The sequence below is a fragment of the Coregonus clupeaformis genome, chromosome 19, assembly GCF_020615455.1.
Source record: "Coregonus clupeaformis isolate EN_2021a chromosome 19, ASM2061545v1, whole genome shotgun sequence".
In the NCBI taxonomy this organism is placed as follows: Eukaryota; Metazoa; Chordata; class Actinopteri; order Salmoniformes; family Salmonidae; genus Coregonus; species Coregonus clupeaformis.
Genome location: NC_059210.1, coordinates 3,944,540 through 4,016,628, shown reverse-complemented (window position 1 = coordinate 4,016,628; position 72,089 = coordinate 3,944,540). Strand labels below are relative to the sequence as shown.

General features: G+C 43.7%; 2 protein-coding genes across 3 annotated transcripts; both read right to left on the bottom strand.

Moving 5' to 3' along the window:
• Window positions 1–23,265: 23,265 nt before the first annotated feature.
• Window positions 23,266–46,739, bottom strand: LOC121531716 (serine-rich adhesin for platelets). Of its 2 annotated transcripts, none has more exons than XM_041837115.2 (10): window positions 46,417–46,739; window positions 31,886–31,948; window positions 31,548–31,709; window positions 31,132–31,221; window positions 30,639–30,757; window positions 30,320–30,470; window positions 29,897–30,193; window positions 24,452–29,581; window positions 24,232–24,307; window positions 23,266–24,101 (listed from the first exon to the last, which is right to left on the bottom strand). In XM_041837115.2, the coding sequence occupies exons 1-10, from the start codon at window positions 46,444–46,446 to the stop codon at window positions 23,995–23,997; spliced, it is 6,225 nt and encodes a 2,074-aa protein (XP_041693049.2). In that variant the 5' UTR covers window positions 46,447–46,739; the 3' UTR covers window positions 23,266–23,994. The 2 variants fall into 2 exon arrangements, with proteins under 2 accessions (XP_041693049.2, XP_045083006.1); XM_045227071.1 differs by having other exon boundaries at window positions 23,999–24,101; window positions 24,236–24,307.
• A 5,864-nt stretch (window positions 46,740–52,603) lies between these two features.
• On the bottom strand, window positions 52,604–63,968 carry LOC121531715 (formin-binding protein 4). Its single transcript, XM_041837114.2, has 17 exons — window positions 63,808–63,968; window positions 63,124–63,207; window positions 62,236–62,360; window positions 61,595–61,775; window positions 61,304–61,454; window positions 61,058–61,157; window positions 60,606–60,932; window positions 59,721–59,913; window positions 57,785–57,894; window positions 57,547–57,651; window positions 57,011–57,144; window positions 55,804–55,961; window positions 55,163–55,437; window positions 54,750–54,876; window positions 54,281–54,480; window positions 53,908–54,065; window positions 52,604–53,763 (listed from the first exon to the last, which is right to left on the bottom strand). The coding sequence occupies exons 1-17, from the start codon at window positions 63,914–63,916 to the stop codon at window positions 53,670–53,672; spliced, it is 2,631 nt and encodes an 876-aa protein (XP_041693048.1). The 5' UTR covers window positions 63,917–63,968; the 3' UTR covers window positions 52,604–53,669.
• Between the last annotated feature and the right edge of the window lie 8,121 nt (window positions 63,969–72,089).

The window sequence follows — 72,089 nt, the reverse complement described above, 5'->3', positions numbered from 1 at the left end:
CAGGAGAGGATCCAACAGCGAGCCGGCTGCTTTCTTCAGAGTCACATTGAATTTCAATGGACGGGAACAAACAGAAGTGTGTGTGAGCAGACTTCTAAGGCCACGATTTGGTCACACTAACCAGGTTTCCAGGCAACCTTTTTTTGCAAGCAAAGTACATGATGTAAGAAAAATGTCACGACAGGCCTGATGGAAACAGCAAATTTGTCGGTCAACCTTCCAAATGTCAACAAAACAAAATACGCTAGACAAGGTTGGGATCTTTTAGCGTCGGTAAAATTAATTATGTGAGAAATGGCGGTGGAAACACCTTTATGCGCAAATATTTATATAATAACCATCATATCGAAGTAAACTTGGAGTCACGCAATGATATTGTGTGGTCCTCGCACTACGACTACAGATTAAATAAGTTATGATGAACTTGATGAGGTTGATACTCCGTTCCAATAAATATCAAGGATCTTATTCTGATGATGATCGATACTTGGCTGCCGTTTCACAAATAAAATTAAATAGGCTATACCCGCACTGTATCTGCGAGCTGTTGGCTAGAGCGCACGTGCCAAGACCAGAGTGGGCACATTCGCTATATAACACAACATTTTTTGTGACAAAACCATCAGTAGAGTTGAAAATGCAATGGTACATGGGAATTTAACCGCAAAAGTTATTTTATGTGCACTACATCATCACGCACAGCCTTTTATCCACAACAAGTCAATTTGATGGAAACACACTGGTGGGAAAATATGCATATTGTTTTATGCATAATTTTGAATATTCACATTACAATCTGTCACCAATTGGATGGAAACCTAGCTACTGACAGGGAAAGAGATCTAGTTTATGCATCTGTGGTGATTTAAGAATGATATTTACAATATTGGATATGAATAGGAATAAAATACCTCTACAGTTACAGTATGTCAGATACCAAGATTATCATTGACAGAACAGGATGGTATTTAAAATATTGTAAATAACACTGTTACCCCTAGAGTTACAGAGATTATCAGTTGACAACTTTTTGTTGTTGTTGTTAGCTACTGTTTACTGGACAGTCTCTGGACTCATGTCCGACTCCCAAATCCAATAATCTGGAACAATATCCCTTCCTCTACATAGTTAATAAGGAGAATGTGTGTTAAGCAGGGGAAACAACAATTTTATTTTACCTTTATTTAACTAGGCAAGTCAGTTAAGAACAAATTCTTATTTACAATGACAGCCTACACCTGCCAAACCTGGACGACACTGGGCCAATTGTGCGCCGCCCTATGGGACTCACGGCCGGTTGTGATACAGCCTGGAATCTAACCAAGGGGTCTGTAGTGACGCCTCAAGCACTGAGATGTAGTGCCTTAGACCACTGCGCCACTCGGGAGCCCAACAATAGCCTACTGCTCTGTGGGGAAGGAAAGTAAACAAACATGTAGAGTTCCTTACCAGTTTATATTCAATTAAGCTGTACTGAGAACAAACAGATTGCTTTTATTACTAATTCCCTAATCTATAACACATTGGTTGATGTTTAACAGTTTTTCAAAATGCAAAATTATTTGGACATGATTTAAATGTTGACATTTTGGCTACAGTGGCAGTTATGATATTTTAGTTATAGATTATGAAGGGGGGGCAGATAGTTCATCCGGCCATAAAGTCATGCTCAAATCCTCTAGAAGTCTAAGAACTATCAAGTAGTCTGAAACAAAGTTGTTGTTGTTTTTTGCACCAATTTTCATTGGAACTGTTTTAAGGGTCACCAGGGGATTCATTGTGAAGTTTCTAGGAGGATGGCTCTCAAAAGGCATGTTGGAAAGGAAGTAGGCAGCCAAAGTTCAAAACTCATTCTTCGGAAAAACATAAATACATAAGAAACTTGTGGAAACACAAGAGATTCACACAGTGCAGAATGATTTCCCAATGGTTGTAAATGCAATCTATTTTTCGACAGGATATTTATGTATTTATTTGTTAGTACAGCAGTCACATCACGATGTCATTTGTCATCCTGACACCAACTTCATACAGTGAGGGAAAAAGGTATTTGATCCCCTGCTGATTTTGTACGTTTGCCCACTGACAAAGAAATGATCAGTCTATAATTTTAATGGTAGGTTTATTTTAACAGTGAGAGACAGAAAAACAAGATTTCTGGCTCCCAGGTGTCTTTTATACAGGTAACAAGTTGAGATTAGGAGCACACTCTTAAAGGGAGTGCTCCTAATCTCAGCTTGTTACCTGTATAAAAGACACCTGTCCACAGAAGCAATCAATCAATCAGATTCCAAACTCTCCACCATGGCCAAAACCAAAGAGCTCTCCAAGGATGTCAGGGACAAAGATTGTAGACCTACACAAGGCTGGAATGGGCTACAAGACCATCGCCAAGCAGCTTGGTGAGAAGGTGACAACAGTTGGTGCGATTACTCCCTCAGCCTCGGGCTCCATGCAAGATCTCACCTCGTGGAGTTGCAATGATCATGAGAACAGTGGGGAATCAGCCCAGAACTACACGGGAGGATCTTGTCAATGATCTCAAGGCAGCTGGGACCATAGTCACCAAGAAAACAATTGGTAACACACTACGCCGTGAAGGACTGAAATCCTGCAGCACCCGCAAGGTCCCCCTGCTCAAGAAAGCACATATACAGGCCCGTCTGAAGTTTGCCAATGAACATCTGAATGATTCAGAGGAGAACTGGGTGAAAGTGTTGTGGTCAGATGATACCAAAATCGAGCTCTTTGGCATCAACTCAACTCGCCGTGTTTGGAGGAGGAGGAATGCTGCCTATGACTCCAAGAACACCATCCCCACCGTCAAACATGGAGGTGGAAACATTATTCTTTGGGGGTGTTTTTCTGCTAAGGGGACAGGACAACTTCACCGCATCAAAGGGACGATGGACGGCGCCATGTACCATCAAATCTTGGGTGAGAACCTCCTTCCCTCAGCCAGGGCATTGAAAATGGGTCGTCGATGGGTATTCCAGCATGACAATGACCCAAAACACACGGCCAAGGCAACAAAGGAGTGGCTCAAGAAGAAGCACATTAAGGTCCTGGAGTGGCCTAGCCAGTCTCCAGACCTTAATCCCATAGAAAATCTGTGGAGGGAGCTGAAGGTTCGAGTTGCCAAACGTCAGGCTCTAAACCTTAATGACTTGGAGAAGATCTGCAAGAGGAGTGGGACAAAATCCCTCCTGAGATGTGTGCAAACCTGGTGGCCAACTACAAGAAACGTCTGACCTCTGTGATTGCCAACAAAGGCTTTGCCACCAAGTACTAAGTCATGTTTTGCAGAGGGGTCAAATACTTATTTCCCTCATTAAAATGCAAATCAATTTATAACATTTTTACATGCGTTTTTCTGGATTTTTGTTGTTATATTTTGAGGCAAAATCCTTTCTAAAACATGTCAAAGCCTTATCAGTGCCCTTTTCCAGTTTAATTTGGATTGATTTTGTCCTGTTCATCTCTCTCTCTCTCTCTCTCTCTCTCTCTCTCTCTCTCTCTCTCTCTCTCTCTCTCTCTCTCTCTCTCTCTCTCTCTCTCTCTCTCTCTCTCTCACTCTCACTCTCACTCTCACTCGCTGCTCGCGGTTGACATTGAGTTCAGCAAGGCCTGCTACTGCAATTAAAATGTCTGTCTGACACTGACAGGAAGTTTCCAAATTGTATGATGTGCCAGTTATTAAAGTCATCAGTGCTACCGTTATCGAGTGATTGAGTGTCTCAAAACTCACTGGGTTGTCATATTGGAACATTTGTGCATAACTCAAACTGTCTTATCTATGGCTACGTCCCAAATGGCACCCTATTCCCTATATAGCACTCTAGCCTGGTCAAAAGCAGTGCACTATATAGGGAATAGGGTGCCATTTGGGATGCAAACTGTAAGTATGGCTCTATTGGAGTATTCATGTGATATCTTCCCGTTTGATCTCCATTTCAAATTGAATCACAGCCCTAATAGAAATATCTGAGGGCTTCGTTGTTCTTTATTCACACATCATCACAGGGACGGGTTTCAGAAAGTTGAGGAAACTATCTATAACAATTAGGACAAATCCTTTTCACTGCATTAGCAGAATTGTGTGATAGTAATTTGCTGTGAGACATAAGGTATTATTTTACATAATTACATCATAATTGAATATACACTACCAGTCAAAAGTTTGGACACAGCTACTTATTCAAGGTTTTTTCTTTATTTTTACTATTTTCTACATTGTAGAATAATAGTGAAGACATCAAAACTATGAAATAACACATATGGAATCATGTAGTAACCAAACAAGTGTTAAACAAATCAAAATATATTTTATTTTTGAGATTTTTGAAATATCCACCCTTTGCCTTGATGACAGCTTTGCACACTCTTGGCATTCTCTCAACCAGCTTTATGAGGTAGTCACCTGGAATGGATTTCAATTAACAGGTGTGCCTTCTTAAAAGTTAATTTGTGGAATTTCTTTCCATCTTAATGCGTTTGAGCCAATCAGTTGTGTTGTGACAAGGTAGGGGGGTATACAGAAGATAGCCCTAGTTGGTAAAAGACCAAGTCCATATTATGGCAAGAACAGCTCAAATAAGCAAAGAGAAACGACAGTCCATCATTACTTTAAGACATGAAGGTCAGTCAATACGGAACATTTCAAGAACTTTTAAAGTTTCTTCAAGTGCAGTCGCAAAAACCATCAAGCGTTATGATGAAACTGGCTCTCATGAGGACCGCCACAGGAATGGAAGACCCAGAGTTACCTCTGCTGCAGAGGATAAGTTCATTAGAGTTACCAGCCTCAGAAATTGCAGCCCAAATAAATGCTTCACAGAGTTCAATTCACAGACACATCTCAACATCAACTGTTTAGAGGGGACTGTGTGAATCAGGCCTTCATGGTCGAATTGCTGCAAAGAAACCACTACTAAAGGACACCAATAAGAAGAAGGGACCTGCTTGGGCCAAGAAACACGAGCAATGGACATTAGACATGTGGAAATGTGTCCTTTGGTCTGGAGTCCAAATGTGAGATTTTTGGTTCCAACTGCCTTGTCATTGTGAGACGCGGTGTGGGTGAACGGATGATCTCCGCATGTGTTTTTCCCCCCGTAAAGCATGGAGGAGGAGGGGTTATGGTGTGGGGGTGCTTTGCTGGTGACACTGTCTGTGATTTATTTATTAGAGCCCACTGCTGTGGGAGGGTGTCAGAGAGTGTGCCCATTAAATGAAGGCAAGTGATAAATAATTCCGAAGTACCCAGATATTTACCATGGTTTTTTTTTATGTATCATTTCAGTCTGAGGGCCTCAAATTATGTGTGTGATCCCCCTACAGCAGCACTGGTTCTTTAATATGTTGGATTTGAGATAGACAAGTCATTGACCTGCCGACCCCAGTGCTGTCCATGGCCAAGGTGACTTTAAGGAAAGAGTACAGAGAGGATGGATTAACAGGCAGCCTTATGGCCTATGTTTATTTAGGCTCTGCACTGGGAAGAATATACAAGAAAAAGCTGTATGATGATTTATTTTTAAGATAGCCAGCCTAAGTCATCTTCACACAGAGTAGACAATATTTCTCTTTTACCATCCTCCTCGGGTCCGGTCAACAATGATGCTATCACTTTTTTAATAACAAACTTCAAAATGTATAATAACATGACTTCAAAGAAAGAACATCAGTGGGCTTTCTACATGAAAGTCTGTCTTAGGTAATGCACTTGCCTGATGCGCAACTGTTGGATGTTCTTAAGTCTGACTCTTAGCCCCTTTCTTCCTATTTTCTACTTGCCTCAATAAACATATTATTTCACTAACATTACCAGAGCATGAGCAATGCCATAGTATCATTTTTGTCTGCTTATATGTATACAATAGGCAGCTTAATTCAATACATTCCTTCTGGTCATTAGAATTGCATAATATTAATTTCCTTCCTTAAATCATGTTTATTCATGCTTCCCAGACATGATGCTGAAGGAGACATGAGCTTTCTAATGCAGTACGATATGTCCTTACCCGCTGTAGTAGAAAGCAATTTAGAGCCGCTGTGCTCTAGTGGAGGAATAGGTTCACATCTTGATTTTTCTCATAGTTGGGCTCTGGACTGTGTGTTCAGAATATATAGCTGAATCTCCTCTAGCTCTCATTAGGTGCTGTGAGGCGGATGAGGGAGAGAGAAGAGCCACTAGTTCTCAGGGAATACATGTACAGTATGTGTAACCCTGACCCATGACACCTACATATAAGGAGATGTACACTTGTCAGTCACATCTCTAAGTATACTGCATTCAACACATGCATTTGTCTGGCAAGGATGCTGCTCTCTTTGTGATGTAGCATTGGTTAATACATGACAACAGACATTGAAAAAGGAATCTTCAACCTCTTTTCAACCTTTGGATAAAAGCGTCTGCTAAATGGCATACTTCATATTGAGCAACTCAGCGTATAGAATGTCAAAAGGAACACATTACAAAGAGGTGGCTTTGTACACTGACCATCAGGGCCAGTTCCAGGCATAAGCAACATAAGCAGTCGCATAGGGCCCCCGACTGCTAGAGGGCCCCCGACCCTCAGTAGAGGTCTCATCTTACTATTATAAGTAAGAATAGTAGAATACATCATGTGCAATTTCGAAAATGTGGTTGTGCATAAGCAGCTTTTCTCTTTTAGGCATGTCAGCTAACACTTTTTTGATTGGTAGTTACACTATATATATACAGAAGTATGTGGAGACCTCTTCAAATTAGTGGATTTGGCTATTTCAGCCACACCCGTTGCTGACAGATGTATAAAATCGAGCACACAGCCATGCAATTTCCATAGCCTTACTGAAGAGCTCAGTGACATCCAACGTGGCACCGTTATAGGATGCCACCTTTCCAACAAGTCAGTTCTTTAAATGTCTGCCCTGCTAGAGCTGCCCCGGTCAACTGTAAGTGCTGTTATTGTGAAGTGGAAACGTCTAGGAGCAACAACGGTTCAGCCCCGAAGTGGTAGGCCACACAATCTCACAGAACGGGACTGCCGAGTGCTGAAGAGTGTAACGCGTAAAACTGCGTCTGGGAGCAACGTCAGCACAATAACTGTTTGTCGGGAGCTTCATGAAATGGGTTTCCATGGCCGAGAAGCCGCACACAAGCCTAAGATCACCATGTGCAATGCCAAGCGTCGGCTGGAGTGGTGTAAAGCTCGCCGCAGTGGAAACATGTTCTCTGGAGTGATGAATAACGCTTCACCATCTGGAACGACAGACAAATCTGGGTTTGGTGGATGTCAGGAGAACGCTACCTGCCCCAATGCATAGTGCCAACTGTAAAGTTTGGTAGAGGATAAATAATGGTCTGGGGCTGTTTTTCATGGTTCGGCCTAGGCCCCTTAGTTCCAGTGAAGGAAAATCTTAACACTACAGCATACAATGTCATTCTGGACGATTCTGTGCTTTCAACTTTCTGGCAACAGTTTGGGGAAGTCCTGTTTCAGCATGACAATGCCCCTGTGCACAAAGCGAGGTCCATACAGAAATGGCTTGTCGAGATCAGTGTGGAAGAACTTGACTCGCCTGAACAGAGCCCTGAACTCAACCCCAACGAACACCTTTGGGATGAATTGGAATGCCGACAGCGAGCCAGGCCTAATCGCCCAACATCAGTGCCCGACCTCACTAATGCTCTTGTGGCTGAATGGAAGCAAGTCCCCGCAGCAATGTTCCAACATCTAGTGTTATAGCAGCAAAGGGGGAACCAACTCCATATTAATGCCCATGATTTTGGAATGAGATGTTCGATGAGCAGGTGTCCACATACCTTTGGTCATGTAGTGTAGTTTAGCCGGCTATCTAAACTAGTAGTAATTATGGCCGAATACCAACCAGGAGCGCAGGGCACATGCCCAGGGGCCCTAACCTCCAGGGGGGCCCCCATTGATTTTGTTAGTCATTCACACTCAGATATCATATTAACATGGCATAAGTAATTACAAAATGTGTAGAATTGCAGGAAATGTGCTTTACAACTGCAAACATTTCCATCCACCCCATGGCAAAATGTGTAGAATTTAAGGAAATAACCTGTAAAACTGAAAATGCTTTATCTGTGCCCCATGGCAAAATGTAGTATGTAGAACTGCAGAAAACTTGCTTTAAACCTTACATTTTTCTCCACCGTCAAGAGGGGCGCCACTAAAAGATTTTGACACGTGGTGGGGGGCCTGTCATGCCAAATAGTGTCCCCCTCTGCGTCACAATAGGATTCGATGAGTTCTAGCTTCTATTGCTAGGGCTGTTGCTAGAACTTGCAAAATTCTGACCGGATTACGTAATGAACCAAAGCATCCGTTGCTATGCTGGTTGCTTGGCTCTATTTTACCTCGTAGCGGTCGCGAAGGAAGGAGGATGCGGGCAGTTGTAGTTATATTTCACGTATATGCGGGCAGTTGTAGTTATATTTCACGTATATACGGGTCCACTGAAATACCACGCAGGGCACTCAGAGAACTGATCCATTGTTCTAAGTTCTTCTTCAAATACTCTGACAGAGATAGTTCCCGCTCCCTGCTGGCCAATCAGAGTAGAGACTGAGCGTGGTTTAGACTTACTCAGCCTATCGTTGGTGCACAGGCTGGTCCCAGTCCCTTGGCGCTTCACTGTTGCACACTGTTGCCAGGCATAAGTTGTTATCTGCAGCTGGTCCAGAGAGTCGGCACTTTTTGCCGTACACGTCCTTGAGCGCGGTTTAACAAAGAGGCAGTGTTCGTGTATGTGAGACACAAGTTCTTATCTCATCCTACCCCCTAACGTTCCTCACATGAATCACAGCTTGTTATGTGAAACAATTTATATCAGTACAGTACAAACCTATTATGTTTAATCATTAATGCATTCTTTCTAAGCTAGGCATCACATCTAGTGATAAGATAATAGACCCCCACACTTCTTTTAGATAACTGGACCGATTTAGCTATGTACAACCATTTTTCAACAACCATTTTCTATCTAGCTAGTTGCTAGCTATACATATAGTTCAGTGGAGGCTGCTGAGGGGAGGATGGCTCATAATAATGTCTGGAATGGAGTAAATGGAATTGTATCAAACACATGGTATGTCCCATAGGGCGGCGCACAATTGGCCCAGCGTCGTCCGGGTTAGGGGAGGGTTTGGCCGGGTAGGCAGTCATTGTAAATAACAATTTGTTCTTAACTGACTTGCCTAGTTAAATAAAGGTTTTTAAAAAATGATATCTGAAATTATTATGATTTCAATTAATGTCATATCAGAGACCACACACTGTTTCAATTTGTCACCTTTTGCTTAAAGGTCAGTACCCTGTCTAGCCTGCCAGAAGTTTGAGAGGGCGAAGACTGTGGCACCGGAGTTGAAGCCCATCAAAGTTGTTTCACCATGGCACATGATCTGTAAGTGTCCCAATTCAAATTCTACCCAGATAAGTTGTTTTGTAATGGTTGCTTTATTTGACCACAGCAGAGTTCTATATTATAGAATGTGTGTGTGTGTGTGTCAGTCAGTACCCTTACAAATATGAAAATGTGCATACTGTCATCAAGGACGAGACTGGTGAGGCCACCTCCAAGGCGATGGTGGACATCTTCAACACCCACGGTTCTCCTGAGGTCATCTTGAGTGACCGAGGTCATGAACGCTGGAACAAGGTACGGATGTTATAGGTTATATTCTGTCACTAATGGTGTGTTTTATTTATTTTTTACAATGTGTTTTTGTTTTTCATGGTACATAATATTTCAATATCTTACATTGTCAATAGATATCACTTTCCTACCCCCTCCTCCAGGTTTGGTGAATGGACCAACCAGACACTCAAGACTGCCATGGACAAGTCCCGTGATTGGTACCAGGAAGGGTGGGAGAACAACCTGAAGGTAATTCTCTTTGCACACAACAGCAGCATCCAGGCCTCCACCGAATACGGACGGGAGCCGCAGCTGTTGACTGAGGTAAACAATGCAATTGTATATACAATTATTGCATATACTGTAGTCTTTCAAATTTGTGATTGACTTAGTGTTGTTGTTTGTCTATTGCTACTTTTGTATAACGTACTTTCAGATCACTGAAACCCCACCTGATGTGGTGGAAGTTGTCAAGCCAGATCAGAACGCCTTCGAGGACTACCTTCAGGCACAGACAAAAAGGATGTGGAGGTTTTTGACCAGGTAAAAATGATTGTCCGCTGTTAATTTATTTTCTGGTCCTCCAAGAGATATGTAAGAAATGTATTTGTAATATTAAATATAATTTCATTTAATCCTGTTATTAATCAAGGTGAGACTGAACATGGACAAGGCGCAGGAGAAACAAGAATCAAGAAGGGGACCAAGTGCTACGACATCCGGGCAAATTACTTGGTTTGGAAGAAGGACGAAAGGAAGTCGAGACCTGGGAAACCTCGCTGCTCTTTTGCTCCTAGCTGGGGTCACCATCTGTTAAAGTAAATATAAAAAATCTCTGATAACAATTTGAATTTGCACACAAAATAACCTGAAGCTAGTTTTAGTTTCCCTAACACTGATATTTTTCTCTTTGTCTTCCTAGGGTTACATAGTGGAAGCCAACAATCTTCTACAGTTGGAGCAGTTAAACGGTCAACCACTGAAAGCACTGAAGCCCTACACTTCAGTGAAGCCCAATAGACAAATATGTTAAGCTTTGGTTGACATTTGAGAAAGCAAGAAATCATAGTTATGCTGAGCTTATAAAAATATACCTCTCCAAATGACTTTAGGACCATTGACTGTCCGAACCCCCCAGGCGGTATCCCATCCACCAGAACCAGAGAGTTTGGATCAGTCGGATTCTTTGTGCTCTGAGTCGGAGGGGGAGCAGCTTGAGGTAGGCTATACCTTCCAAAAGTGTTGAAAAGTACATATCTCCCATTTATAACACTGCACTAATCCATCACATGTTCTCACAGTAAAGTGCAACCTGTGTGTTTGCTTGTTTCCTCCCCCATTCCCTTTAACTCTGCTCCTGTTCTCCAGGACCTAGGGGTTCTGCCCAACACCAGACGTGGATCCGCCTGATGTCCTCCATTACCAACCACCCTCCAACTTTTCGTTACATCATCTACAGCTACTGTTGTTGTCATGTTGTCATTATCTGCTAAGAAAGTATTTTTGCTCTATCGTACTGGGCACATAATATGGTGAGATACACAGATTAACTAAAAACACTAGCACTGCAAACACTCAGAACAAAGAGAGCAGCAGTGCCTGGACTTTGCAGTCTCCCTCTTCAAGTCCTCCTTCCGAGACTGGCTGCCTGTTGAGAACAAGTGACAGGCAGAACCTCCCACCCACACAGCAACCACCTCCTCTATATTCCACACACCAGAATTCAGTACTTTAGTCTATGATTGCCATGTGAGTATACAAAAAATCTGAACATAAATTAATGACACAACTGTAAGAAAAACTATCAAAGTTTATGCATTAAAATCTAAAATATTGCCAGGTTGGTTTTCACAGCTGTTTCACAAGGTGTTCATTATTGTAAGGTATCCTTTGATGGTATTTATTTGTTCCACATTATTCATTGTTGTACCCTAGGACCTATAATAGATACATATATATTAAACCACAAGGGTGTACTAATGAGCTATGCGAGACAGAACAAAAATTAATCATAATAGAGGACTACTGAAATTATATTATCTCAGTGTAGATTAGGGAAGTGCAGGTTAAAATAAAAACATGACAACCAGACAAGCCAGTGTATTAATCAAACAGATGTGCATATGAATGGAGTTGAAATTAGATGACTTTGTGATCTGTAAGGTAAGTAACTAATGTGTCAAGCAGATTACACGTTCTTTGCCATTTCTGAAATGTAGCCACGTTGAAGACATGGATTTCATGTTGTAATGTTAACAAGGTACCCAAAAGTAGTTCGAATTAATGTTTTCATTTTATTAGCTAAACAAAACTTGTTTAAACAGCGAACGCGGAAATCAGCCTTGTTTGCATAGCAATGATGAAAAGAACTGTAATGATCTCCAAAATTCTAATAATTAGGTCATCACACCTTTGATATAGCAACGGACGCTGATTGTTTATTGAATCCCATTGTGATGCAGAGGAGGACACTATTTGGTGGGGGACATTATTTGTCATGACAGGCCCCCCAACCAAATCTGGTTTAGGGTGCCCAAAAGGCTAGAGCCGGCCCTGCTGACTGTACATTCAGCTGTAGAAAGAAACATAATATTTCTTAGATGTAAAACATAAATAAAGTGAGCACCAGTGGGGACAAATTGAGGCCTGGGGATATGGCGTTGTCATTTAATGTGTATGGCCGTCAACACCACACAAAAGATCCATAATGTATCCAATGGAATCCTAACCCTGGCTACCATGATAGAATTTTGTTTTTCATAAATGCTTGTTGGCTTTTAACAACAACTCCAAGTTGATATTTTTGTTTGGGTGATGAATGTGCTATGAAGTCCTAATGTAAGTAGCCTTCAAGTAAAGTATTACGTGTGTCTAACTACTAACAGGCAGGGGTGCTACACAATTTACTGGCCCACAAGTTATGATTAAGGTAATCTCGTTCACCAGATACTTAATTAGCCAGGGGATGAGGTCATGATTAAAATATAACAGCAGTATAAACACCACACTCCAAAAGGTGAGTTTGGTAGACAGATGACTGAGTCATCATGCCCCGAAGGCACCTTATTGTACATGAGCATGCTTGCAGGAGAGAGAGAGAGACCGAACACTGGGCAACAGACCTAATCCCCTTATTAAAGCTGAGTCTGGGTTGCATCCCAAATGGCACTCTATATAGTGCACGACTTTTGACCAGACCCCTATGGGCCCTGGTCAAAAGTAATGCATTGTATAGTGAATAGGGTGCCATTTGGAATGCAGCCTAGATCTCCTCAACACAATTATACAGATGTTTCCCCCGTTCCACTGTGCCTGAGGTTACGGTAAAGCCACTCACGTGGAGTGGGCTTACGACTGCTCCTCAGCCTCTGAGAGGGGCTTCCCTGCTAGGATGAATGGGCCATGATAAAGTCTTCTTTTTAGATATGTGTAAGTCCTTTTCTGAAAGTAAGTATTACTTTCTTTGTCTCCCCAAGTTAGGCAAGCAGAGTAGTCACATAAACATGTGGTGCGTAAACATCATATGCCACATCATACTAACCTCGCGTGCCAGGCTTCACGGTTCCGGATGCAGAACACACGCAGGAATATGGCAGCTGGCCGTAAGACTAGCATGCTCCTGTAACTTCAAATATATACAACCTGAAATATGTACACCGAGTGTACAAAACATTAGGAACACCTTCCTAATATTTAGTTACACCCTCTTTTGCCCTCAGAACAGCCTCAATTCGTTGAGGCATGGACTCTACAAAGTGTCGAAAGCATTCCACAGGGATGCTGGCCCATGTTGACTCCAATTCTTCCCACAGTTGTGTTAAGTTGGCTGGGTGTCCTTTGGGTGGTGAACCATTCTTGATACACACGGGACACGGTTGAGCGTGAAAAACCCAGCAGCGTTGCAGTTCTTGACACACTCAAATTGGTGTGCCTGGCACCTACTACTATACCCCGTTCAAAGGCATTTAAATGTTTTGTCTTGCCCATTCACCCTCTGAATGGCACACATACACAATCCATGTCTCAATTGTCTCAAGGCTTAAAAATCATTTTTCAACCTGTCTCCTCCCCTTCATCTACCCTGATTGAACTGGATTTAACAAGTGACATCAATAAGGGATCATAGCTTTCACCTGGATTCACCTGGTCCGTCTATGTCATGGAAAGAGCGCTCATGTTTTGTACACTCAGTGTATATTACACTGCTTTAATACTGCTAATTAATTTGGCAGACAGCAATATTGTATTTCACACTAGAAACTATGAATTCAATATCCTGTATATGATTCATCAAGCCCTTCTCTGCCAAGGCAGAGTTAGAGGAAGATGTAAGTAAGCTTGTAAGTAAGCATTTTACCTGTTGTACTCAGCGCATGTGATAAATACATTGATTCGACTCGATTTTCTGATAGAGAAGATATTTGTCGCCATCTTGAGGCCTTTTCTACCTCTTTCAGAGCCGTACCAATTAAATATATACATGAATGTCATGCAACTTCAGACCGTCTCACACCAATGTAGCTTTTGTTGAGCAAGCAAATATCGCCATTAAGTTCACATACATCAATTTACATTATTTCTACTATAATATAAAGCTCCATAATAAATCTCTTAATACTATACTATGGATACCATTATATACCATTATAGAAGTCATAAATGACTAAGCCTAGTTCATTCCCTTTGTATGCAACACAAGAACGCTTCACAAAATGCTGATCCTGTGTTCTTGTGTAGAGTTTTTTTTTGCGTAGCTGCTTGTAGTTTTTTTTGCGTATGTACAGTCAGTACCAGTCAAAAGTTTGGACACACCTACCCATTCAAGGGTTTTTCTTTATTTTTACTATTTTTTACATTGTAGAATAATAGTGAAGACATCAGAACTATGAAATAACACATATGGAATCATGTAGTAACCAAAAAAGTGTTAAACAAATCAAAATATATTTTATATTTGAGATTCTTCAAATAGCCACCCTTTGCCTTGAAGACAGCTTTGCACACTCTTGGGTTTCTCTCAACCAGCTTCACCTGGAATGCTTTTCCAACAGCCTTGAAGGAGTTCCCACATATGCTGAGCACTTGTTGACTGCTTTCCCTTCACTCTGCCGTCTGACTCATCCCAAACCATCTCAATTGGGTTGAGGTCAGAGGATTGTGGAGGCCAGGTCATCTGATGCAGCACTCCATCACTCTCCTTCTCGGTAAAATAGCCCTTACACAGCCTGAAGGTGTGTTGGGTCATTGTCCTGTTGAAAAACAAATGCTAGTCCCACTAAGCCCAAACCAGATGCGATGGCGTATCGATGCAGAATGCTGTGGTAGCCATGCTGGTTAAGTGTGCCTTGAATTCTAAATAAATCACAGACAGTGTCACCAGCAAAGCACCCCCACACCATAACACCTCCTCCTCCATGCTTTACGGTGGGAACTACACATGCGGAGATCATCCGTTCACCCACACCGCGTCTCACAAAGACACAGCGGTTTGAACCAAAAATCTCAAATTTGGACTCCAGACCAAAGGACACATTTCCACTGGTCTAATGTCCATTGCTCGTGTTTCTTGGCCCGAGCAGGTCTCTTCTTATTATTGGTGTCCTTTAGTAGTGGTTTCTTTGCAGCATTTCGACCATGAAGGCCTGATTCACACAGTCCCGTCTGAACAGTTGATGTTGAGATGTGTCTGTTACTTGAACTCTTTGAAGCATTTATTTGGGCTGCAATTTCTGAGGCTGGCAACTCTAATGAACTTATCCTCGGCAGCAGATGTAACTCTGGGTCTTCCATTCCTGTGGTGGTCCTCATGAGAGCCAGTTTCATCATAGCGCTTGATGGTTTTTGCGATTGCACTTGAAGAAACTTTCAAAGTTCTTGAAATGTTCCGTATTGACTGACCTTCATGTCTTAAAGTAATGATGGACTGTCGTTTCTCTTAGCTTATTTGAGCTGTTCTTGCCATAATATGGACTTGGTCTTTTAACAAATAAGGCTATCTTCTGTATATCCCCCCTACCTTGTCACAACACAACTGATTGGCTCAAACGCATTAAGAAGGAAAGAAATTCCACAAATTAACTTTTAAGAAGGCACACCTGTTAATTGAAATGTATTCCAGGTGACTACCTCATGAAGCTGGTTGAGAGAATGCCAAGAGTGTGCAAAGCTGTCATCAAGGCAAAGGGTGGCTATTTGAAGAATCTCAAATATAAAATATATTTTGATTTGTTTAACACTTTTTTGGTTTCTACATGATTCCATGTGTGTCATTTTATAGTTTTGAATTTTTCACTATTATTCTACAATTTAAAAAATTGTCAAAACAAAGAAAAAACCCTTGAATGAGTAAGTGTGTCCAAACTGTCACGGATTCAGCCGAGGCTGCCCCTCCTCCTACTCACCGGAGTACTAGCTGCTACCGATCCATGTATCTATGTTCGACTTGTTCTGTCTTTATTGGTTACACCTGTTTCCCATTATGTAGTGATGTCTTCCCTATTTAACCCTCTGTCGTACACTGTGTGTTGTGTGTGATTGTTTCATGTTTCGGCAGTCGTTAGTGTGCGGGTTTGTTCCCTCCCTGTGTGGAGGTTGTTGTTATTTATTTTACCTTCGAGTAAAGTACGTCTTCTGATCAGCTCTGTGTCCTGCGCTTGACTTCGCCTACCACATTTCACTGACGCCCTGACAGAATCACACACCATCTACATGGAGTCAGCAGGTGCAGCAATGCCAGCCAGATCGATGGAAGAATGCGTACAACAACAACCGGCCATGATCCAGGCTCACGGCACCGCCATGGAACGTGTGGTTAACACTATGTAGCGATGGGAGAGAGGAGGTCTTCCTATACCTCCTCCGATTACACCACCACCTACACCGATACCCATTGCTTCACCTCCTGGGTCGAGTGGGATTCGGCTCTCGCTCCCGAGGGCTTATGACGGTACAGCTGCCGGGTGTCAGGGTTTTCTGCTCCAGGTAGAGCTCTACCTGGCAACCATCCACCCGGCTCCCTCGGGATACGAGAGCGTGTCCGCCCTCATCTCCTGTCTGTCCGGTAAAGCGCTGGAGTGGGCCAACGGCGAGTGGGAGGGAATAGACGCCGCAACTGTCTGCTATGCGGAGTTCACCCGCCGCTTTAGGGCGGTATTCGATCATCCACCCGCGGGTGAGCGTCTATTCCACCTCAGACAGGGGAAGAGGAGCGCGCAGGAATTCGCACTGGACTTTCGGACTCTGGCTGCCAGCGCAGGATGGAATGAGAGCGGCCTCATCGACCACTACCGCTGTAGCTTGAGGGAGGACGTTCGTCGGGAATTGGCCTGCAGGGACACCAACCTAAACCTGGACCAACTGGTGGACATGTCGATTCGACTGGATAACCTGTTGGCTACCCGCGGACGTCCGGATCAGGGGCCGTCCATTCCATCCCCCAGCACCTCCGACCCTACCCCTATGGAGCTCGGAGGTGCTGCTATGAGGGAGACCAGTAGAGGGGCCGTCCCCTGCACCAACTGTGGCCGCAGAGGACACACTGCTGGTCGGTGCTGGGGAGGGCCTCCTAGGAGTCGAGGCAGTAGGCAGCGCACTGATGAGCCGTTTCAGGTGAGTAGGCACCCAACTCACCCAGAGTATGAGTATGTATGAATGTTGTGTTTCCCGAGTTTTCTTCTCATTCCCAGCATAAGGCGCTAGTAGATTCAGGCGCAGCTGGGAACTTTATTGATCATCAGTTTACCCGTAAGTTAGGGATTCCTATTGTGCCTGTCGATGTGCTCTTCCCTATCCATGCCCTAGATAGCCGCCCTTTAGGGTCAGGGCTGATTAGGGAAGTCACAGCGCCTCTCAGGATGAAGACGCAGGAGGGGCATGAGGAGGTAATTAGTTTGTATCTGATTGATTCTCCTGCGTTTCCCATGGTGTTGGGGCTTCCCTGGTTAGCTTCTCATGACCCCACTATTTCATGGCAACAGAGGAATCTCAAGGGATGGTCTAATCAGTGCTTGGGGAGGTGTGTAGGTGTTTCCGTAGGGGCAACTACGGTGGAAAGTCCGAACCAGGTTCCCACCAGGCACATTCCGCCTGAATATGCCGATTTGGCTCTCGCCTTCTGTAAGAAGAAGGCGACTCAATTACCACCCCATCGACAGGGGGATTGTGCGATAAACCTCCAGATAGGCGCTGCGCTTCCCCGGAGTCCCGTGTATCCTCTGTCACAGGAGGAGACGGCGGCTATGGAAACATATGTCACCGATTCTCTGAGACAGGGATACATTCAGCCATCCACTTCCCCTGCGTCATCAAGTTTCTTTTTTGTGAAGAAGAAGGATGGTGGTTTACGCCCGTGCATTGACTACCGTGGTCTAAATCAGATCACAATAAAATATAGCTATCCATTACCTATGATTGCTAGTATGACGGAGTCATTGCACGGGACGCGCTTCTTCACTAAATTGGATCTCAGGAGCGCGTACAACCTGGTGCGTATCCGGAAGGGAGATGAGTGGAAGACAGCATTTACAGTGGGGAAAAAAAGTATTTAGCCTGCCACCAATTGTGCAAGTTCTCCCACTTAAAAAGATGAGAGGCCTGTAATTTTCATCATAGGTACACGTCAACTATGACAGACAAAATGAGAAATAAAATTCCAGAAAATCACATTGTAGGATTTTTTATGAATTTATTTGCAAATTATGGTGGATGTTACGAACCCCGTGGCTTTAAACGTCTAGGGTGGATGGACAAGAGACCCGTAACATAATTCATGCAAATTAGAATCGTGACATGGAACAGTGAGAACAAAAACTACACGACAACCATAAACTACCGTCAAACATAAAATGTTTATTTTTGAACACACGGTAAAGGTTTGGGGAAAAAGGGCTGAGCAGGACCCAAGAAATGAAACAATGGTGTAAAAAAAAAACTAAACTGATCTTGCCTGCCTCAAGAACCGCAAAGCTACTGCTAATCATACAAAAATACAGTGGGTGGTCTGCTCAGGTCTAACTAGTGTTTTTAGACAGTTTTCTTCCTACGGGTAATGTATGCCCAAGGGCAACTTGCTTAAATTCCCCTTTTCCCAGAAACACACAACAAAGTAACCAGCAAATGAGTGAGTACACAAAACACAGGACACCACAGTATCCATACTCACATACGAAAAATAGTCTCTAACAAAGTTACCAAACAGAGTAACCAGCAAATGAGTGAGTACACAAAACACAGGACACCACAGTATCCATACTCACATACGAAAATAGTCTCTAACAAAAAACACAACTGACCGGCTTTTAAATGTGTGTGATTGACAAACCAGAAATAGGTGGTGCAATGCAGAGGAATGTCCACTGATTGGTCCACCTCAGCAATCACTAGACACCCCAACGACCACCAATCAGGAACATACAGGACACCTGTGATTAGGGCAGAAGGAGAGGAAAAACACAAAAAGACACAGGATACCTGTATCCGTAACAGTGGAAAATAAGTATTTGGTCAATAACAAAAGTTCTCAATACTTTGTTGTATACCCTTTGTTGGCAATGACACAGGTCAAACGTTTTCTGTAAGTCTTCACAAGGTTTTCACACACTGTGGCTGGTATTTTGGCCCATTCCTCCATGCAGATCTCCTCTAGAGCAGTGATGTTTTGGGGCTGTCGCTGGGCAACACAGACTTTCAACTCCCTCCAAAGATTTTCTATGGGCTGAGATCTGGAGACTGGCTAGGCCACTCCAGGACCTTGAAATGCTTCTTACGAAGCCACTCCTTCGTTGCCCGAGCGGTGTGTTTGGGATCATTGTCATGCTGAAAGACCCAGCCACGTTTCATCTTCAATGCCCTTGCTGATGGAAGGAGGTTTTCACTCAAAATCTCACGATACATGGCCCCATTCATTCTTTCCTTTACACGGATCAGTCGTCCTGGTCCCTTTGCAGAAAAACAGCCCCAAAGCATGATGTTTCCACCCCCATGCTTCACAGTAGGTATGGTGTTCTTTGGATGCAATTCAGCATTCTTTGTCCTCCAAACACGACGAGTTGAGTTTTTACCAAAAAGTTCTATTTTGGTTTCATCTGACCATATGACATTCTCCCAATCCTCTTCTGGATCATCCAAATGCACTCTAGCAAACTTCAGACGGGCCTGGACATGTACTGGCTTAAGCAGGGGGACACGACTGGCACTGCAGGATTTGAGTCCCTGGCGGCGTAGTGTGTTACTGATGGTAGGCTTTGTTACTTTGGTCCCAGCTCTCTGCAGGTCATTCACTAGGTCCCCCTGTGTGGTTCTGGGATTTTTGCTCACCGTTCTTGTGATCATTTTGACCCCACGGGGTGAGATCTTGCGTGGAGCCCCAGATCGAGGGAGATTATCAGTGGTCTTGTATGTCTTCCATTTCCTAATAATTGCTCCCATTGTTGATTTCTTCAAACCAAGCTGCTTACCTATTGCAGATTCAGTCTTCCCAGCCTGGTGCAGGTCTACAATTTTGTTTCTGGTGTCCTTTGACAGCTCTTTGGTCTTGGCCATAGTGGAGTTTGGAGTGTGACTGTTTGAGGTTGTGGACAGGTGTCTTTTATACTGATAACAAGTTCAAACAGGTGCCATTAATACAGGTAACGAGTGGAGGACAGAGGAGCCTCTTAAAGAAGAAGTTACAGGCCTGTGAGAGCCAGAAATCTTGCTTGTTTGTAGGTGACCAAATACTTATTTTCCACAATAATTTACAAATAAATTCATTAAAAATCCTACAATGTGATTTTCTGGATTTTTTCCCCTCAATTTGTCTGTCATAGTTGACGTGTACCTATGATGAAAATTACAGGCCTCTCTCATCTTTTTAAGTGGGAGAACTTGCACAATTGGTGGCTGACTAAATACTTTTTTCCCCCACTGTAGTACCACCTCGGGGCAGTATGAGTACCTCGTCATTCCATACGGTCTGATGAATGCTCCTTCAGTCTTCCAATCGTTTGTTGATGAGATTTTCCGGGACCTGCATGGACAGGGTGTAGTGGTGTATATAGATGACATTCTAATATACTCCGCTACACGAGCCGAGCATGTGTCCCTGGTGGGTCGGGTGCTTGGTAGACTGTTGGAGCATGACCTGTATGTGAAGACGGAGAAATGTCTGTTCTTCCAAGAGTCCATCTCCTTCCTAGGACACTGCTTGTCCGCGTCAGGTGTGGAGATGGAGATTGACCGCGTTTCGGCTGTGCGTAATTGGCAGACTCCAACCACGGTGAAGGAGGTGCAGCGGGTCTTGGGTTTTGCCAATTACTACCGGAGGTTTATCCAGGGCTTTGGGCAGGTAGCGTTTCCCATTACCTCCTTGCTAAAGGGAGGGCCGGTGCGTCTGCAGTGGTCAGCTGAGGCGGACAGGGCTTTTAGGCATCTGAAGGACCTGTTTACTTCGGCTCCGGTGCTGGCTCATCCGGACCCTTCCTTGGCATTCCAGGTTGAGGTGGATACGTCCGAGGCTGGGATCGGTGCTGTACTGTCTCAGCGCTCGGGTACGCCACCAAAACTCTGCCCCTGTGCTATCTTTTCTAAGAAGCTCAGTCCGGCGGAGCGCAATGATGTGGGGGACCAGGAGCTGTTAACTGTGGTTCAAGCCCTGAAGGTGTGGAGGCATTGGCTTGAGGGGGCTAAACACCCTTTTCTCATTTTGACTGACCATCGTAACCTGGAGTACATCCAGGCAGCGAGGAGGTTGAATCCTTGTCAGGCAAGATGGGCCATGTTCTTCACTCGATTTGTGTTTACTCCCACTTACAGACCAGGTTCCCAGAACGCTAAGGCAGACGCCCTGTCCCGACTGTATGACACAGAGGAGAGGTCCATTGAGCCAACTCCCATACTCCCGGCGTCGTGTCTGGTGGCACCGGTGGTGTGGGAGGTTGATGCGGACATCGAGCGGGCGTTACGTACCGAGCCTACTCCCCCCCCCCCCCAGTGTCCGGAGGGTCGGATGTACGTGCCGCTCGAGGTTTGTGATCGATTGATCTATTGGGCTCACACTTCACCCTCCTCTGGTCATCCTGGCATCGGTCGGACAGTGCACTGTCCTAGTGGGAAGTACTGGTGGCCCACTCTAGCCAAGGACGTGAGGGTTTATGTTTCCTCCTGCTCGGTGTGCGCCCAGTGTAAGGCACCTAGACACCTCCCCAGAAACAAATTACAACCCCTACCCGTTCCACAACGGCCGTGGTCCCACCTATCGGTGGACTTTGTGACGGACCTTCCCCCCTCGCAAGGGAACACCACGATCCTGGTCGTTGTGGATCGATTTTCGAAGGCCTGCCGTCTCATTCCTATGCCAGGTCTCCCTACAGCCCTACAAACTGCTGACGCCCTGTTTACACACGTCTTCCGGTACTATGGGGTACCTGTGGATATTGTGTCGGATCGGGGTCCCCAGTTCACCTCTAGAGTCTGGAGGGTGTTCATGGAACGTCTGGGGGTCTCGATTAGCCTCCTTTCCAGTGTGTGTTAGGTTATCAGCCGGTCCTGGCACCTTGGCATCAGAGCCAGATCGAAGCGCCTGCGGTGGATGAGTGGTTTTGGCGCTCGGAAGAGACCTGGAACGCTGCTCATGTACACCTGCAGCGGGCTATCAGGCGACAAAAGGCGAGCGCCAATCGCCACCACAGTGAGGCTCCGGTGTATGCACCGGGGGATCGGGTCTGGCTCTCGACCCGAAACCTGCCCCTTCGCCTGCCCTGCCGGAAGCTGGGTCGGCGGTTTGTGGGGCCATTTAAAGTCCTGAGGAGATTGAACGAGGTTTGTTATAGGTTACAACTTCCTATTAATTACCGTATTAACCCCTCGTTCCATGTGTCTCTCCTCAGGCCGGTAGTAGCTGGTCCACTCCAGGAGTCTGAGATACGGGAGGTTCCTTCGCCCCCACTGGACATCGAGGGGGCTCCGGCGTACTCGGTCCGTTCCATCGTGGATTCGAGGCGTCGGGTGGGGGGCCTGCAGTATCTCGTGGAGTGGTAGGGGTACGGTCCGGAGGGACATCCTAGATCCCTCCATGTTGAGGGATTTCCACCAGAGTCATCCGACCCGCCCTGCTCCGCGTCCTCCTGGCCGTCCCCGAGGCCGGGGTCGGCGCACGGCTGGAGCCGCGCGTCAAGGGGGGTACTGTCACGGATTCAGCCGAGGCTGCCCCTCCTCCTTGCTCAGGCAGGCTTCGGTGTTCGTCGTTACCGGAGTACTAGCTGCTACCGATCCATGTATCTATGTTCGACTTGTTCTGTCTTTATTGGTTACACCTGTTTCCCATTATGTAGTGATGTCTTCCCTATTTAACCCTCTGTCGTACACTGTGTGTTGTGTGTGATTGTTTCATGTTTCGGCAGTTGTTAGTGTGCGGGTTTGTTCCCTCCCTGTGTGGAGGTTGTTGTTATTTATTTTACCTTCGAGTAAAGTACGTCTTCTGATCAGCTCTGTGTCCTGCGCTTGACTTCGCCTACCGCATTTCACTGATGCCCTGACACAAACTTTTGACTGGTAGTGTATATAGCGTATAAACTACGCTTTAGTCCCATGTCATCAAATGAATAATTAAAATAAAAAATGATGAAAGATACAATATTAATCAAAATCTGCAATAAAAATGGTTTATTAAAACAACCATTAAAAAGTATATAAGGGATTGAAAAATAAAATACATAGTTCCTGAAAGCCCAAAAAGTTTAAATGAAAATAAATCTATGAAATTGGTGTAGATGTAAATTCGAGGGTATGGCCGTATCATTCCCTGGTTAAAAGGGGAAAAGCACCACTTTCCTAACCGTAGGAGTAGAAGCTGCTGTCAGCCTACCATCCTTGTAATTCTTTAATTTAGGCTAAATATCTGTATCAAATTTAGAGGCTGCAATGGATGTGGATCAATGATTACAATAGTGTGAGGGCATCAGATGTACAGCACATCTAGTCAAAGGGTTGGGCTTCTTAGCTTATCTTGCTAATCACAGGAGAAGCTGTAGATGCTTGAATGACATTTAGAAGCTCATCTTCCTAGTTACAGGAGTAGGAGCTAATAAGGGATCAAAAGACCCAGATGGAATGTTGGTGTTGAGTAGCCTATAGTTGACCTTCCTTAAGGAGTAGAAAATAATGGTAAGCTAGTCCACTGACTGCCTGGTCAAAATTTAGTAGCATTAGGGGCATTTGAGTAAGATATTGCTAGTCCCACTGTTTTTTTGAAAACAGAAATTAACAACAAAAATCGAAATAAATTGTAGTATTGGGGCCAGTAGTGGTGTCCTCCTCAGATGTAGCCTGGCAAAAGCAACTGACATGGGCTGCACGTCTTCCAGGCTACCCCTCAGAGGTCCCAGAGGAGTCGCAGGTGACCAAGCGTTTCCAGGCCTTCTGGACTCCCCAAAAGAAGCCCTGGATGCCCTTCCTCATCTTGGATAATTTAACTGGCAAGAAGATGAAAATATGAAATAATTTCAGATAGATAATTGTCTGATAAAACCTATATTTATTACTTCTTTATACTTCTTTATATCTAATTGTCGCATGAGAACATTTCCCCCCGGGAATACTCACTCACGGGTGGAGAATCCACAGCAATGTACACCTCTGGCTGCTCTGTAGTGTCTCTAAGGGCGATGCTCACGTTGGACTGTGATCAGAATTCAAGGATGCACAATTAAACTTCAATTTCATTTCCTTTACATATTCCTATAATTATCCAATTATACCTACTGGTGCCGATATCAAAAAGTACAACCAATGACCATTCAAGAGTAATCTGAGCTTGTCTTACCTTTCTGCCGGTGGCATAATGCACCCCCTCAGATTCCGCCTCCTCCACATCATCCCAGCTGCAGGAATCACTGCATGAGTCTTCAAGGTCTGAGGCCTCGCCGTCATATGGGTTGGGCACTGAGGGTTTCAGGATGGCCAGTAGCTTGTGAGAAACAATGACAGAGACAATGGAAAGCATTTCCTGATCCTCAAAGAAATCCTCAATTTTCAAGTAGCGTTTCAAACGCTTGACCTTCCCTAGGTCAGTGTAGATGGCATCTGCCAGCTTCGATGTCATCTTAGAATCCAAACTTGTTTGCTGGCTCTCCATGTTCTCAATCAAATATTTGGCCACCTCATCATCAAACAATCTGATCAGCTCTGTCACCATATCACTGATCTGGATGCACTGATGCTTCTTGGTCCTTTTTGGCATGCGGCATATCTTCTTGACAAGCTTCATCAGGACTTGTTCTAGTAGACGCTCCCTAATGAAGCTGGTGGAACCGGATGTCACTTGTTCCACAGTGGACCGCTCTGGCTGTTCAATCACAGTCTTGATGCTGCTCTGTTCAGCGTTCTTATTCAAAGATTGACGGGTCGTCATTTCATTAAACAAAGCAGTCAATTCTTTCAAGTTGAGTGTAGATTCCAGATTTTTGGTGCCTTGAAGTTTGGATGGTGCTTCCATAATTCCATTCGTGACAAGGCAGACAATGTCCTTGTGCAGCTTGGGTGCCTTGTGGCACAGTATCTTCTGTAGTGCTTCCTCTGTGCCATAGCGTTGAGTCAACTTTCTATGCACAGCCAGCACCAACTGAAAGATGTCTGTTGCCTTCAGGCAGACATTTGCTTCGCTCCACCTGTTAGTCACCCTCACCCACAGAGCACTGGACAGCTTGTTGGTCACATCCTCAACTAGGGTCCAGCCAGACAGTTTAACCTGGTTCCGAGGAACAATCAGAGACAGCAGCCGGACAATGATATCCATCACCGCCTCTACGTGAACAATAATATACACAGGTTGGGACGTCTTCACCTCAGCCGATCCACATCGGCTCTTAACCATGACCTTGTCCTGGTGTGTCCTCAGGCAGATGTCTGAGGATAGCGGCCGGACAGAGACTTTGGGGAAGATTGAACCCAGATGATTGACTTCCCTGGTGAGTGCACTCGCAATGGCTGTTGTCATCTCCCCGCTGCCGTGGCTCAGAGCTCGCCTCAGGGCATCAGGGGAGCCCATGTGCTCCTCCAGCTCTCTGCAGAGGGCACTGACAATCCTTGCACTTGAGAGGCGGGAGTACGGCATCTTGAGATCCTTTGTCATTTCCAATGCTGAGGTAACGTCTGGGGAATCGGACATGTCCCGAAGGACAGAAACCACCATGTCCATTGCCACATCAGAGAGAGGGGTGGTTGGGGATGACACAGGTGATGCAAAGTCCTCCGGGTCAAGCTCATACCCATGAAGCAGCTTGGTGATCAGGTCTACAACCACCTCTGGTGTGGAATGTAGACTGGGAGAGTCCTCTTCGGAGGTCTCAATCATACAGGATTCAATTTCACTCAAAGCCCTTCTGACCATGATGTTTGTCTCAGAGACATCGGGTACATGGTTCTCTTTGAGGGGTTTGAAAGCTGCCTCACACAGCTGTTTCACATGGATGTTCTCGGAAGACATCACTGCTTCTTGAATAGTAGGTGGTTGATTGGCTATGGTTGTAGCCATGATTGTCCTTACCATCAGAGGACAAAGCTTCGCCACCAGTTCATACTGTAGCTTAAACGTCTCAGAGCGGCTGTCGTTCATGGGTACCTCAGGGATGTCAAGGCCCTGAAATAGCATCTTCTGGACCAGTTTGCCCACTACCCCCTCTAGCAGGCAATTAGTAGGGCTTGGGGTCTCATTCCCTCTGCCACTGGTATTGGAGGGTAACTCTTGCTTCTTGTGAAGGCCATGAATGGCCTCACTTTGCGCAATACAACCCTCAACAGGCAACTCCTCCACTGCAATCGTGTGCACAACCACATTGACGTCATTGGTGTGGGGTCCAATCAAAAGCTTCTTATAGGTTGAGTCTGTGACATATTGGAAAACACCTCCGCCTGTCTTTAAGTTCAGAGCTTTGTCTCCAAATGTCCTATCCAGGAGACACAATATTGACTCAGATAGTGGGTCACTGAACTCCTGGAGCTCTAGGCTGTTCTCAACTTCGAAGGGGCTGAGGCTGCAGCTGATCTGGGAGCTGTAATAAGAAGCATGCAGCTCTCTCTTGGACTCCAATGTGTCATGCAGCTTTGGATATAGGGCATCGGCAATGGAGTCTGTGAGCCGCTCATCCAAATTAACAGAGAAAATCTTATCCAGGCTTTTGTTGGAAGCCTCCTCTTTGGTTTTCCTCAGGATGTCCCGCACAGCTTCCCTTGGGTCAGAACCAGAAGTGCAAACATGTCCATTGGATGGTGTCTGGGTGCCAGTAAGTGATCCCTTGATCAAGAAACTCTGGAGTTCGGTGGCCACTTCCTTAGACATCTCCCTTCTGATCTTCAGAACATCGGGTGTCAGTGTAGCTTTCTCTGAGGTTAAAAGTGTCAGAACTCTGGCCAAAGCTGAGGGGCATCTCAGCTGATCACCCAGACATTCTAAGTCATCAGAGCAGGACTCCTTTGCAACTTTAAATATAACCGAACTAATAAGGTTCTGAGCCACAGCAGATGATTTTGCTGATGCTGCCTGGAGTGTCTCTAAGCTAACCTGATTGGAGGCAGCCATCTTTGTTGTTGCCTTGGCGATTATGTTGCTCACAGGCTTGATGGAGTTGCTCATAAACTGGGATCTCAGGCTTTCAAAGACTCCCTTCACTCTTTCTGCCTTCAGGTCTTTGTCACTGGCAACTACACACGACTGAACAGCACGGAGAGATACAGGGAGAGGAAAGCCCTGGGGTGAAGCCACATCTGTGATATGGATGGAGGACTCTGAGGATGTCCCCTCAAGGCGCCTCTGCAGCAACTCTATCATCTCCAGGACTCTGGCATTGTCCTGTGGTGAGATGGAGCACTCTCCTGAGAGGTTCACACTGTCTAGTGTGTTCTGGATTCCCAGCAGTGTTGCACTGAGTATCCTCCTGTCACAGGGAAGCACTCCCCTCAGAGCAGAGGAGGACCGGCTCTCTGATGTGTTGCATGGTGTTGATGCACCAGAGAGGTCACTCCCACTGTCATCTTCTTTTTTGGTCCTCATTATAATAAGGATTTCGTCAATGATCTCATCACTGTAGACTTCTAAGTCTTCTGTGATCACATGGGCCGTTGGGGTGGCGATACTCAGAGTACGACCCCCAAGAAGTTTGAAGGATGTCTCCGACCCGCTGCCAAGAGGGCCAACAGACACACATCGCAGTGTTTCACTGGATGACGAAGAACAACTGGAGGAGAGATCAAGCAGCTCCTCCTCAAAAGTCGGAGAGGAGGAAAGAATTCCCTCCATTTTCAGGACAGCGATAACATTCCCAAGTGTTGAATCTACAAGGTCCTCACCTAGTGGGCTACTCCTTAAGTGGCTGACAAACACCCTTGTAGGAGAATGGGAGACTGTGGTGGGAGATGGAGAGCCCTCCTCAACATTCACACTTGACTGCGCCTCCACAATTGCTAAAGACTGGGAGATGACGGAGCATACAAGTACCCCAGCCCGCTCAATAATGGAGGGGAGGGAAACATCCGAAGAGTCTGGAGGTGTCACACTCCCTCCTTGGACATTTTTATCTAGGCTGAGGCAGATCGATGAGACCTCAGTAGCAAATTGATGCTCCCGCACAGGGCTGCTGCTAGAGTCAGGTCCAGGAACAGTTGAAATAGATCTCACAGCCAGGGAGCAAGGAATGTCACTCATGCTGTCTAAAAGCTTGATGGAGCACGAGGAGGAGGCGGAGGTGCTCCTGGCTGACCCCTGCTTGGGAGGCATGTCAGTGGCTGAGAGTTTCAAAGTGGTAGACACCAAGGAGCTGCTGCTAGATGAGCCCTGGCTGGAGGGGAAGCTGGTGTTGTAGGAGGAGGAGAAACTGGCCAAGGTCTGTTTGAAGGGGATGACATGTCCATGACTAAAAGGACCTATCACATATGGGCTAGCTGAATGTGGTGTGCAGCCCACCACAGCAGATGAGGTTTCAGAGTCATCAGTGGCAGTGCATTGTCTGTCAGATTGTGGCCTGCCAGACTGTGACATAGCAGATTGTGGTGTAGCAGAACATGGCCTAGCAGCCTGGAGGTTATTAGTAGAGATCTGATTGGAGGCTGAGTGAGCTTGTTCCTCGCTGGACAGAGAAGTGCTGCTGCTAGAGTCACATCCAGAAACATTTGAAATGGAGCTTAAGGCCAGGGAGCAAGGAATGTCACTCCTGCTGTCTGAAAGCTTGATGGAGCACGAGGAGGGGCTGCTGGAGGGGAGGTTGGTGTTGGTCTCTTCGCTGGAGAGCAAGGAGGAGAAAGGGTCCAAGGTCAGTTTGACAGGAACGACATGCCCACGACCAACCACAGCAGATGAGGTTCCAGAGTAGTCAGTGGCAGTACGTGGTTTAGCAGATTGTGGCCTGGCAGATTGTGGCCTGGCAGATTGTGGCCTGGCAGATTGTGGCCTGGCAGATTGTGGCCTGGCAGACTGTGGCCTGGCAGACTGTGGCCTGGCAGACTGTGGCCTGACAGACTGTGGCCTGACAGACTGTGGCCTGACAGACTGTGGCCTGTCAGTCTGTGGCCTGGTATATTGTGGCCTAGCAGCCAGGAGGTTCTCAGTAGAGATCTGACTGGAGGAAGAGTGTGCTCGTTCCTCACTGGACAGAGAACTACTGCTACAATAAGTCTGGACAGCAGTGACTGGTTCATCGATGGAGATTGAGGAGGACCTACTGTCAGGACTCTGAGTGAAATAGATAATATTGACTTTGGAGAGTAGGGAGGTACAGCTGACAGAGCCCTGGGTTGAGTCTTCGTTGGTGTCTTTGCTGATGGGGAGCACACTCTCTGCAGCACTTTCTGAAGCTCTCTGCCTTATGAAGTCAACCATGGCAGGGATCAGGTTGCTATTTACCTCCTCCAATAATGAGCTCTTTATGTGCCCAATCATGAGCAGCAGGTCCCTAACAGTAATCTGTATATATGAACACAGAAAGGTACATCGACAGGATTAATCAGGATTTATGTTCGAAATCAAAACACGTTAATCACTTTTTTAGCAATTACTGTATATCAAATGTGTGGTCTCCAAATCAGTCATTGTTGCAACTTAATCATCTGTCTCATCTAGAAGTTTTACATTTACCAAAGTGGAAAATATATATCACATCATATCATCCAAATACTTGGATACAGATTTCTCAGGAGATGAGAGACAGGGAAGCAGTAATATGTCTACAGCCCCCAAAGAGTGAAAGCTGGGAACATGTTCATGACCAAAATGACCTACCACTGACGGGCTAGTTGAATGTGGTGAGCAGGTCATCACAGTAGACAAGGTTCCAGAGTGATCCGAGCCACTGCTGGGTCTTTCAGTTGGTGGTCTGGCAGTACGGGGTCTGGTAGTTTGTGGTCTGGCAGTATGTGGTCTGGCAGTATGTAGCCTAGCAACCTGGAGGTTCTCAGTCAAGATCTGACTGGAAAGAGTGTCCATCGAGGAGGTGGAGTGTCTGGAGGGAGAGTCCATGCCCAGAGGTGTGTGTGTCTCCATGCCCAGAGGTCTCCAATCTCCCATCTGGCTACCAGGCTAAGAGAGACGGGTAAGAGAGAGAGGCACATGGATGAAGATACCAACAGAAACACTGAGGTCCTACTGCTGCTTAGCAACTGTGAGTTGATATCAGCCCTAGGAGTGCCGCTGTTCCATCCTTACCTGTCCTATCAGAGACCAGGGGATTCTGCGCTCCAGGTGCAGCTCCCTGCACACTTCTCTTTCCAGCTCCTCAAGCCTGAGGCGCCGTTTCACATCCCAAGCCAGTTCGGCCAAGTAAAGGTTCTTCCCCTCTTTCATTTCACTCTGAAACCTTCACATACAAGGGAACATAAAACGTGATTTACCTTTATTTTTCTACAGCTCAAACTGTCCACCATATCTATTTCTTAAGTTATTGCTAGATAGGAGGTTGATGTGATGCCACACCTTTGCTTAGGTTTTTTAACACATTTTAGTAAAATATTCGAATAGCACTCACGTCTTCTTGAAGTAGTTTCTACCCTTGGCAATGAGCCATTCTCTAATATCCGTCAGTGAGATGTGGGATGGAACCTCCCCTTGCTGCTGCAAGACTAGGAACTGCTTCAGAAGCATTTTCTGAGAGAGAGAGAGAGAGAGAGAGAGAGAGAGAGAGAGAGAGAGAGAGAGAGAGAGAGAGAGAGAGAGAGAGAGAGAGAGAGAGAGAGAGAGAGAGAGAGAGAGAGAGAGAGAGAGAGAGAGAGAGAGAGAGAGAGAGAGAGAGAGAGAGAGAGAGAGAGAGAGAGAGAGAGAGAGAGAGAGATTAATTTGCACCCTTGCCTTCCACAAGTTTTTTCTAGTCTTGTCAAGTGATCTGAAAACCCTTTCCTGATCAATGAGTGACAGCAAATTACATACACAGTTGAAATATCTAACACACATGGAAAGGTGTGTCTTACAATATAGCTTTTGTGTTTTCATAATTGTGTATCTAGAAAGTAGACCACTCTAACCTGCTGGGCACAGCACTGCTTCTCCCACAGCAACTGAACTGACTTGATGTAGCTACTGTAATGATTGTACTCTTTACGAGTACACAGCACCTGAAAGGGAGGAGCCACAAAAGAGCCATTTTAGAGGAAGTTCATGTGTACAGACACCCAATCCCAATCCCAAATCTACCTCTAACCCCTACCCCAATATTGATTGATTTTGCCTTTATTTAGCCAGGTAAGTCATTAAGAACACATTCTCTTTTACAACCTGCACTAACAACGACCATATGCACTTGTAGATTTAGATTAGTGTAAACTAAGCAAAATGGCAAAAATGTCACCTAGCCATCATATTGCTTACACCTGTCCAATTTTATCAGTTCTATACAAGTGTCACTTTTAGATTTTGTAAAGAAAAATGAGGTTTGCCATGCCTTCTCATTTGAGGTGATGAGGCCTTTCTTCACCAGCCGCTTCTTCCTCTCCGGATGGCGGAAAAACCACTTCAGATGTTTGTCGTGGAGGCAGTTATAACTAACATCAATGACTCTCATGTTGGGGTCCGACAGGTCAAACCCTGGGGTCTCCTGATGGAGCTGTGGATAGTGTTTTAACAAACCTTAATGTCAATGGATACTACAGTGGGAATGGTTCTGGAATTAGGACTGGAAATGGGAGGGACATAATTTTAAAAATATCATTATGGGACATTAAAAAAAAACAAAAAAATGAGAATCTCAGATCATTTGGAATGTCATGCTATCACACTAACCTTCTCCCCCAGTTTTCCTCTGAAGAATACAGGGGATGTCCTCTCTGGGACATCCTGTGACCCCTACAAAGACAGAGACAATCATGACAAAACTTTTTAGACGTGGGGTTTTGGTAAGGGTTTTGATAGTAGACCCCCATCCCTGTCACTTGGTTTGCAATAATTCAACCTTTTGCCAATTCACTCTACATTAAACATTTTGAATCAAGCTCATATCTAAAACTAATTTGTTTGATCCATTTACATTGTTAAACTATTCTTAAAGTAGTCAACTAGCCAAAGGCCTACATGATGACTGATTCTGTAGTCTACATATTCATCCCATAGGCTTTCATCATCAATCTTTATAATTATACAAATGTGAAGCGACATTAATATGAAGAACGAACAAAGCATTATCCTAGGCCTAGTCACATTTTCTTCTTCTTTGCCCCCACTTTTTGACATAGTAGGCATATTGAAACTAATCTAAAAGCAAATGGGAGACACCCATCTTCTGAGCCAAAAAGTTATACAGCCCATGTGTGCTAGACTTGTGCAACTAATATTGTAAACAAGTGATGTCATAACTGAAACATGAATATCCTGTGTCTCCAGAAAAGGTAGGCCCTATGCCCCCCAAATGTCCGCTATCTGATAGACCTATGTTGTTGTATTGATATGCAAACTATGAAAGGATATTGTAGCCTAAACCTATTGATATAGCCTACAGGCCTATTTACTGCGTGCCCGCCCAATAAAGCGCACCTCCCGTTGTGCCTGGGCTTGCCGTAGCAGGTGCACTCTGTCGCCAAGCCTTCCACAGAATCATACCTCAACCCTAAAATGATTTCGAAACTGTCTATTATTTGCAGTGATGGATTTAAAGCATTATCACAACTTACAGACAGTTTGATGTGGTGCTTCAATGCACAAAGAGTCGGAAAACCGTGTGCACTTTGCCCATACACTACCTGTGGTGCCTGTTAACAAAGCCACAAAATTGCACCTGTTACCTCTCTTGGTCCATGAGAGCTCAATTTGGATGCTATTATGCCCCTAGCCTATAGATTGAAGAGGGTAGACCTATGTACTTTTGCCACTGAAGTCCTATTGAAAACAATGACTTGTCAGCAAGTTCCATGCACTGTTTGAACGAGCCATGTGTACCCAGGTAGGCTACACTTGATTTGCACTTTTCTGATTTCAATTAGTCCTAGTGGGCACACATTTTGTATACATCTGGCCCTTCATTGGACACTGTGTTAACAAACCTCCAAACGAGCTTCAATGCCATACAACACTCCTTCAGTAGCCTCCAACTGCTCTTAAACACTAGTAAAACTAAATGCATGCTCTTCAACCGAACGCTGCTTGCACCCGCCCACCCGACTAGAATCACTACTCTCGACGGGTCTGACCTAGAGTATGTGGACAACTACAAATATCTAGGTGTCTGGTTAGACTGTAAACTCTCCTTCCAGACTCACATTAAGAATCTCCAATCCAAAGTTAAATCTAGAATCGGTTTCCTATTTCGCAACAAAGCCTCCTTCACTCATGCTGCCAAACATGCCCTCGTAAAACTGACTATCCTACCGATCCTTGACTTCGGCGATGTCATTTACAAAATAGCCTCCAACACTCTACTCAGCAAATTGGATGTAGTCTATCACAGTGCCATCCGTTTTGTCTCCAAAGCCCCATATAATACCCACCACTGTGACCTGTACGCTCTTGTTGGCTGGTCCTCACTACATATTCGTCGCCAAACCCACTGGCTCCAGGCCATCTATAAATCACTGCTAGGCAAATCCCCGCCTTATCTTAGCTCATTGGTCACCATAGCAACACCCACCCGTAGTCTGCGCTCCAGCAGGTATATCTCACTGGTCATCCCCAAAGCCAACACCTCCTTTGGCCGCAATTCCTTCCAGTTCTCTGCTGCCAATGACTGGAACAAATTGCAAAAATCTCTGAAGCTGGAGACACTTATCTCCCTCACTAACTTTAAGCATCAGTTGTCAGAGCACCTTACCGATCACTGCACCTGTACACAGCCCATCTGAAATTAGCCCGCCCAACTACCTCATCCCTATATTGTTATTTATTTTGCTCATTTGTACCCCAGTATCTCTATTTGCACATCATCTCTTGCACATCTATCATTCCAGTGTTAATACTAATTGTAATTATTTTGCACTATAGCCTATTTATTGCCTTACCTCCATAACTTGCTACATTTGCACACACTGTATATATATGTATTTCTGTTGTATTTTTGACTTTGTTTTGTTTTACCCCATATGTAACTCTGTGTTGTTGTTTTTATCGCACTGCTTTGCTTTATCTTGGCCAGGTCGCAGTTGTAAATGAGAACTTGTTCTCAACTGGTTTACCTGGTTAAATAAAGGTGAAATAAAAAAATTAAAAAAATAGGACCCATGAGCGGGATACGCCTCTGCCTGTCATATTTATTTGATTTATAAGGGCGAGGTCAAGTTTACAGTTGAAACTGCTTCACTCAATTCTGCCTCACACCCCACCACTGTAGAGTTTAGTTAGCTCTTGACAGGGAATCTGACTCTAGGCCTGAGAGGGAGAACAACTCTGAACCCGAGAGGGAGAACGACTCTGAACCTAACAGGGATACTGACTGGGCCTGACAGGGGAACTGGCTGAACTGGCTGAGTGCAGAAGACTACGGACCTGATGGCAAAGTGAATGTGGGGCCTAGCGGGAAGGAAGGGAACTCTGACCCTACCAGGAAGGAAGGGAACTCTGACCCTACCAGAAAGAAAAGGAACTCCGACCCTACTGGGAAGGGACTTCTGACCCTACCGGGAAGGAAGGGAACTCTGATCCTACCGGGAAGGAAGGAAACTCTGACCCTACCATGGTGGCAGTGAACTGGACATCTAGGTTAGGGGGGACATCAGCGGTGACTTCTGGTGGGTCACCCGGGGTTATGTCTGGCGAGTTCCTCCTGGAGAGCTGGAGGATCCCCTGAGGCGAGGTCTGGGAGGTCTGGAGGTATCAGGGTCCTCGAGGCTGGAACTAGCAGGGTGCTAGCAAGTGGAGACAGCAGGGACATCAGGCCTGAGACTGGCAGGTCCCAACAGGCAGGGGCTGACAGGACCGGGCCAGCAGGAGCGGTCTGAGTCCGTGTGGCCGTAGGCTGGGTCTTGACAGCGGAAGGCTGAACTTCGAAGACAGGCCAGGGCTGATCCCACCAGGTCATGGCGGGAGAGGCCCCAACATCCGAGCTGCACTTGACATCTGCAGTAGCTGCAGGCTGAGGCACCATCCTAGGGGCAGGCAAGTCCCAGCCTACGGCCACAAGGACCAGGAGTGGGAGAGGCAGGTGGAGACTTCGTGGTTGAAGGTGCCAGGGCAGCAGACAGTCAAACCTCAGGCACCCGAGCGTCTGCCTTGACTAGCAGGGGATCCCCACTGAGAGGAGAGGACGACTTCACAACGGCCACCAGAACAGGCCCCATGGCAGCGGTTGGCTGTGGCTCCACGATTGGAGCGGGAGTTTCCTTAACTATGGCTAGTCGAGGCTCTGGCTGAGGAGGGTACAGACCTTGGTGTGGTGGAGTGTGCACTCTGGAGTTGTCTTCATCTGCTGGGGAGCTAGGTCGCTCTGGAGAGCAGAAGCGGACTTGGTGCTCCTGTAGCTTCGGGTCGGGTGGACCTAGCATGACGTCGGTCAGGGGAGCAGCTGGGCCACCCAGGGGGGAAGTGGTTAATCTGGTGAATAACAGGGCCACATCAGGACGTAGTGGAAGTCCCAATGGTCCTAGAGAGGTGGTGAATGCTCTGGTTGGAGAGGCTTGGAGTAGTGTCTCTCAGGGGAGTAGCCGGGCCGACTCAGGGAGTTTCGGCTGTGGTGGCGCTCCCGTGGCGGGCCTAGAGCGGTGGTGGTCAGGAGAGTAGCAACGGTGCCAGCGCTTCCACGGCGGTGACTCTGGCCTGGAGGTCCTAGAGCAGGAGTCTCCAACCCTGTTCCTGGAGTCTCCAACCCTGTTCCTGGAGAGCTACCCTCCTGTAGGTTTTCGCTCCAACCCCAGTTGTAATTAATCTGATTCAGTTTATCAACTAGCTAATTATTAGAATCAGGTGTGCTTGATTAGGGTTGGAGTGAAAACCCATAGGACGGTAGCTCTCCAGGAACAGGGTTAGAGAGCCCTGCCCTATAGTATGCCCTTCTGATCTCTTGTCACTCATTCAGCAGGTTGACGTAGTCCATCAGCAACTCCCAACTGGTGAGATTGTGGTCACTCCATGACCACTGAGAAAGCCTGGAGCAAGGCTTGTCAACGGTACGATGAGAGCGGTGTGTAGGGTCTCGCAGCTCATCTTCCTCTGGGAATCGATGGCCTCGTGTGTTTGGTGACTGACAATAACCCAATATGGCTTCGGACTGCAGGGTAACTCGTCTGCATCCTGGGGTGCAGAAAATAATCCTCATCTGGGTACTGGAACACCATCACTAAGTCAGAATCCGGCAATACGAAGGACCATGTTAAAACGGCTAGCTGAAGCTTGTCTGAGCGGTTGGCTAGATATCCCCTCACCCGCTAGTAACTTATGCTGATTCATTAAGACCTTATGGCTTGGTTTTTGCTCCTCTGACATGCACTGTTAGCTGTGGGACCTTATATAGACAGGTGTGTGACTTTCCAAATCATGTCCAATCAATTGAATTGACCACAGGTGGACTCCAATCAAGTTGTAGAAACATCTCAAGGATGATCAATGGAAACAGGATCCACCTAAGCTCAATTTAGAGTCTGAATGATTGTCGTATATTGTGATATAAGCATAATTCAATACAGTGACTTCAGAAAGTATTCAGACCCCTTGACTTTTGCCACAAAGTGGGGTTCAAACAATCTACACAAAATGCTCTGTAATGTCAAAGTGGAAGGATATATATATATATATTTTTTACTAATGAAAAATAAAACACTAATATATCTTGATTAGAAAAGTATTCTCTAAGAGCTTTGCACACTAATAATAATAATAATAATAATAATAATAATAATAATAATAATAATAATATCAGAGGATTAGAAATCCAGGGCTTAAAAACAAAGGTGTCATTGTAAACTGATGATTCATGTTTTCTTTTAAATCCACAACTAGAATCCCTCCACAGTCATGATTCTGTGAAGAGACAGAATCATTAGATCATTTGTTTTGGTTCTGTCCATTTGTAGCTTGTTTTGGTGGCGCAGAAAAGGTTAGAGAGACCAAAAAACGTGCTTGAGGCCAACACTGCTAAATGTCTGAAATGAACCGACTTATTTGGTTCTGCTGGTCCGAGTACTGCAGAGTATTGGGGTGCAGTCACCGTAGGAAGAAAACAAAGACACACTGACACAGTTCATGCAGTCAGTTATGCCTAATATTTTGTCTGTATATGGTATGAAATAGCTCATTAGGGAAGAGGGGAAGAGGGGGAACATTTAGACACAAGGCTACTTACAATATAGCCTAACAAGTTGTTAGATTGGCTTTTATACAGTGCATTCGGAAAGTATTCAGACCCCTTGACTTTTTCCACATTTTGTTTAACGTTACAGCCTTATTCTAAAATTGATTAAATCGTTTTTTTCCCTCTTCAATCTGAAAAATCTGTTTTAGCAAACATTTCTAAAAACCTGCTTTTGCTTTGTCATTATGGGGTATTGTGTGTATATTGATGAAAAATAAAATGTAATAATTTTTAGAATAAGGCTGTAATGTAACAAAATGTGGAAAAAGTCAAGGGGTCAGAATACTTTCCGAATGCATTGTAACACATAGGTAAGGCAATAGCGATCTACTAGAAATGTATACAGTGATTTTTATTAAACACAAGTCATCATGTATTACAATAAAACATTGAATGAATGCATAAATGCTAAATAATCCTAATGCATATGTTAAAGGGGAAGTTGGGTGCTGTCTATGTATTCTAATCAATATTTAGGCTATTTGCTTTGCTTCTAAATCGGTCTCTTCAGCCAGTGAAGCAGCTAGGGTTTTTGAACTGTAGCAGAGAGGAAGAGCAGTGTATCTGCCCCCTCAATGGCTAGTGTGGTCCCACCTGATCTTACCTCCTCCCGCCTGCCTTCCATCTTTGAGGATATGTATTTCCATTATTAGAGCAGTCACTCGACTTGTCAATATAATAGATCACATAATAGATCAACATGGGCCAGGGATGCTGGCCCATGTTGACTTCAATGCTTCCCACAGTTGTGTCAAGTTGGCTGGATGTCCTTTGGGTGGTGGACCATTCTTGATTCACACGGGAAACTGTTGAGTGTGAAAAACCCAGCAGCGTTGCAGTTCTTGACACATTCTTGGCACCTACTACCATACCCCGTTCAAAGGCAATTCAATCTTAAATCTTTTGTCTTGCCCATTCACCCTCTGAATGGCACACATACACAATCCATGTATCAATTGTCTCTTCTTCTTCTTTGGTATTATGGCGGTCTGCAAACAAATGTCATAGGTGCATGCCGCTGTATTGGCTGTGTATCAGTCTACTATTCTGTATTATGAATTCATTACACTTTGTGTAAAAAAAGACAAATTAAACTAAACAAAAAAACTGAAACTAAATACAAAAACAGTTGCCTTACCAACTAACCCTGAACCAATTAAAACATCACCACTATTCCACTACCTTTGCCCCATCTGATACTACTCCAGGCCAGCAGTCTTGGAGGACGGGACACTATCATTCAAAACATCTTGTAACTCTTCGGCAGTAAAATCTCGTACACCCAAGTACTTATCTGCAGCTGCCACCACAACATCTATCCTCTGTGATTTACATTCCATTCCTGCGGTACAATTGACAACCATGACCATGAACGCCAAAAGACTAAGCTTACTGAAGCACGTTATTCCTATCACTATATATATTGGCCTCAGCCTACTTACAGAGATCCTCTTAGGATCCCTCACCCTGGAACCATCTTCCTCTACTACTCTTTTCACTGCCGTGTAGCTCAATTGGTAGAGCATGGCGCTTGCCATGCCAGGGTTGTGGGTTCGATTCCCACAGGGGGGCAGTATGAAAAAAATATATATATGTATGCACTCACTAACTGTAAGTCGCTCTGGATAAGCGCGTCTGCTAAATGACTAAAATGTAAATGTACTCTGATCCTGGCAACCTCAATCTGCCTTTCTCTCACCGGACACCTCTGATCTCTAGCACCATGGCTACAGTTTACGCACAAAACTTTTCCCACCGATACTACACATTCCTTTGTCTCATGTCCTCCTGCACACTTCTTGCTTGAGAAATTGCTCTTTGCAAAGAAGCTATTTTTGTTTCTTTTTGACCATTTTAATTGAAAACAATCATTAATTGTTACCCAGAAATGATTTGATATTGATATAAAAACGGCTGCATTGGATCTGAAATATGGAAATGATCAGTGAAATCGCCAGGTAACCTATTGTTTTGGCAAAGATGCATCCGTAGCAGATTGCTAAACCGTATTTTACATAGATAATATGAATGTAGGCTACTCTGTTTTTGCCAGGCAAAGCAGGAGAAAATGTAACAAGTGATTTCTGGGCCCTAATCTGGATATGTGCACCTGACTTAGCACACCAATGCTGAAGACTGGTCATTCATTGTTCAACACAGGACTCACAACCTTTTGTTTCTGAAGCACAAATTAGATGTTTTTGAGACAAGAATTTGGTGCAATGCCGTAGGCCTATGTTTCTAACCAGATAGAATAGGTAAAGGTACAGTATAACTATAAAATACAAATGGTAGGCTACATGTAGCCTATTAAAATAAGTATTTAAAAAACATTTTATTTTTGTATATATGCAGTGCATTCGGAAAGTATCCAGATTTTGTTACGTTAAAGCCTTATTCTAAAATGGATTAAAAAATAATAATCCTCATCATTCTACACACAATACCCCATAATGACCAGCCGAAAACAGGTTTTTAGAACTTTTAGCAAATATTTTACAAACAATAATAAAGAAATACCTTATTTACATAAGTATTCAGACCCTTTGCTATGAGAATCGAAATTGAGCTCAGGTGCATCCTGTTTCCATTGATCATCCTTGAGATGTTTCTACAACTTGATTGGAGTCCACCTGTGGTAACTTCAATTGATTGGACATGATTTGGAAAGGCACACACCTTTCTATATAAGGTCCCACCGTTGACAGTGCATGTCAGAGCAAAAACCAAGCCATGAGGTCGAAGGAATTGTCCGAAGAGCTCCGAGACAGGATTGTGTCGAGGCACAGATCTGGGGAAGGGTACCAAAACATTTCTGCAGCATTGAAGGTCACCAAGAACACAGTGGCCTCCATCAGTATTAAATGGAAGAAGTTTGTAACCATCAAGACTCTTCCTAGAGCTGGCCACCCGGCCAAACTGAGCAATCGGGGGAGAAGGGCCTTGGTCAGGAAGGTGACCAAGAACCCAATGGTCACTCTGACAGAGCTCCAGAGTTCCTCTGTGGAGATGGGAGAACCTTCCAGAAGGACAACCATCTCTGCAGCACTCCACCAATCAGGCCTTTATGGTAGAGTGGCCAGACGGAAGCCACTCCTCAGTAAAAGGCACATGACATCACACTTGGAGTTTGCCAAAAGGCACCTAAAGGACTCTCAAACCATGACAAACAAGATTCTCTGGTCTGATGAAACCAAAATGTAACTCTTTGGCATGAATGCCAAGCGTCACGTCTGGAGGAAACTTGGCCCATCCCTACGGTGAAGCATGGTGGTGGCAGCATCATGCTGTGGGGATGTTTTTCAGCGGCAGGGACTGGGAGACAAATCAGGATCGAGGGACAGATAAACGGAGCAAAGTACAGAGAGATCCTTGATGAAAACCTGCTCCAGAGCGCTCACAACCTCAGACAGGGGCAAAGGTTCACCTTCCAACAGGACAGCGACCCTAAGCACACAGCCAAGACAACACAGGAGTGGCTTCAGGACAAGTCTCTGAATGTCCTTGAGTGGCCCAGCCAGAGCACAGACTTGAACCTGATCGAACATCTATGGAGACACCTGAAAATAGCTGTGCAGCGACGCTCCCCATTCAACCTGACAGAGCTTGAGAGGATCTGCAGAGAAGAATGGCAGAAACTCCCCAAATACAGGTGTGCCAAGCTTGTAGTGTCATACCCAAGAAGACTCAAGGCTGTAATTGCTGCCAAAGGTGCATCAACAAAGTACTGAGTAAAGGGTCTGAATACCTATGTAAATGTGATATTTAATTTCTTTTTTTTTTTAGATATACATTTGCAAAAAATGTCTACAAACCTGTTTTTGCTTCGTCATTATGGGTTATTGTGTGTAGATTGATTTAAAAAACAATTACAAAAATAATCAATTTTAGAATAAGGCTGTAACATACCAAAATATGGAAAAAGTCAAGTGGTCTGAATACTTTCCGAATGCACTGTATATTATTTTATTTTCAGTTTCACTCGCGACCCCCCAAAACCTCGCAACCCCCACATTGAGAACTATTGATCTATAAGCCATTTATTTAGTCAGTGATTTTCTTCTTTGAGAGAGACACACACTGACACACACGTGGCCAATACTGCAGGTAGCCTAGCAGTTAGAGCGTTGGGACAGTAACTGAAAGGTTGCTTGTTGGAATCCCTAACCTGGCAAGGTGGAAAAATCTGCCATTCTGCCCTTGAACAAGACAGTTAACCCCCACAACTACTCCCCGGGCGCCAATGATGTGGACATCGATTAAAAGCAAATTTATGCTTGCTCTGGCAATGCGTTCCGGAGGCTCCATACAGAGGGTGTGACGCAATTGCGGAGGCCAAATCGAGCTCCGTACCGCATTGCTGTGCGCCTCCGAAATTTTTTAACAATGCGGAGGGCTCCATATAGCTCTGTATGGTTCCACATTAACATGATTGGTTGACGGTAGGTGGGGGCGGGAGGTCCTGTATAAACACAATCTCTCTTCCTTAACAACTTCCTTCACAACAGCTCTGCTCTGCTTCGCAAAGCGCAAGAAATATGAATGCTGCTCATTCCGTTCACCAGCTCCGGAGGTCTACGTCACCAGCCTTCTAGGCGTCACTGACCTGGTTCATTACCACCAACCCCGGACTGTCTTGTTTCATTACGCACACCTGGTTCCCATTCCCACTGATTAGTATGTGTATATATGTGCCCTCTGTTCCCCATTGTCGATTATTGTCCCATGTCCGTTGGTCTCGTGAGTACATGGTATTACAGTTTACATGCCGAGTAATTGTGCACTTGTTATTATGGGTCTCGTTCCGTGTATTATTTACAGGTTTACACCTCACTCTTTTGTTTGGGTTACAGCCCTGTGTTATAATATTTATATATATATATATATATATATATATATATATATACAGTTGAAGTCGGAGGTTTACATACACCTTAGCCAAATACATTTAAACTCAGTTTTTACAATTCCTGACATTTAATCCTAGTAAAAATTCCCTGTCTTAGGTCAGTTAGGAACACCGCTTTATTTTAAGAATGTGAAATGTCGGAATAATAGTAGAGAGAATGATTTATTTCCGCTTTTATTTCTTTCATCACATTCCAAGTGGGTCAGAAGTTTACATACACTCAATTAGTATTTGGTAGCATTGCCTTTAAATTGTTTAACTTGGGTCAAACATTTTGGGTAGCCTTCCACAAGCTTCCAACAATAAGTTGGGTGAATTTTGGCCCATTCCTCCTGACAGACCTGGTGTAACTGAGTCAGGTTTGCAGGCCTCCTTGCTCGCACACGCTTTTTCAGTTCTGTCCACAGATTTTCTATAGGCTTGATGTCAGGGCTTTGTGATGGCCACTCCAATACCTTGACTTTGTTGTCCTTAAGCCATTTTGCCACAACTTTGGAAGTATGCTTGGGGTCATTGTCCATTTGGAAGACCCATTTGCGACCAAGCTTTAACTTCCTGACTGATGTCTTGAGATGTTGCTTCAATATATAATATATCTATTTTGTGAAGTGCACCAGTCCCTCCTGCAGCAAAGCACCTCCACAGCATGATGCTGCCACCCCCATGCTTCACGGTTGGGATGGTTTTCTTCGGCTTGCAAGCGTTCCACTTTTTCCTCCAAACATAGCAATGGTCATTATGGCCAAACGGTTGTATTTTTGTTTCATCAGACCAGAGGACATTTCTCCAAAAAGTACGATCTTTGTCCCCATGTGTACTTGCAAACCGTAGTCTGGCTTTTTTATGGCGATTTTGGAGCAGTGGCTTCTTCCTTTCTGAGCGGCCTTTCAGGTTATGTCGATATAGGACTCGTTTTACTGTGGATATAGATTATTTTGTACCTGTTTCCTCTTCACAAGGTCCTTTGCTGTTGTTCTGGGATTGATTAGCACTTTTCGCACCAAAGTACGTTCATCTCTAGGAGACAGAACGCATCTCCTTCCTGAGCGGTATGACGGCTGCATGGTCCCATACTGTTTATACTTGCGTACTAATGTTTGTACAGATGAACGTGGTACCTTCAGGCGTTTGGAAATTGCTCCCAAGGATGAACCAGACTTGTGAAGGTCTACAATTGTTTTTCTGAGGTCTTTGCTGATTTCTTTTGATTTTCCCATGATGTCAAGCAAAGAGGCACTGAGTTTGAAGGTATGCCTTGAAATACATCCACAGGTACACCTCCAATTGACTCAAATGATGTCAATTAGCCTATCAGAAGCTTCTAAAGCCATGACATCATTTTCTGGACCTACTGGAATTTTGATACAGTGAATTATAAGTGAAATAATCTGTCTGTAAACAATTGTTGTAAAAATGACTTGTGTCATGCACAAAGTAGATGTCCTAACCAACTTGCCAAAACTATAGTTTGTTAACAAGAAATTTGTGGAGTGGTTGAAAAATGAGTTTTAATGACTCCAACCTAAGTGTATGTAAACTTCCGACTTCAACTGTGTGTGTGTGTGTTTGTTTTGGGCTTTGTCCTCGTCGTTTTCCATGATGTACCTTATGTTGGGTTGAGTAATAAAAAAAACTATTACGTATTCCTGCGCCGGTCTTCTATCAGTATACAACGTGACAAATGCTCTGACTTCTGCAGAGGCCAATGCAGACTTCGGATTGACCATGCAGAGTCTTTAATAATAATCTATATCGCGCTTTTCATAGAATCTCAAAGCGCTTCAACAGCAAAAAACAAACAAGCAATATATCCTGACAGGTCAACCAATAGAGGCCAAGTCTTTGAAAGCTGCATCCTCCGAAGATGGAGGGTCCATTCATGGCTTGAACGGAGAGAGCTGGTCAGAGTATGGTAGATGATGGTTATGGAGTCTGCTGATGATCTTGTAGAGGGCAAGTCTGGGAACCAGCCTGAGTCTTATAGCCACTGAATTTCTCTTCTACTCTGGGTAGCACCCACTTGGGTGATGTCTCAGCAGCTCTGGGCACCAGAAAGCTCACCTCACAAAGTTCAGAATAGTAGCCAGTCGTCCTCACTACGAACACCCCCCTGCACCTCTCTGATTCAGATGGGTTGAGTTAAATGCGGAAGACACATTTCGGTTGAATGCATTCAGTTGTGCAACTGACTAGGTATCCTCTTTCTTTACCTTTCCATCCCAGCATATTCTGTAGAATTCATAGTATATTATGTATTCCTATTACCCTTCCTCCTTCTTTTAAAATGTGTTTCTATTACTTGGTTGTATTTATGTGTGTGTGTGGTGTGTAGCACTGTTGAGGAGAGCCTGTGAGTAAGCATTTCGCTGCAACATTTACGTCCTGTATTCTGGGCATGTGACCAATAAACTTTGATGACAGCCCAGCACTAATTTGCTAAATAAGGCATTTATAAGGTATTATAAGCCAATGGTAACCTATTAGGCATTTATTCAGTATTTGTTCTTCTTTATCTAATAAATGTGTTTATTCATTCACAACTAGGATGTTGCTGGGCTCAGTATAGGCAGTGTGGTCCCCTGGTCTTCTGGTCCCAGAGTCATGAGAAAGGATGCTAGGCTTAGCAAAGATGGCTCAGGGACAAGTGCAGTGGTGGTAGGAAGAAAACAGAGGGAGAGAGACACACAAATGTAATACCAATTCCTTAATATGTAATAGTAATTACCACTAGGGTATGATGTGTGGCTAAAATGCCAGGGCTGAATTTTTGTCCCAGTCCGCCCATGCTTGCCATAACAAAGGGGTTGAATACTTTTTGACTCAAGACATTTCAGCTTTTTATTTTTTATTAATTTGTAAAAAATTCTAAAAACTAAATTACACTTTTACATTATGGGGTATTATGTGTAGATCAGTGACACAAAACCTTAATGTAATAAATGTTCTTTTCAGGCCATAACACAACAAAATGTGGAAAAATTCAAGGGGTGGGAATACTTTCTGAAGGCACTCTACATATTGGTATGTTTAATCATATAAATAGATACATTATATTATGGTTTTCTTGGTAGCCTATTGGTTTCGTGGTTGTAAATGGAGTAGTATGTATTGGAAACATATTTATGGTAGACTGGCATTGCTTAATTGATTATGTGGGTGTAATTTGATCCACAGAAGTGTATTGTGCCATATCACAACGTGTTGTTGAACAAGTTTGAAGCGGGCTTATAGGCCTATTTATTTGGCAAGACAACTGTGCATAGTTGCATCTCACTGTGGGAGGCTGTAGGCTATGTTTTTTTTACTGCATTAGTTTACTGTTAATGTAACTAGCCTAAATATACTGTAGATTGTGTCATGTCTTTATCAATCTGATATTTGGTTACTAGGCATACTACTTGGTACTGCTGTTTTGTTCTGTTCACATTCATTCGTTGCAGTCGCAGTTGTGTCAGTAGGCTATTCTAAGCCAAACTGCTATTCAGTAGCCTATTTTTGTTTGCATGCATGAATAACTAGGCTACAAGGCTACTTTCAGCATTTAGTTTATATTATTTTGGTAAGACAGCTGTGTGTATGGCTGCATTCACATAGGCTGTTTATAATAGGTAAATTACCCTATCTATCTTGTAGCCTATATTCTTTACAAAACGGCCTTGCTTTGGTGTGTAGGGCGCTGTCCATTGTGCTGATACAGCGCAGCAGAAATACTACAGATTTTGCGCCAACCTACCTGTCACTTCAAAAGCACTCAATGATCTCTGAGTCTCAGCATTTGAACTTTGTTTATTTTTGATATAGTGTGATGTAAGCAGAATTCAATATAATTCCAATGCAAGAACCCCCAAAAAATGTGCCTCCTCATCGATTTCGACTGCCCCCTTAGTCACTTTATCCTGCTGTCGGGTCTGCGTGAGCGGCCTCGGCCATAAGGGTCTGTTTAAATCGCCATTCCTAACACACATTGATCTAAGCCAAATCGATCCATTTGAACTATAGACTTGATGCTGGCGACAGGGGATTTACATAGAACCTAGGACATGCACCCTTTGCCATAAATTGTTCAGTGTAATCAACACGAGAACTGTCTACAGTCAATCATTTCAAGGTAGGCCTAAGAGGTTCAAATGGACTTACTTTTCGGGCCTCGTCGGCATCGCCATCCATGCTATAGGCCTAGGCCTACTTCTGTCTCCAAGATGAGCCCGTAAAACATCGTACTTCATCTGAGATCGCCAAAGCTTGAATGCTGCTGAATATTGAACTGCTGGGTTTATAATAGCCCAGGCATAGAAATAAGAATGAATAGAAAGTGCGTCTCCATTCAAGTCAATTATGGCATAATGGGTAGACTGGCAGCCATTTTGATTGTACCCATGCCAGGACGAAAAAGCAGGAAGTGTAGCCTTCAATCTGTGCTGTGATTTGTTGAGTCTGTGATTTGTTTTTTGTAATGTCAACTCAACTGACATTACAAAAAAATACATTCCTTTGCATGAGCCACATCAGTTAGCATCATTTAAATGAACATTCTACATTACCATGGCAATCCAGCATCAGTTGATATAACGTTCAAACATACCATGGAAATTATTGCATCACAATACCAGGCAGCCATAGGGAGTGTACCCATAAGTTTACCAGTCTATTGCCAGGGTTAGAGTTCCAAGCCCATTCTATTCATTCTTATTTCTATTAGCCCAGGCCTGCTCCTATTACGATGCAATTTGCAGTCCACATCATTAAGCATAAATCATAGACCACAGACACTGAGACTCACTATTTTGCTCAAAATAGTGTGTGTAAGCTATACATTACTGTATTTAAACTTGGGATATCGCTTTCCAAATACCCTAAAGTGTTTATCATAGGGAGCGTTCGCCATCTACTCGGAATTCAGAGCACTCTCGTCTGAGTGCGCAGATTCTCTCTCATTTGTGTCTGGAAGTAGCTAGCAAGATAACCAACGTTAGCTTGGGTGCTTGACTGCCGTTGTGAGGTCAGAACGCTCGGATCAATCCTACTCCTCCGCCAGACCGTCCAGTGTGCGCTCTGAACACCCCAAGAGCGGACAATCTGACAACCCTCTGAATTTACAAACGCCCAGAGCGCACTCTGAGCGCAATCTGGCACTCCAGATTGAATTTGCGAACACACCCTTAGTCCAAAATGTGTAAATAGATCATACTCCACAGACACTAGGACGCGATAGACCGGCGTCCCACTGTGACATACTGTAGCTACACAGCTCTGAGACCACCATCAGCAGGGGACGCACAGTCCAAACAAGCATCTCCCCACAATTCCTAAGAAACACGTGCCTCTCCGGTAACCGTCCTCTATTCATTTGAATATGTTGACAGTTGGAGAAATTGCTTGAGCTGCGCTGTGAATTCGAAAAGTATGGAAGCCAACGGTCAATATTCTAGAACACTGCTGTGCATATGCGTGCATGTTTTGGACAATGATAAACCCTTAAGTGTATGCACAGCAGTGTTCTACAATATTGGACCATTGGCTTTCATACTTTTCCAATTCTCAGCGCAGCTCAAGCAATTTCTCCAACAGTCAACACATTCAAATGAATATAGGATGAGTACCGGGGAGATGTGTTGATTGGGAATTGTGTGGAGGTGCGCATTCAGACTGTGCTTCCCCCGTGGATAGGAGCCTCCGAGCTTCATAGATGTCACAATGGGACGCCGGGACTATTGTTTTTTAGACAGCTGCAACCTTTAAGGAGTAGGGCATTGAATCAAGGAGTTGGTCTGATGGAAATCTGTGATGTCATCGGCCTCCCCCTTTGCTTGAGGAACAATAAGAGGCACAATAGAGAACAAAAGAGGAAAGGCCCACCCCCCAGTTGTGCTATGTCATGACTTACCTGGACCATTTTACATTTGTCATTTAGCATACGCTCGACTTACAGTTAGTGCATACATTATTTTTAATTATTTTTATACTGGCCCCCCGTGGGAATCGAACCCACAACCCTGGCGTTGCAAACGCCATGCTCTACCAACTGAGCTACCTCCCTGCCTGCCATTCCATCCCCTACCCTTGATGATGCTGGGCCAATTGTGCGCCGCCCCATTGGTCTCCCGGTTGCGGCCGGCTATGACAGAGCCTGGATTCGAACCAGGATCTCTAGTGGCCTTAGACCACTGCGCCACTCGGGAGACGGACCACCTATTGAGATGTGCCTTTTGTTAAAACCTCTTAAGGATCTGACCCTTTTTTTCCATTTTTGCCTAAAATGACATACCCAAATCTAACTGCCTGTAGCTCAGGACCTGAAGCAAGGATATGCATATTCTTGATATCATTTGAAAGGAAACACTGAAGTTTGTGGAAATGTGAAATTAATGTATGAGAATATAACACATTAGATCTGGCAAAGGATAATACAAACAAAAAAACGTGTTTTCTATTCATTTTTTTGATGCTTCATCTTTGAAATGCAAGAGAAAGGCCAGACAGTGATGCACGATTATATATGTAATTTAGATGTCCACCAGATGGCAGCAGTGGGTGTGCAAAGTTTCCGACTGATCCAGTGAGGAATTACATCACTACACAATATTTTGTATCAAGTCTGCCAGGAGTTTTCCCAAATGTGCCGAATTGGTTTTGAAGTACATAACTTCATGCAAAAAAACACATATTGTAAAGTGGTTATCCCACTGGCTATAAGGTGAATGCACCAATTTGTAAGTCGCTCTGGATAAGAGCGTCTGCTAAATGACGTAAATGTAAAATGTAAACAAAAAATGCTATGGTAATATAAAATGTAAGTTTGCACACTCCCAAGAATGGCATTAATGATGGATCATTAGCTTCCCTACAGAAAAGACACTAACCTTCACACATCTAGATGGCCAGGCGGGGTGGGTGTGGAGTCAGAGGTCAAACTGTAGAACCCAGTTCCTACATTTGAATATAAATATTGATTTTTCAAACAAAACTACACTACATTGTATCTCTGGGACCCTCAGGATGACAAATCAGAGCAATATTACTGAATGTAAGTACATTATTTACCTTCAGAGGTGAATGTACCAAACCAATTGCTGTGATGTGTTTTGTTGTTGTGCACTATCCTCAAACAATAGCATGGTATTTTTTTTTTTGCTGTAATAGCTACTGTAAATTGGACACTGCAGTTAGATTAACAAGAATATAAGCTTTCTGACAATATAAAACATGTCTATGTCCCGGAAAGTTGGCTGTAGTTCACAACACCATTCTAGTCACATATCTTATACTGAGCAACAACCGTCCCGTATAAGGGACACCAATCCCGTAGAGGTTAAGTAAATCAGGTGTTAAGATGTGAAAAGGAGACTGGAATGCCACTAAGGAAAATGTATATTTTCTGACACACAAAAAAAAAGCTACGTTTGGTCAGATTTAGATGTGCATATTGGCTATTCTTCACAAACACACTTTGAAAGTAAATAAGTGGGCAGAACTCATTTTTTTGTTATTTGATAACAGAAACTTTGAAAGGGAGTGTTTGGTCCCACACTAAAAAAAAAACAACGTTAAAAACTGCCCCCTGAAGAAGTGTTAAAATCGAGTTTTATTTTATCATTTGAGTAATTGACTCTTAACCCTCCCGTTGTCCTAGGGTCAAAATGACCCGCCACTGTGTTGAACCAACTTTATTTAATTTTTATATTTTGGGGATCATTTGTGAGAAGGAGGCAGTGAGACTTTAAAGAAAGTATCACTGCCTCCTTCTCACAAATGATCCAAAAAATATAAAAATTAAATAAAGTTGGTTCAACACAGTGGCGGGTCATTTTGACCCTAGGACAACGGGAGGGTTAAAGGGATCGTTCACCCAAATTACAAAATGACATTGGTTTCCTTACAATGTAAGCAGTCTATGTATGACAGCAATCCATGCTTTGGTTTAGTTTCCCTGGCTCCGTTTTCAAATGCTAATGTTTTAGCATGTGGCACAAATCCCATGCAAGTCATGATACATATATTAGCATTTCTTTACACCTCATGTTCAAATCATCTATAAGTGGCTTTGTTGAGCTACACAATCAATTCACAATATATCAAGATACTTTAGGGAAATGTGCAAATGATGCGCGACAAATGCTAATATAGGTACCATGACTTCCATGAGATTTGTACCACAAATGCTAAAACGTTAGCATAGGAAAATTCTGCCACAAATAACCATTTATTATTTACATTTTGGTCATTTAGCAGACGCTCTTATCCAGAGCGACTTAGTTAGTGAGTGCATACATTTTTCATACTGGCCCCCCGTGGGAATCGAACCCACAACCCTGCCGTTGCAAGCGCCATGCTCTACCAACTGAGCTACAGTTTAGTATAAAGTATATGTACTACTGTAAGCTTTGATACACATTGTTTTATCGTTTTTGTTAGTCATACTGCACGATTCCTTGTTTTTGTCATTTTTATTTTTAAGCTTCTGTATTGCCCTCATCTACAGCCAGGTTTCCCAAACTCGTTCCTATCTCCCCACTGGGTGCACGTTTTGGTTTTTGCCCTAGCACTACACAGCTGATTCAAATAACCAACTCATCAAGCTTTGATTATTTGAATCAGCTGTGTAGTGCTACGGCAAAAACCAAAACGTGCACCCAGGAGGGCCCCCAGGACCAAGTTTGGGAAACCATGGTCAACAGCATACTACGATTCCCAGGGTGCATTTCGTCTCCCATGGTGCAATGCTCCGCCTAGTTAGCCTGCAGTTAGCTTAGCTAGCTACCAAGCCCAGATTAAGTTTGTCTAAATACAGTATATTGCTTGTCATAAATTATGAGTGCATTTCACATTACTTTTAGGTTTTAAATATATGACGCTTGCATGAATGTCATGCTGAATAATTGCTAATTTCATTGTCATCAATCAAGTGCAATACACTAAAGAACAATACACTAAATAACAGCAGTTTCAACTTAGCGACTGTCCTAAACAGTCCAAACATGTAACCAAAGACAGTAACATATTAAGATAGGCAGAAACTGCTTCTCCAATTAAATCTCTGATCACACTTGTAGACGTCATAACAACGTTGGCTAGCAAAGCTCACGCGCAGAAACACGTCATCGGGTCGATTGGTCGTCTCGCGCCGAACTGCCCATGTGCAGGCAGTCCTTCGATATAAAGTTGTTTTTGACTCAAATGAAAACGCGTCAGTGTCATTTTCACGAGGTTGTGAAGTAATAACATGTTCAATTACTTAAGATATTGGCTCGAATTCAGGTTCTGCCTTTAGATTTAGACAAAATGAAAAACTAAAATAAGTATTTTTCTGCTTCGTTGTTTCGCAAGCGTTCACGGAAGTCTTGCGATGTTGTGCCTCTTAGTTTAGAAACTCGGATGTAACATTAGGCCTTTTAGAAGAACACAATATTTATAACATTTACAGGAATCCTAGTCTCTCCGCACCAAAGACACACGCTAAGTTATCAATGATAGCTAAGTAGCTAAACCTGATGCATCTGAAATACAGCCTCAGCGACTGTCCAAGCAAACAAACACTGGAGGCCTATTGGAACTAATAAAAAGTATGAAGTTTACAAGTAATTAAATACAAAATATAAAAGGCTATTTGGGAAAGGGCACAATGGCTGCAACTTCGGTCGGTGGTGGTGAGAGTGGTTTTGCCTAATGGAACCATAGGCGTTTGAGCCTTGAACAAGAGAAAAATATTGGAGTAACTACTCTCATTCTACAGGTTTTTGAGCATCTATTTAATATATGTTAGATTAAGACATCCAGAGCAACACATAGCTGGGAGTTCCAATATGATCAGGAAACTAGACGGGTTATATAGATCGCTGAAAATGACTGTCAATCATTTCTTGTGTTAGTCATCTCAGGGATCCAACTTGAAAATGTAGCAGAAGCTATTTCCGGTTTAGCTCCTCACTAGTCTATAGACATGAAATCATAAAATTACACTACAACTGTGTAGGACATCACTAAATCATAGTAACCCACATTTAAAAAGTGGCGGAGTTGTCCTTTAGCATTAGAAAAAAAAGGGTCAGGGACCAATGGAGACTCACTATCCACACCTCCCTCTAAATCACACCTTCATGAAGAAAATTGCCAAAACTCTAATAAATAAAAAAAATGGCAGTGAAAGCAAAGATCCAAGTCATTACTTTAAATAAGTTGTTCTTGCTTTTAAATGAGTTTTGCTCTGGCAAAATTATTTGTCTGCAAATGTTTTGTTGCTTTTAACATTTTGTTTACAGATCTACAAATGTAGCTTTTGATTTCTCTCTCAACATCATTTCACTTTTCCTCATTCTTTACATTCAACTTAATTTTTCCATGTTCACGATTTATTTTATTTTGAATTCAATACTTAAGGCGTGAAATTGACCCCATATTTTTTCCCCAAACAATATACAATTGTGTTGCATTCCCTCCCCACAACATCGTAATAAACATCAAGGGCATTTTACTAAGACATATGCAATGTACACAGCTGAAAAACTGCTCCCAAAAACACTGGACACTCGCCTTGCCACCAAACTAGTCTTGATGATTTTCAGCAAAGGGAAATAACTAAATTAGAAAATATATTTATGCAAATAGTATGATATGAAAAATCAATTGGCACATTTGTATTATTGGCATGTCATCATGCATTTCTGTAAACTCTGGACATGGAGAAAAAAGACAGAAATAGTGGGCTGGGAAGTGGGTTGCTTGGTCGTGTTACCTACTGGCTTTACTTGAAAAATGTGTGCAGAGAAAAGTGTTGCAATGAAGCAGTTTCCACTATTGGGCCATGTGATAACGCACTTGTATACGCCATTTAAAAGATCCTATCTTGAGTCAGAAAACAAGAAAATCAGACAGGATATGTTGAGGGTATACCATGAATAAACAAAAAGTACTATCAGTCACTATAGTTGAAGCATCCAACTGAATATGGACCAGAGTTATTAGGAAGGTGTTATTCATCATAGTTTATGAAATGGGCAAGGTCAAAACAACATACAAAGAGTTGATCTCCACTATAAAACAAAGGTTCAGAAACTACAGCAATCTTAGCAGTGCCAAACGTTTGACAGAAAACAGCATTTATGCTTTAAACAGGTAAAGGAGAGAGGGAGGCTTGGTAGGGGAGTCTCCAGGGTAACATGTAAAAACAATAGTGGGGTTTACAGCGAATAAAAAATTAAAAAGAACATTCAAACCCATCCAATGTATTCATCCAAGATATGAGACGCTTTTCAAACCGTTTCAAAATGACAGTGAAAGCGTAAAAAGTGCACATAGTCCACTGATTCTTATCCAGCGTTTGGAGTAAGGGTTTAGGGGAGGATGGTGTGTGTGTGTGTGTGTATATATATAATGTGTGTGGAGCGGAGTGTGTGTTACGTGCTCTTCATCATCTTCCTCTTCTTCAACATCCTCTCTCGCCAGTCATCAGGTAAAGCCTCGAAGTTTGCATTCTTTCCAGCTTTTCCCCTGCAATCCAATAGATAAAGTAGTAGAAACAGATTATTTTCACTTAAAACATTATTAGAAGTTGTTAAAATATACAAATGTATTAGAAGTTGTCCCCATCAGAAAAATTGTTTGCAATCACAGTAGTTCAGGGGAAGCTCTTACGTGAGTAGCTGCTGCTGTTTCCACTCCTCGATGCCCCTCTTGTTGAGCTGGTCCCTGTCCTCGTCACTAGAACTAGACTTCTCCTCCTCGTCCAGTTCCTTCTGGATGCTCTGCCACTTCTTCACAAGGGACGGCATCTTCGTCTTGCTCTTCTTCGACTGGACACAGCAACCAGGGATGTGGGGAAGGGGAATAAAGGAGACAGTGGGAGATCGTCATTTAAGAGCTTCACTCTGGTTCGAATCAACTAGGGGAAAGCTTTCAATTGAAATATTTATTACATTGAATTAGACAGTGCCAATCTTTCACCATCCTTTTTCCTTATCAATGCATTGAACAGATGCCATTGTATATGAAAATCAAAGACACCCACCTTATCCTTCTTCAGTTTCTTGGTCTTGTCCGTGGGCAGTGTTTTAAGCCCTGTGGGGTCCAAGGCATTGGGGGGCTGAGTGGGGGGTAGCGGGGGGCGGGTTGGGGGAGGTGGGAGAGGTGGGGCCACAGGTTCAGAAGGCAGTGGAGGAGCAGCTACCGCAGACACACCCCAGTAGACCGCTCCTGACATCACAGGGGCTGAGGACACAGAAAGGAACACAAAAGTCAACTATTTGGTACAAGCATTAGTTTTCAAAGTGATCACAAGGTTTGCAATTAAACAGCCAAACACCTATACCGAGATACACTAGGGTCCTACATCTCCCATCAGAAAAAGTATTAAATCACAGTAATGTAGTACAGATCTGTGAAAGTTCTCATCATTGAGAGTCCTGCTACTTCAAGAATCATGTTAACATGAAAACCAGCAGGCACACAGACTCGATGATAATATCATGGCTTTTTACCTGCCATGGCGGTGGTCTGTGTGTAGAGGATGGCGCTGCTGCCGATGGTTACTGCCTTGGTCAGCTGACCTGCTCCTGAAGCCTTGCGTTTCTGACCCTTACCCAGGGAAGCTGTAGACTCCACAACCTGAGAGGAGAAAGACAAGCTTACAGTGAAAGCTTATGCTAATTTCCAACAAAATGCTTGCTATGCACGTCTCCCATCAGAAAAAAATGGTTTGCAATCACAGTAATTCAGAACAGGTCTGTGAAAGTTAACATAGAGTCATGTTAACATAAAAACCAGCAGGCCCACTGACTGGCACTTGACAACTGCTGGACTAGGAGGTCATCTAGAAAGTGTGCTTGGTTAGTCTATTCACAAGACTACTGAGATGAGACTTGAGGTCTGGATGAGTAGAATGGTCTCATACCTTCATGCTGCCAACGCCCAGGAGGAGGGGAGGCTCTGTTCCAGGTGCTGGAGGCTCACTGTCATCATCCTCCATCTCTACCTCCTCAATCTCTCCATCATCCTCCTCCAGGGGAGGAGGAGGGGGCGGGGGAGGCGACTCTGGGGGTGGAGGGGGAGGCAGGGGGATGTCGGACGGGGGAGGGGGCTGGTCAGGGGGAAGTGGGGGCTGAGGCACAGACCAATAAGAGGGAAGGCCAGGCTGAGTGGGGACGATGGGTGAGAAGACTGAAGCTCCTGCAATATGATAGAAAATTTATAAATGTACCCATTTTCTTTGTCAGAAGGGAGAAGTGAGTAAGGTTCACCAAATACTGACTAGTTAGTAACATATGACCGTGGCAGATTCCATAGCGCAAGACCTGTTAGTTAGTTACTGGAAGCCTAATGCTCTATGCATGTCCGTCTCCCTTCAGTAAAATAGTTTGCAATCAGAGTCTTTCAGTACAGGTCTGTGAAAGTTCTCATCATTGAGTCACGCAACTACCCAACTAGTGTGGTTTCAAGGCCAAGCGATTAATCTGGACCTATAGATACAGAGGATGTCAATCAGGAGAACATAAGGGAATTTTAAGAGAACGGTGAGGGGTCCTGAGGACTGACCTGCGAGCCCACCAGCGGGTACGGGCGGGGGTTTGGGTTCCCCCTGTATGGACAACTTGGTTTCCAGTCCTTCCTCCTCCTCCTCCTCTTCCTCAGCTGGGAAGTCCCACTGGGAGGCACTGGTGCGGTCGTTGGTGTAGAAATACCGCCTGTGCTCTCTAGAAGGAGGGAGAACAGAGATACAAGGCAGAGTCTCAACAGCTGGCCTTATAACTGGCTGAGTCGTAGTATACCCTGGGCGAGGGGGGGACTGCCCCGTAGGGGGCAGGAGAGGGGGAATGTTGGGCTGGACAGCCAGGTTAGCCATCCAGGAGAAGAGCCAGATTGGATCGGGATGTGGGACATTGATGGGGAACCCACCTTAACTCTCACAAAACCAAATCAACAAACCCAAAAAACTATCGGCTTGGGTCCTGCAAAGTTGATCATCAAAGCAGTGTTCAGATGTTCAGAGTAATGATCCACATAATGGTTGTCATGACAACATACTCACAGACAACCTTCAGACAACCTTTTGCCCCCCAAACATAGATAGATGCCAAAGAGAGACAGCAGTCATCAACTCAACAACCAAAGGCATGAAAAAAACAGTATTTATATTTTTTTACATCAGAAATATCTATACATTCACTCAATCAAGGAATAAAAACAGGAAACGTATGAAATAGAGTTGGTCTGACCTGCTGGGTCCTCGTCAACGCTCCGTCTTCGCTTTAACTGATGTTGTTTTTGACACTCCTCGTTTCCGGGGCTTCAATCTGTCACTCATTTCGCCCAGCAATGCATTCTGGGGGCTGTAGTCCTGTAAAGTGCAAAGCTCTCGCACACAACCACCTTCCTAGCTACCGTACCCCCGTTCCACTGACTGGACCCCCAAAACAGTCTACAGAGGGCCCCCCAAAGACAAGAGCCATAGTCTGGGCTATGGGTGGACAGGACAGGGTTCCCGTCTCTGCATCTGGTGGTATAGTGTTAGGGGATCAAGCTGGCCTGAATGGCTGCTCCCTTATTACCACTGACACTGCAGAGTGCCAGCATTGCATCACAGAAACCTTGAGGGTCTGTCTCTGTTTCATTTTATCCACTGGGATTGGTTAAGATCACCCTCATATCAGGTTAAAAAGGTGGCGACCCCAGCTCTGAGAGGGTTGTGGTCACACTGGGTTTGGGGGGGTGTTTAGAGATGTTAAAGGTAAGGAGCGCGTACCTGTCCCAGTGGCAGGACCAGCCTTTAGGGGCGGCGTTAAGTTCGTAATGTTTTATGTGCTCGGCGGCTTCCTGCAGCCTGCGGCGGAGATAGATCCCGTTCAGAGCCCCCTCCCGCCAATCAGCGATCCTCGTCTGAGAGAAGGATGGGTAGAGAGAAGGGAGAACAATGTAAAAAATAAAAATCTCCCATCAGAATGATCACTTGCAATTGCAGTCATTCAGTACAGATTGTTTCTATTTACAGTATATGGTTCTTTTATTTTATTTTTTATAACCATTTTAATTATTTTATTTTATTTAGTCCTGCATGTTGGAGCTCAAAGCTGTACCCTGCAATCACACCTGCAACCCTGTACATGTGACTATTAAAAACGGTGAATCTGAATCATGTCTGTGAAAGTTCTCACCATTGAGAGTCATGCAGCTAGCTAACTAGTGTGGTTTCGAGGCCAAGAGAATATAATCTGGACCTGAAGATATAGGCTTTCACTGTGACTGGAGGTAAGCTACAAAAACAGGTCATGGTCATCTCACCTCAGTCTGTAACAGAAGCAGCTGGAAGTTAGAGATGGTTTTCTTGTTGATCCCTAAGAACTCCATCTTGCTTGTTAAGGTGTTGGCCAGTTCCCCAATCTGAAACTGATCATTCAAAACACAATTTCTTAAAAATTAGTTATCCACCAGTTATTTTATCACTCATGAGTAGGCCCAGGGTTTTTCCTGCTCAGGCCCTACTACTGAGAGTTAAATTGGTGTGTGAGTTGTTCAGTACCTTGAGCTCTGGAGTTTCCACCTCCTCTTTTGGTGACACTTTGGTTAATGTTTTGTCCCCGGTCTCCTTCTCCAGCTCTTCCCCGGCCTTCTCAGGGACATTGGAATGTGCTGTAAGACACACAAGAGGCCTAGTACTAAGATGACGCCTACACCGATACATAAAGTTGAAGTCGGAAGTTTACACTTAGGTTGGAGTCATTGAAACTCATTTTTCAACCACTCCACACATTTTTTGTTAACAAACTATAGTTTTGGCAAGTTGGTTAGGACATCTACTTTGTGCATGACACAAGTCATTTTTCCAACAATTGTTTACAGACAGATTATTTCACTTATAATTCACTGTATCACAATTCCAGTGGGTCAGAACTTTACATAAACTAAGTCGACTGTGCCTTTAAACAGCTTGGAAAATTCCAGAAAATGATGTCATGGCTTTAGAAGCTTCTGATAGGATAATTGACATCATTTGAGTCAATTGGAGGTGTACCTGTGGATGTTTTCAAGGCATACCTTCAAACTCAGTGCCTTTTTGCTTGACATCATGGGAAAATCAAAAGAAATCAGCAAAGACCTCAGAAAAACAATTGTAGACCATCACAAGTCTGGTTCATCCTTGGGAGCAATTTCCAAACGCCTGAAGGTACCATGTTCATCTGTACAAACAATAGTACGCAGGTATAAACAGTATGGGACCACGCAGCCGTCATACCGCTCAGGAAGGAGACGCGTTGTCTCCTAGAGATGAACGTACTTGGTGTGAAAAGTGCAAATCAATCCCAGAACAACAGCAAAGGACCTTGTGAAGATGCTGGAGGAAACAGGTACAAAATAATCTATATCCACAGTAAAACGAGTCCTATATCGACATAACCTGAAAGGCCGCTCAGAAAGGAAGAAGCCACTGCTCCAAAACCGCCACAAAAAAGCCAGACTACGGTTTGCAACTGCACATGGGGACAAATATGGTACTTTTTGGAGAAATGACCTCTGGTCTGATGAAACAAAAATAGAACTGTTTGGCCATAATGACCATCGTTATGTTCTGAGGAAAAGGGGGGTTGCTTGCAAGCCGAAGAACACCATCCCAACCGTGAAGCACGGGGGTGGCAGCATCATGCTGTGGGGGTGCTTTGCTGCAGGAGGGACTGGTGCACTTCACAAAATAGATGGCATCATGAGGAAGGAAAATTATATGGATATAATGAAGCAACATCTCAAGACATCAGTCAGGAAGTTAAAGCTTGGTCACAAATGAGTCTTCCAAATGGACAATGACCCCAAGCATTCATCCAAAGTTGTGGCAAAATGGCTTAAGGACAACAAAGTCAAGGTATTGGAGTGGCCATCACAAAGCCCTGACCTCAATCCTATAGAAAATCTGTGGGCAGAACTGAAAAAGCGTGTGCGAGCAAGGAGGCCTACAAACCTGACTCAGTTACACCAGCTCTGTCAGGAGGAATGGGCAAAAATTCATCCAACTTATTGTGGGAAGCTACCCGAAACATTTGTACCCAAGTTAAACAATTTATAGGCAACGCTACCAGATACTAATTGAGTGTATGTAAACTTCTGACCCACTGGGAATGTGATGAAAGAAATAAAAGCTGAAATAAATCTCTACTATCATTCTGACATTCTTAAAATAAAAGTGGTGATCCTAACTGACCTAAGACAGGGAATTTTTACTAGGATTAAATGTCAGGATTGTGAAAAACTGAGTTTAAATGTATTTGGCTAAGGTGTATGTAAACTTCCGACTTCAACTGTACATTTATATGACAGAGTTGGTCTATGCAGCATATCAGATCAGAAGTCCTAGAGAAGTGTTTACATCTTAGGATGAACCACATCAGAACAATATAATGATGTAATCTGCACAGAATTTGTGTATCTGGACCAGATCGCACCCTAACTGTTCTCCAGACACTCACTTGTGTCGGGGTCTTCCCGTGTATCGGAGCCTCTGCTGTTTGAGTCGGGGCTGGCTGCTCTGAGGAAGGCTGTCTTCCACTTGGCCTTCTTCAGGAGCAGGCTACAGGGCTCGGGGGCCTCCTGACTTGCCTCAGAACAGGGGCTGGAGCCCCCCGCACTGCCATCACCCTCCTCCAACGCCCGCAACTCAGCCTAGAGGGACAAAAAGACGACAAATGTTCATGTTCGAGTCACACTATTAATTCTGCATGTATTTCATTGTGTCGACATTCTGGTCTGTGACTTTTTCAAAAGAGTCACAATATACAATATTTTGGACAACTTCATAGTTGAACCCCCTTTGCCCTTAGAACAGCCTCAATTCATCAGGGCATGGACTCTACAAGGTGTCGAAAGCTTTCCACAGGGATGCTGGACATGTTGATTCCAATGCTTCCCACAGTTGTGTCAAGTTGGCTGGATGTCCATTGGGTGGTGGACCATTCTTGATACACATGGGACACTGTTCAGCGTGAAAAACCCAGCAGCGTTGCAGTTCTTGACACAAACCGGTGCACCTGGCACCTACTACCATACCCCGTTCAAAGGCACTTAAATCTTGTGTCTTGCCCATTCACCCTCTGAATGGAACACATGCACAATCCATGTCTCAAAAAAATCCTTTAACCTGTCCCCTCCCCTTCATCTACACTAAATGAAGTAGATTTAACAAGTGACATCAATAAGGGATCATAGCTTTCACCTGGATTAATCTGGTTAGTCTATGTCATGGAAAGAGCAGGTGTCCTTAATGTTTTGTATACTCAATGTATAAACTCACTTGAAAGAGTTGTCAATTTCAACATCTCTGGTTTAATAAAGTATGAATAAAAACATAAGCTGACCTTTTTCCTCTCCAGAGCCAGCTCCAGCTCCATGGTGTCCTCCTCCGTCTCCTCTTCCTCAGAGTTCTCCTCAGACTGGTTCCTGCTGCGCTGGTCTCTCAGGGGGTGCGTGGGGGTATCTGGCTCATTCAGGGGGGGAGCGGGGGACCCTGGCAAGCCATCCTCCAGGCTGTTCTCCTTCTCCTCCAACCCTCCCACCAGCATCTTCCTCCACTTCTCCTCTGCTTCTTTCACCTCTGCAGGGATGAGGGGACCGAGGAGGGAGGCGGCCACACCATGACGCTCCTCTTCTTCACTGGTCAGGGCAACCACGCTCTCCATCACCTCCTGTCAGAGGAAAGGCACACAGAGTCATAGACATACACACACTTCCGCCAACAAATGGACAGTTGAGTACTTTGTTTGGATTCACACCGAATCATTGAGAGCACAAAAATACTCAAATAACTCACCTTCTTTTTTGTCTTAGATGTCAGGGCACTGACGGCAGTGGAGTGTTGTTCAACATGGTAACCTGCACTCTGTGTAGCGCCGTTGCCATTGACTGTTGAGCTACAGGGGATAAAATATAAAAGAGGTCAAATCTTCAACTCTAAGTAGAAAATACACATTTCAGAGTCTTGCTGTAAAATACAAATCCACTTGTGTATGACTAACATTTGTATATTATTATGTAGTACCATCCATTAACGCCTCACCTGTCTGCGTACTGCTGCAGGCCCTGCACCTGGTGGGCCAAGTAGTAAGGCAGCTGCCAGGCCACCTCATTGGTCTGAGTGTTCCAGTAGTAGTAACAACCTGTATTGTCATCCCACACCTCCTGCCAGTCACCCATCTCCAATCCGCCAACTGGCGGACAGGAAACACAAATAAGGAAGGAACTCCAGTTCTTTAAAAGCGCACACTTAACACATCCCAAACAATGGCTAGGCTAACTGCTACTTCTCAGGTAAGTTCTGCAATTTATGAAATACAACAAAACCGGTCACCTCCAGCTAGTGAAGTATGGGTATCATACTGGAAGTCTGCCCCAGTGCTCTCCGGCTCTGTCCCTGTCTCAGAGGCATGTTGCTGGGCTTTGGGTTCTGGACGTGGTGGTGTCGGGGCTGGGGCCGACAGATCCCCTGTGGGCTCCTCTGAACACGGCTGTGTGGTGATGGCATCAATTTCCTATTGGGGGGGGTGCAGTGATTAAATTAGGTTGTTGAAGGACACCACCTGTCTAAAGACATTATGAACAAAGCAGGGAAATACAGGCCTACATGAGACAATTGCAGGTGTATAGCAAGACAACTAGGAAAAGAGCCCTGATATCACCCTAATATTGTAGAAAAATAAGGAAGAGGATGATTTAAAAAATATATAAATTATTTGAATCTTCCAAGTTCCAATACAGTTACAAAACCTAAGACATAAAACGATGGGTTGAAAGTTAAAAGGGATGTCAAGTTATATTTTCCTCAGTGAGAAGCTATTTCAAGACGGTGTGCAGAGAAGGATTTACAGTACCAATGTCAGTGATAGAGTTTTACGAAAACATAAACAGGTCATCACATCGCTGAGAGGTAGGAACACAGCCGATTGAGAAAAGACCATGAAACAAACAGAAATAAAGTATTGTTATACTGACGGCCATGAAGTTGGCGAGTATGTCTGCAGACTGGTTGTGTTGTGTCCTGATGGTGGGAGGCTGCGAGTTTGTATCCTCTTCTTCATCATCACTGTCCTCATAGGCCCCCAGGAGGGACAGACCCTCTGGGGAGAAACAACAAACTTTTAAGGTAATGCACTGTTTGTAGGCAACCATGCTTGTGTGCGTGATTAGTAACCTGAGACCTGAAGACATCTTGTGTTACCCCTCCCAGATAATGCATAGGCTTGAGCTCAGCTAGCCAAGTACATCTCAACTCCACTATACCACATCTGCGGAGTTGAGTGCAGACGAGATTTGAGTGAACCTATGACTCCTTTGTCACCGTGCAGTCGATACTTTAAAAATTATTAATTCTTACACCCTTACCGTGTACCTATGTTTGTCCTCTGTTGCGTGTGTTTACTGAAATCCATACCTTTTAATAAAACAGTAACTAAATAAAACCACTGACTCTTTCCTCTTTGTGATTAAATCGGAACATGCATTCGCGCTCACTTGCCATTAGAGCAACAGCAACACTGAAACAATCGGTGGTTATATTAACGTTTTGTAAAAAATTATGGATTTTAGCTAATAAAGAAAGGCACGCAACAGAGGGCAAACCTATGTACATGGTAAGGGTGTAAGAATCTACATTTTTTAAGTTGACTGCACAGCTACTCGAGCCAGAGGTTCACTCCAAAAACTATTGCGCTCAACTCCGTGGATGTGGTATCGTGGAGTTGAGATATAGGTACTTATGCTAGCTAGAGCTCAGCAGGATGACAGTTATGGCAGGAGACCCAGGTTCGAACCCAGTCGTTCACGAGTTCACACAAGCTTGCAAACAAACGGGTATATGAACAAAGTTATGGCTTATCTTACCTGTGGCCTTAACTGCGGGGATCATCATTTCTGTGGTTACTTCTCTCAGAAAACTGTATCCATCACCGTTACCTTCATGTTCGTCTGCAAAACAGGCATCAATGCAATTGTCAAAGTAGCTAAATAATGATTATGTAGTTAGATATGTGGTCTGGATTCACAATTAACAGTTAGCTAACGTTACCATTGATATGCCTAGCTAGTTGTACCCAATTTTCTCACCGTGGTAGTTAGCTGGTTTAGGCATTGCCATTGCAGCGTTTGTTCACGAAATCAACAGGCCGCGCGCCACTAACTCGCTCTTTCACCAATATGTTAACATGCTAGCTGGCTAGGCTAACTAGCTAACGCTGTTTAGAAACCGAGAAACACCTCAAAAATAAATACATAGCATTTGGTATACATTGTTTCGAAAACAGCAACCAGTTATTTAAATATAGTGATCAAGTCAAGCAATGCATATATTTCCGGAAAATAAGTAACTAACGTAGCCAGCTACATTTTGAACAACTAGCTAGATAGGCTACGTCACCGGCGAGGCCAATGAGTTAACGTTAGGCTGGCTGGCTAGCTAGCTACTTTCTCTTCAGTGTTGATCAGTAGAAAAATGGGCCCGATTTTGAACGAATCAGCCACCAACCGTAAACTAAAACATAAAATATGATGGTGTCTTGGTGTTTTTACCTTCGGAACCTAAAGCGTCTTCTCTTCCACCGACGGTCCCGCTTCGAGGTGGGGAAAGTTGGAGTATTGTTCTGCGTCCTCCTGTTCCTGTGCGAGTTTTCTTTCTCATCGCTGGTCTGTGTAGCGCGATGCACTATCCCATGGAGCCAAGGAGTTGCTGCTTGTACCGTTGAAAAAAATATATACTATCCACATCCGGTGTCAAAGGGAGGGGATGATTTATAAAAAATCGTATATATGTTTTTGTATCTTGTATAATTAGCATAACATCACAGTTGCAATGCTGTTTTATAAGACAATTTGTGTATTTCTTATATTGCTATTGCATGTGTATAGGGAACATCATAAGGAAGTCCTGTAGGCATTGTCTCCAGTACACAGTAGTATATTTGATCAATTGAATTTGTGAATAATTGAATGTGAATATTTGATTGCATTAAAGTAGTAGATTCACCATGAAGTACATACATATGTTTGCAATATTTCAGTTCTCTTTATTTGGAAAGCCTGTCAAGATCAAAATCATAATCACAAGCTTTTCGTACAGTAGTGCACTTCCAAAAAAAGTATGATAGCTTAAAAAGTCTACAGCATGATTTGTTTAGGCTACATTTGTTTTTCTTGTTGTAACCTACTACTCACTCTCAGGCAGGGTTGGGTAGGTTACTTTCTAAATGTTGGCCTAATCCATTACAGTTACTACCCAGATAGCACATTTGGTTCCTTGGAAGTTGTGGGAACGTTTTTTGTTTCCCATTGGTCCTTGGAACAAAGCCATACATTTCTTGATCTGTAAAACTGCATAAAAAATAATAATTCTAAGAACGGAAGTGAACATTTTGAAGGTAATTAAATAACGTTCTGAGAACATGTTTCAATAACACTTTTATTAACACTGCTAGCTTAGTTTAACTGTTTTGAACTCTAAGCAAAGATAGGACACAGCATATTTCTTTTTTATTGTGGTACGGCGTCAGTGAGATTAAAACCAATTATATTCTGTTCTCTATTCCTGGAATTATTCCACTGCACCACCAAGATGGAGCTAGCATAACATTGTTTTTTTTACTCATACAAAGCAGTTAATTTTATTATTTTCAAACAGACCGCATTTCAAATGAAACAAGCACTCATTAAGATCAGGTGTGGGCAATTAGTGGGCGCAGTCAACACAACTGAACACACTTAACAAGATAGAGGATAGAGAGAGTTTTGGTGACGCTGAGAACGGAATGTACAGTGAGCTCCATAATTCACTGGACAGTGACCATTCTTTTGTTATTTTGGTTCTGTACTCTAGCACTTTGAGTTTGAAAGGATACAATGACAATGAGGGTGAAGTGCAGACTGTCAGCTTTAATTTGAGGGTATTTTCATACATATCGGATGAACCGTTTACGAATTATAGAAGCTTTTGTACATGGTCCCCCCCATTTTCGGGCATCAAAAAACATTGGACAGTTTAACATAATGTAGAATAAAGTAATCATTGTTAATATTTGGTCGCATATCCTTTGCATGCAATGACTGCTTGAAGTCTGCGATGCATCGCCATCACCAGACGCTGGGTATCTTCCCTGGTGATGCTCTGCCAGGCCTGTACTGCAGCCATCTTCAGTTCCTGCTTGTTTCGGGGACTTATTGCCTTAAGTCTCCTCTTCAGCATGTAAAATGCATGTTCAATTGGATTCAGATCTGGTGATTGACTCGGCCAGTCAAGGTTTTTCCACTTTTGGCCATCAAAAACCCCTTTGTTGCTCTAGCAGTATGTTTAGGGTCATTGTCTTGTTGCGTGATTAAGTGCCGTCCAATGAGTTTGGAGGCATTTGGTTTTATCTGAGCAGATAAAATATTTCTGTAGACTTCAGAATTCATTGTTCTACTTCTGTCTGCAGTCACATCATCGATGAAGACAAGTGAGCCTGTTCCACTGGCAGCCATACAGGCCCAAGCCATAACACCCCCTCCACCATGTTTCATGGATGAGGTGGTATGCTTTGGATCATGGGCATTTCTTTTTTTTCTCCACACTTTTGTCTTTCCATCACTCTAGTACATGTTAATCTTTGTCTCATCTGTCCACAAAATTTTTTTCCAGAACTCTTGGGGTTCTTTTAGGTGCTTTTTTAGCAAACTGTAATCTTGCCTTTCTGTTCTTCAGGCTTATCAGTGGTTTGCATCTTGTAGTGTACCCTCTGTAGTCCTGCTGGTGTAGTCTTCTGCGTATGGTAGACTTTGACACATCTACACCTGCATCCAGGAGAGTGTTTTTTGATCTGTTGGGCTGTTATCAGGGGTTTTTTCTTCACCATAGAGAGTATTCTCCGGTCATCCACTACAGTGGTCTTCCTCTGTCTACCGGGTCTTTTGACATAATTGAGTTCACCGGTTGTTTTTTTCTTGTTAATGATGAACAAAACTGTTGACTTGGGCATGGCCAGGGTTTTTGCAATGTTCCTGAATGATTGATTTTCATTTCTGAGCCTTATGACGGCCAACTTCATTTGCATCGACACTGCTGTCTTCCTCATGTTGTCACACCCCAATAACAACCTCCAAAGGCAATAGCAACGTCTAGAATCATTACTATTCATCAACAGCTCTCCTGCATTCACTAACGACACAAATGAATACACCTGCCTAACGACACACATCTGTGAAGCCAATTTAACAAATACTTGTAGTACCTTAAAATGGGGGGACCATGTACAAAAGGTGCTGTCATTTCTAAACGGTTCATCCGATATGTATGAAAATACCCTCAAATTAAAGCTGACAGTCTGCACTTCACACTCATTGTCATTGTATCCTTTCAAACTCAAAGTGCTAGAGTACAGAACCAAAATAACAAAACAATGGTCACTGTCCAATGAATTATGGAGCTCACTGTATATGTTTTTAAATAACATTCTTAAAACGTTATTTGAATAAAATTAATTATCTCCATCCATGGCTAATTTAGGAAAGGGACAATTTTAGCTAGCTAGCTAGCCACCAGAGAACAACAATTCATTATTTTTTCTGACAATTACGTTTTGCCTTTGATGAGATTGGTGTGAAGCCAAATCCAAACTGGCTTCCCTTGACACTTTTTTTTGGAGCGCCAGCACCATTCACAGTTGAGCTCACTCAGTTTAGCTCAACGCTGATTGGCTATTATTAATTTTTTTATCAAGGGAGGTCAAATGCTCGCTCGCTTCCCTTGCATTCAATGCTACGGGCGGCAACAATGTCATACTCTTTTTGACCAGACAGCATCAGATAGATGGGCTACATATAAAAAAGACAGAGGGGCGCTGTTTCCCTCGCTCGGATGCTTTCTCCGGAGAGATATATTCAGCCTCTTGCAAATTGAAGGAAAATTATGAAACACAGAGAGACAAAATATTGTATATGTTTTTTTTAGTTGTTTTTTTAGTTGGTACATTTTTGGGGGAAGCCTGGCTTCCCTTGGCATCCATGACTACACGCCACTGGGAAAATGGGCAGCAGGTTAGATAAACTTGGACTGTGGGTCACCATTATTATAGTCCGAATTGTACCCCAATGACAATTCAATTCAATTTTGTGTGATTAAGAAACATCTGAGGATTTCAGAAATGCATCATGTGTTGGGCTAATATGTTGGCTAGATGTCTGAAGAGGGTTTACAGAAGACAGAAATGCAAAAAGTGTCCCACTTTTTCTGAATCCACTCAAATAAACAGTACTAATAACAGAACTACAAGAAAAAATGAACAGGATATAGCACTACAAGAACCAGAGCCCTGCCTAACCTAAGTACAGGGGGTCCCTAATGCAAACTGGATCTCTTTCCTCCATTGGAAAAGCCTATAAGACTGTCCCACTTTAGCTACTCCATGCTGTCCTACTTTAGCTAGCTATGGTTGGTAAAGCGAGAAAACAACAAAACATTACTGACTTACACATTTTTTACATAATATTGGCACATTTTTACGTTAATTATTTTGATGCATCAGTACATAGTATGCACATTTACATTACAATTTGGCACAGTGATTTATGTATACGTTTTATAACCTTAACATCAAAACTGAAAAAAAGCTATGTCACTGACCTTACTGTGTGCTTGGGGGTGAACTTCCTGTTTGAAGCTTGCTCAGCCCCCATCTATGATGTCACACCAATGAAGGGATGTGATTTTGAGATGTGGTTTCTCTTCAAGGGTTTAGTAACAATAGTTTAGATTTTCTCTTGTCAGAAATAAACGCATCAGGATTAAGCTGTCCCAGTTTATATGACATCCCAATCTTTCTGAAGTCACCCTATAACCATAGTAGCAATTGTAAGGGAACACTTTGGAGATTATGGGGAAATTATCAGACCAAAGGTGAGGACAAAACAGTTCACCTGACATAAGACTGAATCCAAACATTACACTGTTGATTTTATGTGCATTTTACATTTACTGTACTTTTCACAGCATTTGTAAATAACAACATTTGAAAATCCTCTGGATACATTCAGTAACATAATAATAACATTCATACAATTTTTAGAGTAGGTGCTAGATGAGAAAAAAACGATTACAAGGGTTTGAGTGAGAGGTCTAACTGGTGTCTCCAAGTGGCCACACCTCTCCAAAGTTCCTAAGTAATTCCTAATATGACTCACGGAAAGAGTAGCTCAGTTGGTAGAGCATGGTGCTTGCAACGCCAGGGTTGTGGGTTTGTTTCCCACGGGGGGCCAGTATGAAAATGTATGCACTCACTAACTGTAAGTCGCTCTGGATAAGAGCGTCTGCTAAATGACTGAAATGTAAATAAGCAGCTTTTTTTTAGCACTCCTAGCTTTGCCATTGAGGAAGTGAAGCAAGCACATTCTGTAGTTTTTTGTTTTGAACACAGCCCTGCATCCCCACCATCACACAATTACTGTTGTGTTTACACAACACAACAACTTTCCATTATAAATCGCAATCTCGGTCAGGTGGACATCATTTGACAGCTTATTCTATTGCCAACATGGCTAAGTTCTAAAATATGATTTTACAGTGTTAGGCTTTCAAAAGCCAAACATATTGTAATTTTGGTGCGCATAGAATGGAGTCATGACTCATGAGTACATTCAAGTGTGAGTTCCGTGTCAAATATTCTTCACATTAGGACAAGGCCATTGCTATGGATATGTAGTTTTCGCCCACAACCCGCCCGCCCCTCTAGAAACCTCTTTCTTGAAGCTAAAATAATAATACATAATACCACATTTAATTTGTATAGCAATTTTAATTACAGTGTTATCTCAAAGCTCTACAATTAGGCATTAGGATCTGGCACACGTTCTGCGCATGTTACGCACACATTCGTTTTTTCAACGCTGCTGCTGCTCCCTTCACGTTTCGCTCTTTACCACCCTCTTCTGAACCATGACGATGTAGCCTATCGCCTCGATCACAACGACAGCTTTATTGCATTTTGGTACACCAGAAGTACATTAATTTCCAATGGAATGCTGCGTTTCAGTGTTGCCAACTTAGCGACTTTGTCACTATATTTAGCAAGTTTTCAGACCCCTCTAGAGACACATTTTCAAAAAAGCGACTAGAGACAAATCTAGCGACTTTTTCTGGTGTTATTGGAGACTTTTGGAGACTCTGACGTGAAAACACGTATCATTCTTACTCTTCTCAACGAGCAGCGGGTGCTTTGTTACCCCCGTCCCAAAGCACTCACAGGCGGCCCAGTCCTCGCGCAGCAGTCCCTCAGAGCAGGAGACCACTCCGCGTCCAGACTGGAAATGAATCGCGCATGCGGGAAGCCACCACTGGCTGATCCCGCTCTGGCTTACATTCAGGGCGGGATGTAAATGTAGGGTGTTTTTTACTCACTTTTTGTCTCTCCCATGACATTATTCCTCTCCTACAGCATCCATCACAATTACAGTGTGGGAAAAAAGTATTTAGTCAGCCACCAATTGTGCAAGTTCTCCCACTTAAAAAGATGAGAGAGGCCTGTAATTTTCATCATAGGTACACATCAACTATGACAGACAAATTGAGATTATTTTTCCAGAAAATCACATTGTAGGATTTTTAATAAATTTATTTGCAAATTATGGTGGAAAATAAGTATTTGGTCACCTACAAACAAGCAAGATTTCTGGCTCTCACAGACCTGTAACTTCTTCTTTAAGAGGCTCCTCTGTCCTCCACTCGTTACCTGTATTAATGACACCTGTTTGTACTTGTTATCAGTATAAAAGACACCTGTCCACAACCTCAAACAGTCACACTCCAAACTCCACTATGGCCAAGACCAAAGAGCTGTCAAAGGACACCAGAAACAAAATTGTAGACCTGCACCAGGCTGGGAAGACTGAATCTGCAATAGGTAAGCAGCTTGTTTTGAAGAAATCAACTGTGGGAGCAATTATTAGGAAATGGAAGACATACAATACCACTGATAATCTCCCTCGATCTGGGGCTCCATGCAAGATCTCACCCCGTGGGGTCAAAATGATCACAAGAACGGTGAGCAAAAATCCTAGAACCACACAGGGGGACCTAGTGAATGACCTGCAGAGAGCTGGGACCAAAGTAACAAAGCCTACCATCAGTAACACACTACGCCGCCAGGGACTCAAATCCTGCAGTGCCAGACGTGTCCCCCTGCTTAAGCCAGTACATGTCCAGGCCCGTCTGAAGTTTGCTAGAGTGCATTTGGATGATCCAGAAGAGGATTGGGAGAATGTCATATGGTCAGATGAAACCAAAATAGAACTTTTGGTAAAAACTCAACTCGGTCGTGTTTGGAGGACAAAGAATGCTGAGTTGCATCCAAAGAACACCATACCTACTGTGAAGCATGGGGGTGGAAACATCATGCTTTGGGGCTGTTTTTCTGCAAAGGGACCAGGATGACTGATCCGTGTAAAGGAAAGAATGAATGGGGCCATGTATCGTGAGATTTTTGAGTGAAAACCTCCTTCCATCAGCAAGGGCATTGAAGATGAAACGTGGCTGGGTCTTTCAGCATGACAATGATCCCAAACACACCGCCCGGGCAACGAAGGAGTGGCTTCGTAGAAGCATTTCAAGGTCCTGGAGTGGCCTAGCCAGTCTCCAGATCTCAACCCCCATAGAAAATCTTTGGAGGGAGTTGAAAGTCTGTGTTGCCCAGCGACAGCCCCAAACATCACTGCTCTAGAGGAGATCTGCATGGAGGAATGGGCCAAAATACCAGCAACAGTGTGTGAAAACCTTGTGAAGACTTACAGAAAACGTTTGACCTGTGTCATTGCCAACAAAGGGTATATAACAAAGTATTGAGAAACTTTTGTTATTGACCAAATACTTATTTTCCACCATAATTTGCAAATAAATCCATTACAAATCCTACAATGTGATTTTCTGGATTTTTTTTCCTTATTTTGTCTGTCATAGTTGACGTGTACCTATGATGAAAATTACAGGCCTCTCGTCTTTTTAAGTGGGAGAACTTGCACAATTGGTGGCTTTTTCCCCACTGTACATGCACATGGCCAATTATGCAAATTAGGTGATGACGTCATTTAGCGACTTTTAGGACAGCCAATAGCTACTGTGGAACTGTATATACCTTACTGAGGAATTGGCAACACTGGCGTTTGCCTTGCAGTATTGCGAGGCAGAGGCAGTTGCAGTGCGTTCTGTGTGGTGCATATGTTGGATTTATCGAACATATGCCTCAGACTGTATAGTAATTTGACAGTGCATTATAACTGCACATGTGCTGAAATATTCATATTTTTTTGCCTGGGCAAATTACAGAAACTCAAAATCTATAGCCCACGCGAATAAAACAAACATTCCAGTAAGCGAAATGATGTTGATTCCAGACATTGACATCACGTGCATTTCAGGTGCTGAATGAAAGGTTTGAAGACATGTTTTCCACCTATGGGGAAAATGTAATGGTTGTTTTTGTAGGGGTTTTGGATAAATGCAGAAAATAAGGTCTGTGGTAAACACAGGCTTAGGAGATCTTATACGTTATATTCTATGAGATAACCTTCATCAGCTAACTACACTTTTTGTGAATTTTGAAGAATTTATATTATAAAAAAAACACAAAGCAAATAAAGGCTTCATAATTCATAAAGGTCATGTCAACTGACTGCTATTATCTCATAGAACAAAACTTATATGATCTCCTAAGCCTGTGTTATCCTCAGGTAGGCCTACTGTACTTTTATATTCGTATGAGAAGGTTAATCGTTCATTTTTGATAAGCTAACATTACTTGAAGACATTCTGTTAGCAACTCTGTGCTTTTGCCTTGAAG

What these genes read in the sequence shown, in the direction of transcription:
- LOC121531716 (XM_041837115.2), bottom strand. Translation starts at nt 46,446, where the DNA reads ATGGATGGCGATGCCGACGAGGCCCGAAAA. An exon ending in AGCAGTGCTGTGCCCAGCAG is followed by an intron (nt 30,758 to 31,131) that starts GTTAGAGTGGTC and finishes TCTCTCTCTCAG; the next exon opens with AAAATGCTTCTGAAGCAGTT. An exon ending in CCTGGTCTCTGATAGGACAG is followed by an intron (nt 30,194 to 30,319) that starts GTAAGGATGGAA and finishes CGTCTCTCTTAG; the next exon opens with CCTGGTAGCCAGATGGGAGA.
- LOC121531715 (XM_041837114.2), bottom strand. Translation starts at nt 63,916, where the DNA reads ATGAGAAAGAAAACTCGCACAGGAACAGGAGGACGCAGAACAATACTC. An exon ending in CCCCGCAGTTAAGGCCACAG is followed by an intron (nt 62,361 to 63,123) that starts GTAAGATAAGCC and finishes GTTTCTCCCCAG; the next exon opens with AGGGTCTGTCCCTCCTGGGG. An exon ending in AAACAGCAGCAGCTACTCAC is followed by an intron (nt 53,764 to 53,907) that starts GTAAGAGCTTCC and finishes ATTGGATTGCAG; the next exon opens with GGGAAAAGCTGGAAAGAATG.